We start from the raw sequence: 69,520 nt of genomic DNA on the forward strand, positions 1-69,520 counted from the left end.
AAGATCTGATTTTTATTGCTTTTCTTTAAAAAAAAACAATTTAGGTAATTCCATAAAACAGTATGCTCTAAGGACATTCATCTTGCAAAATACAGCATTCACAAATCTAGACATGCCATACACAAGACTATTGCAGAACCATATAGCTATCCCCTCATGCATGAGTATTTTGATGAAGGACCAAATTCTCTGCTGGCCTGAGTGAGTGAGATAAAGAGCAGCATCCATTTACTTCAGAAGAGAATTTGACCTGCCATCTTTATTCACATGATGTTGTTCCCCTGAAAACCAGTCTCATTCAATGTCCAGGCTATATTGTGCCATAAGGTAGGATCTCATAGAATGGGAGTCAGAAACCTGTTCAGAACAGCGCTCTTTGATTTGGTCAAATTTTGTTTACACTTTGTGTCATGTAAATGTGGAGTAAAACCTAATTGTAACGGGTATAACAGAGTATCCATTTCTCCCCTCAACACATAGAAGAGACCACATACAGTGAATGAGGCAGGAGTCCAGGGTTTGGATTACGGGGGAGCTTGGGAGGGCTGAGTCCTCCCATAAGAAACAAGAGCCTTCCGCCCCACCCCCAACCCCACACCATAAGGCTAAAGACAGACGTTACACATAAACCGATTTAAGTGATCAGAAACTGGTTTAAACCTATAACAGAACAGACATTTAGTGCATATAAACCAGTTTCAAAATGGCTGAAACTGGTATAAGATAAACCTCGTTGAATGTAGTATCAGACTTAACTGATTTTGCTCAAACCGATTTATGTAATGTCTGTCCCAAACCCCTTCCTCGTTTAACTTAAACCAGAGTCCTCCAGCATCCTGGCATGGTCTCTGGGCTGGACTCTCTGCTTCAGCCCAGCAGGGCTGGCCCCACCCCTCTGCTCCCCAGCCAGAGCAGGGACAGGAAGGGGAGGCGGTCTAGCCTGAGGGCTAGACGCTGGCCCCAGAAGGGAGCAGGGAAGAAATGTATTCCCCACCACCCAGCCCTGTTCCACCAACATGGACCTGCACTTCTCCATGCTGGCTGCTCCAGTGTCAGGGACATGGCCAGCCCCAGCAGTAGTCTTGAGTGAACTGGCCAGAGAGGGGTTTACTTTCCCCCTTCCTGTCCCACCGGCAAGGACCTGAGCCAGGTCTGCCAGGCACTCCCCTCTCACTGCTGCAGCAGCAGGGCTGCACGCAACCAGAGTTAGGTCAGCTTGGTCCCTGAGACAGAGGGGCCAGGGGGAGGGAGTTATTCTCCCCTCTATGCCCACTACCCACAGGGGAACACAGCCAGGTCTGCCCACCCTGAACCGCCACCACCACTGCTCACTTCCTGCTTGGGGCAAGTGGAGGAATAAGCCCCCCTCCTCCCCTTCTGCTGGACACTGGAGGAAGAGGGGAATAATCCAACTCCTGCACCCTGACTAAGGCGCCCTGCCGACTGGCATCTGTCCATGCCCCCACCCCACTGCTGCAGTGGTGAGGGGGCAGGGCTTTTGATGGGGGCAGCAGCCCCTGTCATGGAGAGAGGGAAGGGACTCCAAAGAGATGGGGGCAGGAGGGGGCTTATCCTGCAACTTGTCCTGGGCACAGAGCAAGTGGTGGCAGTCGGGGAGGGTAAACCCCAATGCAGACCCTGGGGGCAGAAGAAGGAATAACCCCACTCCCTGCTCCCCGCCTTAGAGGCCCTGCCAGCCAGCTTCTGGCCCTGCTCCTGCCCCCAGCCAGCCACTGGAGCAGCAAGCGGGGAGTGGTCGTGATGGGGGCAGCAGCCCCGTCACAGTTTCCCAGAGCGCAAGCTCCTTCCCATTGGGGGTAGAGGGGGTGGGCTGTGCTGCAGGGAAGGGAAAGCTGCTGAAGATCCTCCAAGCCCTAGTGCACAGTCCACCGCAACTCTGCCTGACACCGTGACGGGCTGCTGAGCCATCAAGGGCCCTGCCACCTTGCCACTACAGTGGCGGGGTGGGGGCACCGCCAGAGGCTGGCTGGCAGGGCCCCTTAGGCAGGGGGCAGAGACAGGGGTTATTCCCCCTGTGGCAGGACAGAAGGGGGTGCTCCTGCGCTGAGCCACCCACCTCACTACACGCGACCAAAAACCAAGCTTCCCCTGGGGTGCATACGTCCAGCCAACCCCCTTCTGGGAACACACCCACAAGCCTGGGGTAACTGCTGCCAGCCCCTGGGGTCTGGTCATGGCTCTGTGCCCCCCATCAATTGCTATGATATCACTCAGCAAGATTAAAATCAGGTCCAGCCTTTCCTGTTAGGGCTCTCAAACGATTAAAAAAAGTGATCATGATTAGTTGCATGATTAAAAAAAATATTCGCAATTAATTGCAATTTTAATCGCACAGCTAGAAGCTCAAAATTATGTGCAGAAAAACTCAAAATTATGCAGGTACTTTGTATAGATGGGGGTGGGGGTACCGGTGTATTTTTATGAAGGTGTTGGGGGCTGTGGGTGTGTATGGGGGGTTCAGCAGCTCACTAAGGTGTGCCCCCCGGGGTACACAGACCTTGTAGATCTTGCGGGTGCTTAACCCACCGGGGGATTCTAGGATGCTTCTTATAGCCATAAGCATCCAAAGATAGCCTCAGATACCAGAGTAAAATAAAAAGCCTAGCCCAACTTCACTAGCCAAGCAAAAGGAGCAAAAGGCCTGCTTCTCCCCTCTCCCAGTACCACAGCCAGGCACGTTGTAACTTGATACCTCTATTGATCAGAAGGGAGGGGGTAGTATAAGGAAGTTAGAAATTCACTTTGAGCAAACAAAAGTAATTTGAGCCTTTGCCAATATTGGATTCAATGATCCTATTAAACTCAACTGCCTATACGTATTTCTAGACTTCTGGCTAGCTTCCAGGTCATTACTTACAGAGAATCATCCAAGCCGGAGCCTGGAGGTATATTGCTTGTGGCTTTTCAAAATGGCCGCCAGAGGAAGAGAGCCCACTCCCCTCCCCCTAGGAATTTTACCTGCCTTGGTCACCTGACTGACCAGCCATTGCCACGAAGAGACCCAGGAAATACAGGGGCACCTGGTTTGTCCCAAGCGACTGGCAGAGAGAGGGGGATTTCTCCATACCCCCTTCCTCTGACGTCTGGCAGAGGGGGCTTATTCTTCTGTTTGTCCGAAGCAGGGAGTGGGTGGTGGCAGTGGCAGTCGGGGTGGGCAGACCTGGCTGCGGTCCCCTGGGGGCAATGAAGGTAGAGGGGGGAATAACTCCCTACCTGCCCCCTTTGCTTCAGGGGCCATGCTGGCCTGACTCTGGCCGCACCAGGCCCACCCCCCACTGCAGCAGCAAGGAGAGAGCACCCAACAGGCCCGGCTCAGGTCCCTGCCAGTGGGACAGGGAGTGGGGAATTAAACCCATCTCTGGCCAAGGCTACTGCCCAGGCTGCCCATGCCCCTCCAGCACAGCTTCCCTGAAGGCAAGCTTGTATTCTAGTGCCATGCCCCTCCCCCCTCCCACCCCCAGCTCCTGGCCTGAGCAACTGCAGGCATGTGCCTGCATTTCCTCAGTCCAGAGGGAATGCCTGTACAGTTGCAAATCAATTCAACCTAGGCAGGTTAGACTAAACTGCAAAGATTGAATCAATTCTAGCTCTGGCTTTTTGAATGTCTGTCCCTAGCCTAAGAAATGAGAACCACCCCCAGGGGCTGATCAGCAGCTCTTCCCCCCCAAGCCCCAGCAACAGCCCGGAGCCTATGCACCACCATGCACAGCCCCTGGCCCTCCCTGTGCCTTTCTAAGCAGCCCAGGCAGCGGCAGCTCCTTCTGGCTGCCACTGCCACTGGCCCGAGCCCCATGGTACTGCAGACCCCCCACCCAAGAGTCGAAGTATAATTTGAACCCTACAGGGGCCCACATGTTGTACAGTGAGGGTGATATATAAATATACAAAAATCTATCAGCCTCATTCAGGAGGCAGCAAGCAGCTTACACACTGGATGTAGGACTGTCCTGTAACACACCATGATGCCTGCACCCAAGAGGAAAGAGTGAAGGTTGTATTTTGACATCTTCCAAGTCTGGGGTGTTTGTTTCATTTTGTTAGTGAAATGTGCTTTCATTTTTACCTTTCTATGGAATGCCCTATTCATGCCACTTGCATGATAAAATGCAGACATCCAACTCGCTCTGCAACGCTGTTTGTTCATACATTTGCAGTAGTTAAAAACACTGGAAGGCTTTTAATGGGAAAAAAACCATCACAAACATTTTCAAAGAGGCAAGTTTTTTTGGGAGGGTGATGTCTTTTATCAGACCAACTGAGTGATTAGGATAGTTAGACAAGCTTTCAAAAGCAACTGTTCTTTTGAACAGTTCTTCTATTGGCTTTAATATACCACATATGGACTATGAAATCCAGTCAGCTCTGTAGTATGGTGCAGGCAGCACAAAAAATTCAGAGATGACCATGAAGAGGGACAGTTTTGGTGCAGGACTGTGGAACTGGCCCCTGCACTTAGAAAAGGTCCCATGCGGTAATTACAGCATTTTGGGTTGTAGGATCTTTTTCAAAAGCCACACAGAGACAATAAAGTACAATGGTACTTAGTTTATCTGCCTTGGAATGATGAAAGGCTCAGACAACCCTGAGGGATATGAATCGTGGTTCCATGGAGTCTGCTGCTTATCTTCCAGATAACTAATTAGCAAACTAAGAAGCATTGGAAAGAGTCTGTCTGCAGCTAGAGAATGGGACCATATATTAAAGATTTTCAAAAAGGTCACACAAATCATGGTGGAAAGCAGTGCCTCCTAGTTAGAGAAGGCAGATGGTCTCCTTAGTTCTGCTCTGCTTACTAGCGTGGGCAGGAGCAGCTCACTAAGGTCACTTTATTTTAAAGTCTCCAACTGGAATCGCTGGAGGCTCCTGGAAGTGCCTGAGCAAGGCCAGGACTGAAGCACCCAAAATCACTGACATTTTTTAAATTCTTTTCCCTACAAGTGTTTCCAATGCCCTTATGCACATCACGTTGGTGGGTAGAAGAGGAGGAGAAGGACAGATAGGGAGGGGCTCAGAGCTTAAATATTAATGTTTCTAGAGGGATTTAAGGCCTTAGATGAAAGGCCTCGAAGAAATGCAAAAAAAAAAAACCCTGTCAACAATGCAAACTGTTTGGATTCCTCACCCAGAGGAGCACACAGGCAAATGAAGGAAAATAGCCTGCTTCTTTCTTTGGTTTCCCTGAGTTACATATTGTTTGCTTAAATGGTTTTAATGGAATCTCATGACCTTATCATTTAAGGTGATCTCATTAAAGGCACAAGGACAAGCCAGTAGGGGGTGTGAGAGCTGTAATTACGACTAGGAGGTCGATGAAAATACAGTTACACGCAATCCCTTGTTTTTTCTGTATCCTACATAAGTGAATTACCCTTTAAAAAACACAAATCCATTTTGAGTACCACCTTAGCATTATTTATAGAGACCCCCTGGCTGAATGCATCCTATTTTATCTCCACCACTCTACCATGGAGATACTGTTTTTGTTCCCTGTATGTGTTTCTGTTCTTTGGAAGATAAGGGTGCAGAAGAGACTGGCGGTAGGTGGGGAGAAGCAAGAGCTGGATTAGCTTCTTTTGCTGTGTACATAGAAGCTGCAGGTGTTTTAGTCCAAAAGCACACGGCCGCCATTTTCTTTGCGCTGATGCACATTTCACTGCTTATACAGCTGCAAGCGTTGCAGCACTGGGTGCTTTTCAAAGCGCCTGGCACTACGGCACTTACACATGTAAAAATGCCTGGAGAAGCTGTAAAAGGGCTAGAACTTTAACACCAATAAATCTGTGATACATTTAATCCATAGATCCAGAGGTGAAAGTCCCTGCAGGTTATTATTACTGATCTTTTCAACCACCCAGCCTCACCATTAAACATAGCCTGTAAACTTCTTGCAGGTAGAAAATGAAACTACCATCTTTCTATGGTCTTTCCTATGCTAATCGCTAGGGCTGTGTAAAATTTTGCCAGCCGTTTCATTCCGACACTGTTTCGACCAATTTCGAGGTCAAAACAGCAGAATCGGAACAAAACAAAGGCCCTTGAAATAACCTCAAAACAAAACGAGGCTAGTTGAAACATTTCAAAAGTCAAAAGGTTTCAATAATAGGCTGAGCATGGGAAGTCAGTCCAGTTGGGCTGACTTCCCATCCCCAGCACAAGATCTGGCAGGGGGTAGCAAGGCAGCTCGGCTGGGCTGCTTTCCCGTCCCCTCTGCTACATCGCATCGGGGCGGGAGGCACCCCATCCCCTGTGCTACAGCCTTTCTGTTTCGATGGAACAGAACAGCTGTTTCGACTTGAAATGAAATATGATATGAAACACTGTTCCGTCGAACCGTCGAAACTCAAGGCAAAACGGAACAGTGCTGTTTCGCACAACCCTACTAATCGCCCCACAAAGAATAGGTGTACTGTACATTTGCTTTTTTTTTATAAGCAACTAAACTTCCTTGTGTATTTTACAGAGAAGTAATTCCATCAATTGCTATGATATCACTCAGCAAGATTAAAATCAGGTCCAGCCTTTCCTGTTAGGGCTGTCAAACAATTAAAAAAAGTGATCGTGATTAGTTGCATGATTAAAAAAATTATTCGCAATTAATTGCAATTTTAATCGCACAGATAGAAACTCAAAATTATGTGCAGAAAAACTCAAAATTATGCAGGTACTTTGTACAGATGGGGGTGGGGGTAGTAGGGTATTTTTATGAAGGTGGTGGGGGCTGTGGGTGTGTATGGGGGGTTCAGAGCCAGGGGAAGATGGATGACAGGAGGCTGGTGCTGCCACATGGGACTGGCGCTGGGTGCAGCCTGCACCCAGCGCCAGGAAGATCAGTGCTGTTGCTGGCCCTAGCTGGCAGACAGACCAGGGGCCTGCACCCCCAGGAGGAGTCAAGCACAGCTCCACAGCCCTCCCGGGGGTGCAGGTGGGCTCCCAATCTGCCTGCTGGATGACAGGAGTCTGCTGCTACTGTCTGGGACGAGCACTGAAGCCAAGTAAGCCTGGCTTCCAAACGCTTCAGAACTTTCAAAACAAAACACCAGGAGAAATTTTGCTCACCCTAATGCAGGGTACTGTGGTTCAGGAGTGAGGGACAGCAGCAGGTTTGGGGGGCGGTGGTTTGGGAGTGAGGGACACACACACACACACACACACACACACACACACAGATATACCCACAGACACACACACACACACACACACACACATAGACATGCAGATGCCCTGCCTGCCTGGTGGCAGGAGGCACAGCATGGTGTTGCATGGCTCCTAGGGCAAAGGCAGCAGGGCGTAGAGCCCCAGTCCACAGCAGCCAGCCCAACTCTGCCCTGTGCACAAATTGGGGGGCACCTGCCCCTCATGCCTCCCCTGGGGGTGTGTGCAGTAGAGGAGAGCCACCCCCCACCATACCCCTGGACAAGCCACCCGCAGCTCTATCCCACGACCCTCCCTGGCCCTGGGACCCCATTCACCCCAGTGTCTGCCTCTGCCCCACTCCCTCACAATGGAGGCATGGATTTCCCCCCCTGCCTCCCCCTTCCCCCCCATTTCCCGCTACAGACTTACCAGTGTGGCGCTGCTTTACATGAAGCATGCAGGCTGTGGCTGCTTGTTTGTGTTTGTGTCTGTGTGCCCACCCCCTGCCCCCTCCTGCTGCAGCTGCCTGGACCCCACATCCAGGCTGCCCTGTGGTCTTCTGTGCTGCCACTGCTGCCCCACTGGGCAGCCTGGAGGCAGCAGAGGGAAGCCCAGGCGTGGGCTCCAAAACCACGTGCATAATTAACATGTTAAACAAATTAACGCAAGAACCAATTAATGCATTAATCATGCGTGTTAACTGCAATTAATTGACAACCCAATTTCTTGTACTGCTGAATTTATTGTGTTGTACATTACAGTTCCTCAGCGATCATTGGTTGTGGAGTATGAGCCTTGGCAAAAGGTGGGTAAAGTTTAAAAAGTGTACCCAAATGAATATCATTGCGTATGGATTAGGACATCTACAGTGTCAGGGCCGAATGTCTCAGGGGTTTGGAAATGGGATATAGCATCTTTCACCTTTCAGTCACAATGGAAAGGACCTGAAAGTTAGTATCTTTCAGGTCCTTTCCATTGTGACTGGAAGGTGAAAGATGCCATATCCCATTTCCATGAAGGGAACAGATGCCCTTGTGGTAAGAGTTCTGCACTGTGTAGACAGCTGTCTCCCAGGAACTGGGCTGACACTACCCATGCATTATACTTACAGTGCTAAACAGCTGTCCTGCCTAGGACAACAGGGGATGCTGTTGGCAGGTTTTGGGTCAGGGCTTCAGGCGGGAGCTTCCACTGCACTGGGAGGGCAGCAGCGTAGACTGTAGATGCCGCCAGCAGGTTCTGCATCAGGGCTCCTGAACCTGTCAGTGGTGTCCGCAGCTGACATTGCTGCCCACCCACTGAGGCAGAAGCCCCACCTCAGTCCACAGCTAATGCCACCATGTCAAGGGCTAATGCTGCTGGGCAGACACAGTCCTGCCTGCCCACCCACCTGGCACTATATGGTGCCGCCAGGATCCCACAGGCCATATCCAATGAGTTGGTGGCTGTCCACCTGTGGACCTGATCAAATCTGTCAGCGGGCCAGATCCAGCCTGCGGGCCATATTTTGCCCACCCCTAACCTAGATCAAGGATTGAGATGGAGCCATATTTTGCTCACGCCTAACCTAGATCAAGGATTAAGATGGAGGAACTAAGTGTTGTGCTTCCTTTTGTGGAGTTCCCTGGATGTTTTCAAGCTCATACTGCCAGGGCTAGATGAGTTTCATTAGCCAGCAGGGACAAGAAGCAGTAAATCAGTTATTCTTTTTTGCTGAAGTATGATATCTGAATTCAAAAGCAAAGGGAGTATGCCCACTGAATAAGGGGGGAAAAACCCCACTGATGCTTTTTTAATAGACTCCCAGATTTTTTCAGCCAAGAAAGGCCTATTAAGAGCTGGTCCCAGGCCACACAGGCCAGAGAAATCCATGTAGTAATTTGTACATCAAGCCTGGGTCATAATGTAGTTGTGGATATTCCCCTTTAGAGTAATTCTGAGTTTTAAAACCTAATGCAATTTCTCGGTGGACTGTAACTCAAGCTATTTTTGCTCAGTAAGTATATGCATATATAAAAATATATTTACCAGCCACAAGAGCCAGCTGTCTTGCGACTTTATCCCTGGGGTAAAGGGCCTCTAGCATTTCATGCATGGTGTCATCCAATCCAACTCAGACCTGCTCTGACCACATGGTGCCTAAAATGCCTCCAGCTAGGGGCCCAGCCCAGCCTTGCTAACTCCCCTGAAACTGAAATAATGTAAGTGTTAATAAGGTTTGGATGCCAAATGACACGAGGCTACAATCTCATTTAAAATCTGTCCCTGGTTAACACAGCAGGGGACTTTTTTTGAGAGCAACTGTGGGTATATCATTTCCAGTGGTGGGTTTCCCAGGAAGCTCTCTGGTCTATGCTTACTCAAGGACTTCAAACAAGAGTGTAAGAGAGCAGACAGCGGAAACAGGTCTGACTCCTTACTACCTATGTCTCTGAAGGTTTAGTTTGATTCAATATTTACTCATGTAATGTAGCTGATATGGAACATTTGGTTCCCGCTGTGTGTGACCTTGGAGACTTGGGCCACAAAGCAATTTCAATGAATAAATTATGCCTATAAAAATTACTAAATGCACACAGCCTATGCAAATGAGCAGTACAAATTTGAATAGTGTACATGTGATTGCCACATGCTTGCGTTCATTATGCAAAAGCCCAATGTGAACCTGATCAATTATGCTGATCTGGCACTGCTTCATAACCTGAAGACTTCAGAAAGTCATCTGTACTGGGAAGCCGGGCAAAGCACATATTCAATTAAGAAATAGCTCCAGTAACTGGAAACATATTTAATTGTGGACCATATATCATTCCTATGGTTCAAAACAGACTCATTCTTTTAAAACATACTAGAGAACCTGTGGTCTGCTTGGAGGTTTAAAGATGGTTTGGTAGGTCAAACATAAAAAAATCTGTAAAATGCAGAGGGACAGAAACAATTGTGAGAAGAGATTTTGTTCATACCTGTCAGTCAGATGGTGGGGAAAGTTGTGTATTTAATCTGTAGCAAGGATGCTTACTTGACCTATACTACATGCAAGTACCCTGCCTGTGTAGACTTACAAGTCCCTGTATAGCCTAATTTCCCCACCATGGTGCATCTAGTGTTTTCTGCAAGAAAAAGGTATAAAATAGATATAAAACAGGTGCAAACTAGGTGTAAAACTATGGTATTGGAAGACTTAAGCTCATACCTTGAGGAGTGCTTCCATTACCCTGACACATGCATACCCTGACACATACAGTACTTGGAGAGACTGGAAAATATAGCCCTCACATACACAGAAAGCATCCTCTTTCTTCCTAGCATTAGGACAAAGTATTCCCCAAAGGTACATAATTGGCCTAATTCCAGGGATCTTGGTTTTCTCTATTTAAAAATCTAAAGTTCTCTGATTTAAAAACAAATCCAAAATTCTCTGATTAAAAACCCCCAAATCCACATTTTTCCACAATTAAGATGAAAGCCACTAGATATATTAAGTATCAGTTGACTACAATGTTTTATAGCCAATAAATAATGTTACCGATAAATGCCACATGCATGTGCGCAGCTGCTTGCATGTATGTGGCCAGGAATGCAGCCTGGCTGCTTGGAGAGCAGCATCCTACTGGTAAATCTGTGGCGAGGAAGGGGCATGGGGGAGGGAAGGTCATGGCGGGAGCAGATCGAGGTCCCTGTGGTGAGGGAGGGAGTGGGGCCGGGGCAGGGGCAGGGACTGGAGTAGGGGCTGCTCAGCCAGAGCAGTGAATGGGACTCTGGGGCCAGGAGCAGGATGGGGCCTCAAGTGGCTCATCCAAGGGGCATAGGTGGGCGGGAAGGCTAGGAGTGGGGAGGCTCCCTGCCACTGCGAGCACCCCTGGGGGAGGCATAGGGGGTAGTTTTGTGTGCGGTGTGAAGGAAGGCTCCCAGCTGAAGGCTCAGGTTCAGGGGTTGTGCCAGCATCTCTCCAGTGACAGGACTAGGCCGGGGCTGGGTCAGAGCAGGCAGCAGCAGGGTGGGCTCAGCTGCATGGGGTGGGAAGGTTGCAGCGGTGCTGGGAGGGGTGGCTATATCCCCCCCCCCAACCCCTCCTGGTGCCACACCTGCTTGAGGGACTCTGCTCTTCTGCCTTTCCCTTGGGAGCCCTATGCTGGCTGCACATCCCCTGCCCACCCCACAGCATGGGCACCTGAGGGAAAAGCAGCAGCTGGGGGGCGGGGGATGCTTGGGGAGCTATAGCCGCACCAAAATTCTCCATAGCCACCCCTCCTAGCCGTTCGCCCCCCGTCCCACTCTGTCCAGCTGCTTGCCACCCCCCAGGGGTACACTTACTAAAAAGGGGGCTGCCAGGGGTACACTTGTTAAAAAAGGTTGAAACCCCTGCCATAGGCAAGTTGTCAAGGAGGCATGGGGGGGCACATGCCTCCCCCCCCCCCCCACAGTGGGCATGGGGCTGCAAACTGGCTGGACTGGCATAGGCAGGAGCTGCCTCCATGGCCCAGCAGGGGGGATCCAGCGCGGGAGAGCTGAACGTCATAGTGAGACTCATTGCTGCCACCATCAGGATCCCTATGCTGGCTGCTCCACCAGCAGTGTAAGAAGTAATGGATGTGGGGGCCTGTTCTGCCCTCACCCTATCACCATGGCCCAGCCACCGCCAACACTCCTCTAAGGCCAGGGCTCCACCCCGGAGAGAAGGTGGGGTGGCGGGTGGTGCAGGCAGCCTGAGGGAAGTGGTGGTGGTGGTAGAGGCTGGCCATGGGGGAGGGGAGGAGGAGTAGAGCCACAGCCCAACGCACAAGCAGGTGGCAGCGGGAGGAGGTAAGGGCAGTGACCCCCCCATCTGTTACTCCTCACACTGGGAGCAGTGTGGCTGGCATGGTGGTCCCAGTGGTGGCAATGAGTCTCACCACCCCACTCTGCCTTCCCGCACCGTATCCTACTTGCTGGGTCGCGAAGGCAGCTCCTGCCTGTGCCGGTGCAGCCAGACTGCAGCCTCACACCCACTATGGGCGCAGAAATCTGGGGTGGGGGGGGTACAAGCCCTGCTATGCTCCCCTGACATGTCGCCTATGCCCCACCCCACTCCCCCAGACTTATCTGCGAGCTGCTCCCCATGCTGCCTGGCTGCCACGTGAATGTGTGTGCATGCACATGCACGTGGCACCCTCTGCCTGTGATTGCCCTCCCTTGCTCCACCCCAGGTTGATCAGCCCCTTGTAGGCTGGAACTCTGCCAGCTGCAAGGGGAAATCCACTGTTTCCCACATTTTTCTCCTTTAAAGGAGAAAATCCATTATTTTCTCCTTTAAAAGAAAAAATCTGCTGTTTTCCCCAGTGGACAGAAAACCCGGATCCCTGCAGTAAGTACTCGCAGTGGACTTTTCTGCACTTTCCTCTAGCAATAGGGACCAACCTTTTTGGTAGATGTGCCACAAATTAGCCCTCCACCTTTCCCGAGTGCCACTCGTATCCCTTTCCTTTACCTGATCTGCCGCCCAGCATTATGCTCCCAGCCCTCTGCTTTCTGACCAAGCTGTTCCTCTGCTTTGTGCTTCCTGCCCTCTTGTGGCACCTGTGCCGCAGGTTGGCCACTCCTGCTCTACATGGCATGGCAACCACTGGAGACAAGATTCTGGACTAGAGGAACCATCTGACTGGACTGGCCTGGTCTGAGGGAAGCAAGTGAACTATTCATTGCAACTCTTGTGCAACCTCTCGGAGGTCTGAACTCTGCTGCTCCTGTGTGTAGACTGTGTGGGCAGGCTTGTTCACACTCATGGGATGTATAGTCATATGTACAGGAGGTGAATTCACGGGCATATTCACAGGAAAAGGAGACATGCTCACAGGCATGTTCACACACACAGGAGGCATGTTCTCAGGCACAGGATGTGTGTTCACAAGCGTATTTACAGACACTGAAGGCATGTTTGCACACATGTTGAGGCACACAGGAAGCATGTTCACATGCACAGGTGTGTTCAGAGGCACAAGAAGCATGGTCACAAGCATGCTCACAGGAACAGGAGGTGTGTTCACAGGCCCAGCACACAGGCAGAGCTGCAGGTGGTTGCCTCAGCCTCTCCAGGTTTTAAATGACATTATCATATTGGAAGTTCAAAATGATAGTATTTGCTGGAACACTATTGGACACTGAAAAGTATGCAAGACGAGTACGCAAATAAGTCTTCTTATTGACATTAATGTTCACAGTAAGTCATCCGGAGTGTGTGAGAACGGGGCCATCAAAGTTGAAGCCTCGCTTTATTTCGAGGCCAGCAGCCAGCACTGACAGCAAACCCCAAAGTGGGTAGGGCAAGCAAAATTCAGTGGCAACCAAACCCCAAGCTTCTGGGTTTGGGCCTGCACATAGGATGCCTGCCAAACAGTGCTGTAGCAAGAGGGGGGCGAGCGGGGTGACCGCCACAGGCGCTGAAGCGAAGGGGTGCCAACAGGCACTGCCCAGCTGGGGTGGGCTGCAGGACAGAGCTGCAAGCGACTCATTTGGAGGGACGCAGGGACAAGGGAAGGGTGGCTCCTGCCACTGTGCATGCCCCCTGGATCTGTGCATGGGGTGAGGGTGGGTGCCAAACTTCCTTGCTTACAGTACTGCTGCCAAAGGACTAGAAGTATCTGAAGCCCCAGGCTGGGGTGGAGGATACTTGTGGGTAGCAGGGGGCCACATATGGTTCCTGAATACTTCAAACAGGTTTGGACCTGATTTAGCTCATCTGGCCTGGGGTCCGGCTCCCTGAGAGTGGCTGGGGTTTCGCAGCACCCAAGAGCAACCTCAAAAACGCCCCCGTGCTTTCGGGCACGCGGAGCAGGGTCGATCCGGGCCCGCACACGAGTCTGAAGGCTCCTGGCTCCCACCGCCTTGACTACGGAAGGGGAGAGCCTGCCCCGCCCCGCCCCTCGCCCGGGCGCCGGGGGCGGGCTCTCGCAGCCTAGTTTTATGCTGCTGAAAAGCCAGCCCCGTTTCATCTCTCGGCGGCGGCGGCGGGAGCAACAACACCAGCAGGCGGCAGCGGGGGGGCAGACGCGCAGCAACAGCAGCCGCCGGGCAGGACGCGTGGCAGCCCCGCACCGAAACAGCGCAGGCCGCCCGACCCGCCGCCATGGGCAAGGGGGTGAGCGCCGCGCTTTGTGCGCCGCCACGGCGGGACCCGCGCGCGCTTTGTCCGCACGTGGCGCCGCCCCGGCCCTCGGCTTTTCCGGCGCCGCCGAGCCGTCCCCGGCGGGCTGCGGGCAGGGCCCGGGCTGCAGAGCCGGAAGGGGAGGGCGGGGAAGGTGGAGCCTCGCGGGCGCGGGAAACGGCTTGAAAGGGAAGGGAGGCTGAGGAGGTGGCGTGCAGCGGGCTTCTGGCAAGGGCCGTGAAGGGCACGATGTGCCCAGTGGGCAGAGCTGGCTTCAGGAGTGGGCTGCTGCAAGGGAAACTGAGGCGGGGACAGTGCCCAGCGGGCAAGGCTGGCGCTGTGCAGGGCTTCTGGCAGGGACACGGAGAGCTGGGCCCAGCTGGCAAGGCCCTGGGTCACTGGTTTCGCACAGGGAGGAGGAATGGAGACGTGCCCTGTGGTTTCCACAGCGCGCTTCAGGAAGGGGAACGGGGGAGTTGCACCCAGCGGTCACTGGTTTCACACAGGGCTTCTGGAAAGGAAAGGGAGGAGAGACGTGCCGGTTTCAATAGCGCGCTTCTGGAAGGGGCGTGGGGGAGAGATGCCCACTGGGCAAGGTCCCAGGTCACCGGTTTCATATAGGGGTTTCTAGAAAAGAAACTGAGCAACAGTCTCAAGTTACAGCCAGGGCAGTTTAGGTTCGATCGGTGCTCACCAACCAGTGGATCTCGACTAGGGTGGCCATCATAGAGGACAACCGGACTGTCCTCTATTGATACGAAACCGGACACCTTTATGTCATATGGCATAAAGGTGTCCGGTTCCGTTTCAATGGAGGACAGAGTAGCAGAAAGCCAGGCTGTCCTTTATGATGGCCACCCTAGTCGAGATCTACCAGTAGGTCTCCGAACCTCTTGTGGTAGATCTTGGGAGTCGATGCGAGGCTGGGGTGGAGAGGCTGAGTGCCCACATGCATGCACACATGCGCCCCAGCCCAGCAGGTCAGTCCATGGGGGAGGGAAGGGGCGAGGGCTAGATCAAGCCCCCTACAGTGAGGGACAGTGCCGCAGAGGCAGGAGCAGGTGTAAGTTGAGCGGGTCCCCAGCTGGGTAAGTCTTAACTGCTGGGGAGGTGCACCCCCAAATAATTTTTTCTCCCTCTGCCTTGATCTGCCCCCCTTGCGCCCAGACTTACTTGCTCAGGGGGGTGGCAGCAGCACACACTAGATCTTGAATTGCTTTTAAATGCCAAAGGTGATCTACTTAAAAAGGTTAGAGACCACTGGGTTGGATGTTAAAAAGAACTTTCTCACTAAGAGGGTGGTGAAGCACTGAAACAGGTTACCTAGAGAGGTGGTGGAGTCTCCATCCCTGGAATTTTCTAAGACTCGAATAGACAAAGCCTTCGGTGGGATGATCTTGTTGGGGCTGGTCCTGCTTTGAGCGGGGGGCTGGACAAGATGCCCTCCTGAGGTCCCTTCCAACCCTCATTTTCTGTGAGATGTGCTTAGTGGGCAAAGCTAGTTTCAATAGTGGGCTTCTGAAAGGGAAATTGAGGCAAGCTGTATCCAGCAGGCAAGGCTGGTTTCGTATATGTAGGGACTTACCAAGTTCACGGCAGAAGTGGGGTGCATGGCAGCTTCTTTAATCTTTCATGTTCCCCACATGCCCTCCCCCATTGATTGGCAGAGGGCCCCACCACTCCCTCCTGATTGGCAGGGAAGCAAAAACCAGTGTCTTAAACATGGTGTGGTTTTTGCCTCCAGACCAGTCAGCAACAAGCATTGGGGTCCCTCAGCCAGTCAGCAGCAGGAGGCAAAAATGGCGCCATATTTAAAACAGCAGTTTTTGCCTCCACGCAGATCAGGAGCAAGCTGCAAGCACAGCCCCTTCACCAGTCAGTGGCGGAAGGGCACATGGGGGAACCTGCAGGATTAAAGGAGCCACAGCACACCCACTTCTGCTGTGAATCCTGCAAGTCCGTAAATATAGAGCTTCTGAAAGGGAATCTGAAGAGAGATGTATCCCAGGGGCAAGGCTGTTCTGCCAAGGGCTCAGGACAGGAAGGGGAGATGTACCCAGCAGGCAAAGCACCGCATCACTAGAGGAAATGTTCTTCACGGGGAATAAATGGCTTCTGTGTATAATATTAAAAAAAAAAAAAAAAAAAAGCAGCCTCTTCAAACACCCCCCCCCCCCCGGGTCTTTTTCTTTTTTTTTTTTTTTTTTTTCCTTTTTTGGCCTAAATGGATCTCTTGTTCTTACAAGTAGCAATGCTTGGAAAACATAAGTTTCCTTCCCACTGGAGTATAGGCTGCATGGAGGAAGTGGGTATGTATAGGGGGCAGCTGTAGGAGGCATGGTAGTAGAAGAGAAGAAGCCTGTTGAGCCATTCAGTCTCTGCTTGGTGTTAGAAATTGTGTCCCACTCTTGGACAAGTTCAGTGTAACACGTCATGTATTATGTTTATGCAATACTTAGTTGTTGGGACACTTCAATAGAAGGCAGGAACTGGCTGCCCCCAGCTAATTATTTAAAGGTGAGAAATTAAAGGTGAGAATTTCAGTCCCAGTGTACCACCTGCTTTGGTTCTGTGGCTTGCAACTTTGGGTAGCCTCAGGTTATGTTATAAAGCAGTGGTTCTCAGCCTTTTGATTCAAGGCCTCTGTCTCTCTCGACCTGCAACCGCCGCCCCCCCCCTGCGCCCTGCCAGTTCCCATTACTCTAGAGCTGCAGCCCCCCTGGTGGCAGAAGCAGTGACCTCCCCTCCCTCCCCCAGGCTGTTACTCCTGCTGCTGGTGGCACAGCTGGTGTGGGGATCCTGATGGCAGCACGAATGAGTCTCGCTGCCCCACTCTGCCTTCCTGTGCCAGATCTTGCTGGCTGGTCTGGCCAGGCTGCAGCCTCATGCCTGCTGTGGGAAGGGGAAACATGCCTCTCCTGCCTCCCTGATGCATTGTCGTCCATCGTGTCGTCGTTTCCCCCCCCGCCCTCCCCCCCGTTTTCCTGAGGGGAGCTGCTCTCCACCACTGCCTGGCTGCCACGTGCATGCGTACTCAGGCACATGCCCTGTGCCCCCTTCCGTATTGGCCTCCTCCCACCAGCCCCAAGCTGCCCCTTGCAGGCTGGAACTCTGCCAGCCTACATGGGAAGACTAGTTGTTTCCCACGTTTTTTTCCTTTAAAGGAGAAAATCCACATTTTTCCATGAACATAGCAATGGGTTTAGCCTAGGCATGGGCTTCCTCAGCTGACCTTGGAGATCAGAGTCACACCAGCTCTACAGCCCCCATGGACTCCCTGCTTGCAGCTGCCTATGGGGCACATACCCCCAGTTGAGAACTGCTGTTATAAAGGACTGTCTAGAGAAAGCATGTTCCAGGTTGAAGGTTATACTAACAGTCATCTCAGGCATGGAAACAGGAATTCTAGTTGCATGGCAATACTATCAGATGCCCTTTTGGAGCTAAGCTTGAAAGTCTGGCCATTTAAATGTCATTTGGCCATTTAAAAAAGTACTTTAGACTTCTTAAGGCACAAGGCCCTGGGGGGAAAGTTTATGGAGGTACTGTTACTGGCAGGCTGATTGCTCAGCAGTCATGGGTATGACAAGTGATAAAATGTGGAGGGGGAAGAGTGGCAGGTATCCAGACTGTATCACCCAACCTGTTAGCTACTGGTGTAGTCCAGTAGTGCAGAGGACTTAGTATGAAATCTCTGGCCCTTCAGTAAGGGTCAGTGTCAGCATTTTACTTCCTGGTACCTTGCCCAAAGTATAAGCAAAAAAAAAAGCTCCTCGATGGTGATGATGAATGCTGTCTTAAAAAAAAAAAAAGACCCTTAGATTTAAAGACATGAGGTTGAGTGAAGCCAAGAAAGCAAGAAAAGCTAACATCTAAAAGTTACGCAAGGAAAACCTATTTCTTGCTCACTGATCACTTGGGCTGTACTTACGAGTAAAAAGCTGTATCTGTGTTTCATACTGGATTCTTCTGGTTCCTTTCAGTTGCTTCACAGGTAACTATAAATTATGAGGTAGAAGTTCTTTTGCTTTTTTTTTCTTTTCTTTTAATTCCTAGAAGATTCCAAAATGTCACTGCTTATTTAGTTATACCTACCTTGCAGTATTTTATGTTTCCCTGAGTGCTGTGTAAACATTGGCTGGTACAATGCACAGTTAGTCAATGCCATGTAGCAGTCACAATGTTGACACAAATATGTGAATGGTGAGGGAGCCAGAGGAACATATGACTGTACAAACTCCAAATTGGAAAAAAAAAATCCCCCAATGAAGTCTCCTCGTGTAATGGCTCAGCAAAATGTGTTTTTTTTGCAGTGGCCCAATAAGTTGATTGTTACCATGAAGAACTAAGGTGGTCACTCTCGGTCTCCCATGTAAATTGGGATTTGTTTGGTGAGTTTTTGCAAGTCTCCCAGATGTTAATCTCTGGGCACTTGTACACATGCTTGCACCACAGCAGAAGTCGCTTTTAAAAGTGCCCGGCACTGCAGTGCATACATTAGTATAATCAGCAAAATGCGCATCAGTGCTGAGAAAATGGTGGTGGTACACTTTTAAACTAAAACACATGGAAGGTGTTTTAGTTCAAAAGCGCACCACCACCATTTTCTGCACACCGATGCGCATTTCACCACTTATACAACTGCACACTATGCAACGCAGTGCGCTTCAGCCTGCATGCAGAGCAGACTTGATTAATTAAGTCTGCTCCAATGCGCCGGATCTCCAGCATGAAAATGTATGTGTATAAAGGTCCTCTGTGATTCTGTAGAAATTTTACAGTAGTGATTGTTCAACAGATTTAATGGGAGGGTTTTAAGTTTCCTTGTTGTCTGATGGCATGGAGACTCTTCATCCTACTTGTTGTTGAAATTTAAATAAGTTACTACACATCCGATTTCCTTAATGTAAGTAACTTGGCCTGTTTCTGACCCTTGGACTGAAGGGGGGTGGCGCTGCCAGTGAAAAACCTGAGACTGGTTGCAACACTGTTCTAAGTCACAAGATAGTGCGCATGTTGTCTGACTATCAAATGAGTCTGATCCTGACCTGGGTCCTTCTAAAGAAAGGGATGTGTAATGGAAAAGGTGGGGGTGTAAAGACCGTATGATTCAAGAGTCTGGACATGGTGCCTCCCATCTTTATCCAGTTTGTTTTATAGGTGGTGCATCTACAAGTGTGCTTTAATGCGCATTAGCTTATTTTAATGCACATTAAAGTGTCACAGAAACCATGTTCTTTCACTAATGCGCATGAAAATAGGCTAATGTGTACTTCTAGTACCTCTAGTACTTCACAATGGAGGGCACTTTGACACATGCTTGGAGAGAGGGTGGGATTTTAATTAGAGCAACTCCAACAGATGCTACAATTAAAGCAATGCTGTCTCATAGATCAGTGTCCCTGAGCTTAATAATGTTGGCAGGGGTGCTTCAGCTAAAGCTTGTTCATAAACACCCCCTGCTGCCAGTTTTAAGCATTGGGCCACAGATATATGAGATGCGAGAGGCTGCTGGAGCACGGTAATTACCATGCTCCAGCAGACTCGATTTAATCAAGTCTGCTCCAACACACTGTAATTGCAGTGTGTCGGAGCAGCCTCCGTGCTTGTGTATAGGCACCCAGAGGTACTACATTAATGTGCTTTTGGTAATGCGCATTAAGTGAGTGTGTAGATATGCCCAGGAGCAGCTTTCCTTTTAACCAAACACCCATCTATGGGGAAGAAAAAGTATGTGCATCTTGGTAATTACTGCATGTGGGAAAGAAAAGCAGGTGCATAAAGAAGGGGCTGTATTGGGGTGGGCTGGGTGACCCGAGTGTTACCTGAGTAGGTGGGGTTCAGCCCAGGCAGAATAGCTGTGCAGAGCTCAGTTGCACCTACATGTGTGTGTGTCCTGGAGCGGATGGCAGGTAGGCAGAATAATACCAAGGGAAAGACCTTCCCTATAGCTACTCTAGGAGCAAGCCAGTGTTCTGGCAGAAGCAGGTGTTTGTGAAACTTCTCAGCCAAAAGCTTAAAAGATAACTCCGCAACTTAGCTAATTCTTCTTTTTCTGAAAGGACAGAGGGCACAAGTTTGTCTGGCCCAGGCCTGCTAAACCCAGCCTAGGCTAGGAGCACTTTCTTATTGGAAGCTGGTAAGGATTACGGCTGACAGAAGTGATTGAAGCCAAATGTCCAGTATCCAGGCATTTATATATTCCTAGTGCGGTAATAACTTATTTCCCCCTCCGCGGTTCCCCCTTGCTTACATAGTTGGATGGGGGAGGGAGAGTATGCCCTTGGCCTCCCCAGAAAAATTAGGGGGACAGCTGTTCTAGAGCAGCACAAAATGGGGTAGGGAAGGCTTTGGAAGGCAACCCATTGAATGTGGACATGTTGTTCCACACCTCAGAGTCCCGTGGATGTTCCTGGAATGGGAGTGACCTGTCTGAGCTGTTGCATAGCTGCAAGAGACCTTGCTTCTCATGGAGAATTTTCCCCTGAATAATAAAGGGACAGTGGTTTAAGGCCCCTGGATCTGAAAGCAGTTCTATCCCTGGAGCAGAACAATGTAACCCAGGGATCAGCAACCCCTGGCACACGTGCCAGTGGCATGCAGAGACATTTTCCCTGGCCCACCAGGAGGCGTGTGAGGAAATTTGTTTAAAAAAAAAAAAATTGTTAAGTTGTTGCTCTGGGCTCTCCAGAGCAGCCACAGGTGCCAGCACTGCAGCTGGCACTGGGGGCGGAGGCAGGAGAGCACAGGCAGGGCTGCTGACTCTGCTTCCTGTCCCCAGGCTCTGCCTTCTGGCCTGGCCCCTGGAGGGAGCTTGCGTGGGGGGGAGGAGCTGGGGCTGGGGCAGGCACTGCTCAGGGCCACTGTGCTAGAGGCTCCCAGCAGGTGGGCGAGCCCTGCGTGTGGGCAAACAGACACCTTATCCCACCCAGGCAGGGGCAGCACCAGGGTGCCAAGCACAAGTCAGGAGCTCGGGGCCAGGGCTGGACGGCAGCACAGGAGGTGTCGCAGGCAGGCCAGCTCAGCCAGGCCTTTGGGAAGACAGGGGCTGGGTGAGAAGAGGGAGCTATTCCGGGGCGCTATGGGCTTGGGCCATGGCAGACGGGGGTGCCCAGCAGCACCCAAAAGGGGGCCTGGCCCAGCCCACCTCTACAGGGATGGGACGCAGCCTCCCTGCCCGCGAGGGGATGCCACCTGGCTAGGGCAGGACACCATGCTGGGGGGTGGGGGGGTTTCCGACTCTGAGCTTGGCCTCCCTGCGCACTCAGCACAGTGCGAGTGAGGCAGAGCTACCGCTAGTGTGAGGGCATGGCTGCAGGAACAGCCGCCTTAGCTGCCCCAGCTTGCTCAGGCCCTGGTCTTGCCCACCCACAGCTCCCTTCAAGGGCCAGGGCCAGGGCCAGGGCCAGGGCAAGCACTGCATTGGGCTGCTGCACTGCAAGCTCCTGGATGGTTTGCCCCTGAGTGCTGCCTGAGGTGGCTGTTCCCAGAGTCTGGGGGTCTGTCGCCACAGCCCGGGGGGGCTCCAGCCCACTTGCGCTGTGCCCGGCACGCAGGCTGAGCCTAGTGTCCTGCCCTGGCCAACCAGCATCCTCTTGTGGGCAGGGTGGCAGTTCCCCATCCCCACAGAGCTGCGCAGGCCAGGCTGCACCCTGAGTTTACAAGCCTCGAGGCAGCCCCCACTTTCCTTCAGCTGCTGCTTTCCCGAGGACTCAGCTGGGCCAGCCTCCATAGTGCCTCCCCCGTACCTACTTCTCCCTGTTCCCAAGCATTCTGCCCCTCTCTCTCTCTCTCTCTCTCTCTCTGCTCCTTCATCACAACATAGTTAACAAAAAAGAATACACAAGAACAAAGGTAGTATATGAACTTTTATTTACTTTTAGGAAACCTGGTATTTACCGTAAAAAAACAAAAAACCCAACATTTATGATTATGAATTATATTAATATGCAGAGCATCCTGTCATGTGCCCCGTGCCCCATTTTTGTTTTCCTGGCGTGCTGGCACTCCACCACCTTACAAGGTAGACGTTGCGGGTTTTTCAACACTCCAGCCAAAAATGTTTCCTACCCCTGATGTAACCTATTGTCCATGGGCTATCTCTGTAAAGAACCTGAAGAGTTATCATAGGGACCCTGGTTTTCCCTATTTTAAAAAGCCAAAAGTTCTCTGATTTAAAAAAAAAATAAAAAATCCCAAATCTGCATTTTTCCACGACTAAAATGAAATGCCACGAGAGAGAGAGAGACATTAGTTGAACAGTGTTTTATTGATATTTAGAATTTTAAAGCAGTATGGAAGCCTCCCAGTGCCTCAGTCATTATAATAAATTCTAAGTACCTACGTATTTTGGCATTTGATTTTGGTTTTTTTGTCATGGAAAATCAGAGCTCTCCCTGGCCCCTTTGCTCACCAGGATGTGGGTCCCATTGTGGCTGTCCCCCTTCTGCTTTGTGGCACTCCCAGCCCACAGCACCCCACCCCCTCCTGCCAGTGCTCCTCGCTCCCAACCCACCATCCCTCACCCCCAGGCCTCATCGTCCTAGTGTGCGAGGGTGGGTGTGTGGGGAATAGGGGGTGTGGGCACAGGCGATGTGTCTGGGGTTTAGGGGGTATGTGTCCCCCCTGCCCCCCCGCTATTTCTGAACCCACAGCGGGGCACGGCTGTGTGGGAGGTAGTGTTGCAACACCATGGCTGTGTGGTGCAGTGGCTGTGCAGAACTGTGCCTCCCACTGCAGCTGGTGGGTAGGAGGTGCCTCACCTTGGCAGCCATGGCAGTGCAGTGCTCCCTCCTGTGCCAGGTCCTGCCCACTGGGCTGTGGAGACAGCTCCTGCTTGGAGCCAGTCCGGCCAGGCTGCAGCCCTCTGCCCCACTGTGGGTGCAGGAATTTGGGGGGTTACGTGCCCCTGGCACATCACCTGTGCTTCTCTCCTCCCCCCCCCCCCCCCCCCCCCCCCCCCCCGCATCACTTGTGCTCCACCCTCACCCCCTGCCATGCATGGGCTACAACCACTCCTTTCATAAGTGGGAGTGAAGGACATCAGCAGGGCTAGGGAATGGGGGACTGTGGATTGGGAGTGAGGGGCACTGGCAGAGCCACGGGGCTTATTTTTCTCCCCCACCCCATAGACTTACCTGGAGGGAGCTGCAGAAGCTGCTTCCCACCAAACTGCCTGGCTACCATGTGCATATGCACATACATGTGGCTTCCCCTGCATCTTGCTCCATCCAGCCTTAAGCAGACCCTTGCAGGCAGGATCTCTGCCAGCCTTCAAAGGGAAAATGTGCCGTTTTCCTCCTTTAAAGGAGAAAATTTGCTGTTTGCCATTTTCTTCTGCAGCAACTGGAAAACCTGGATCCCTGGTTATAAGTGGTTTACCAATTCCATGGTCATTAAGAGGGTAGACAAAAGTTAAGAACGTTTAGGAGACAAGACTAAAAATAGCTTGCTTGTTACATTCCCTGTTTGGATGCCAGGTGGTAGAAGACTGCAATTCTCAAAACTTTTTTTTACCAACAGGCCACTGTCAGACCTCAGAATTTTTCAGCTTTCTCACTTTTTCATTTTTACTGATGCACTCAGGGGACCAGTTGTAGTCTTGAGTCATAAATTGTGAATCACTGGTATAAGGTATTGGTAGTCACACAGTCAAACTTCTGTGGTGGTGTTTTGGTGACTAAGGGTATCGCTACATGTCACTATATGGCAGCATTGCTACAGTGCCATGCTTTAGTACTTACTTTTGGAAGTACTAAAGCACAGCGCAGTACCGGCGATTTACTGTGCCATGTGGGCGGCGCATGCTTAGGTTTCCCAGATATGTCACCGTAACAGTGCACTGTATCGGGGGAGCGTGTCACTACAGCAACGTAGCTGGTGATCTCGTGTAGACCAACGTGATCAATATATGGACATAGCACAACATGTAGACATGACATGCCCTAAGGGAAGCTATTGTAGTATATGAATAAACTACCAGAAATGGGAAGCTAATCACATGTTTTTGGGGTGACTTTTGTGATGGCAGGAGGGATTTACACCATCTGCCAACCCCGCTTCCTAAATTGGTAAGGGGGTAGAGTTGCCATGTTTCCAGTCATGGGGAAAGCGGTCATTCTCCATGACTTGTTTGGAAACTTTAATTGCTGGAATCTGTTTTTGAAATAGTGAGGCCGCAGCTCTTTCTGTTTTCTGTGCCTCATTGATTATAATGATGTGAATGTGTGATCGCACCACATAACTTATGAGTCACTGGTAATCACTACTTTATTTTGTTTGGTTCTTCTGTGCTGCTTTTGAGTTTAGATGTAGAATAGCAGTTTTGAACTTCTCTTAATCTGATCTTCCTTACCACTTTCCTACATTGCTATCAATTGCCCTTGCTTTTTAATGTGTCTACACAGCCTGCCTTATTCTTCCTTATCTTGTGTTTCTTTGGGGTGCAGCATAGGCACAGTTCTCTGTAAGTCCTTAACACTGGCTTGTAAGCTGAGACTGAGCCAGTCATAAACATCATTTAAAAAAAACCCGAACATATCCAGGCAAGCTTCTCAACCTTTTTCAGGGGTAGGTTCCCCTAATAGTTCATGCACATAGTTATGCGGCTGAATGAAGCACCAGAGATGGTGAAGTATCTGAAACCTTTGTTGTGTTTGTGCATGTGTGTAGCACTTCCAGGGGTAGGTTTCCGAGCTTCCTTCCTATCACCAGCATAACTGGTAGGTCAGTGGTTGGAAAGAAAGAGTGAACAAAAAGCCATATGCCTTACTTTCATTTTATGACTGCAGCTAAGGAGGAGACATTGGGGAATCAAAATAGTAAATCCCAAGGATGTTGGCAGCAGAGTGAACCCCTGCAACTTCAAGCACTGTGACAGGCTGCACTCTGAAGAACAAACATGCCTCCCATCTTGCTAGAACAAAGAGGCAATGACTATAGAGGTAGAGACTAAAAGTGTAGTGGTTTCTCTGCTTCTTGTATTAGACTGATGTTTAAAGTAATCTGGCTTGGCTAGCTGCCCCCAAATGACATATTGTAGTGCTGTGTAAAACTTCAGGTGGTGATTCGATTAGGAGGAGATTCGGCCCGATTCAGTGGCCTAATCTCCGAATTGAATCAGGGGACCAATTTAAAGGTTGGAGCTCTCCGAATCTTTGGAAAAGATTCGGAGAACTTTGATGATTAGGACATCCCCAGTGGCTGTAGCAGAGAGCTTCAGCTGACTCAGAGATGATAAGTACTAGGGGCAGAGGGAGGGGGGAGGGGACCATAGGAGGACCCCTGCCAGCCCCTCCCACCCACTCCCCCAGCACCCCCTCATGGCTGCCCAGCCCACCCCAGCTCCCAGTGCTCTAAAGAAAAGCCCTGGTGCTCACTGGGTGCTGCTGGGCAGGGGGGACAATCCCTGCTGGCCCACACTGTGGGGGGGGGCTCTGCACAAGCCCCCTGATCCCCCCCTCGCTCCCCCAGCCCCCCATGCAGAGCTCCCCATGCAGCATGGGGCAGTGGGGGTCAGCAGGGATCAGCCCCTGCCCGGCAGCACTCACTAAGCCTGGGCCTTTTTTTATAACAAGTGTCGGGAGCTGGGGCAGCCATTGCCGGGCTGGGAGTGGGGCGGGGGATGAGCCTGGCCTGGCTGATTCGGAGATTTGGCAGCAGCTGAATCTCCGAATCAGATTCAGCTGAATCGAATCGGGACAGTGATTCGAGTTGCAAAATCAAATCACTGTCCTTCGAATCGGCTGAATCTGAATCCAAAGCGAATATTACAATATATTAGGCCTGTGTGAAGTGGTTAAAGTGAAGGCAGATTTTTGTTGCTTATAAGTCATGGTGTTGTCTTGGAACACTTCTAACCCTTTTGCCAGCGGTAAGTTGAATTTTTCAGGACATAGCAACTTGTTAGTGACAATTTGTTATTTTTTCTGTATCCTAGTTGTAGCTTTCAGATATATGTATTTATTATAAATAATGCTTGAGAAAAATGTTGCACCGTATCACAGCAGTTTTCAATCATACCAGGTAGAAATCTAGCACCTTTGAGAAACCCAAACCTGAGTGCCTGCAACTCTCAAGGAAGTTAGTAGGCACCGTGGGTGTTCGCCACATCCGAAAACTGCACCTTTTTTAATATCTGTAAAAAAATAAACCTTAACTTTTTTTGGTGGAAGTGTTGAATAAGCCATCCCCTGCCCCTACCCCCATTCTGGCCAGGAAAAGTTATACTCACCAGGGGAAATGCAGGGGTGGTTTGGGTTTTTTTCTGCTATTTTTAGCTTTAACTTGGCTATCATGCCCAAAATAATAACCTAATATAATACCACGTGCAGTTGCTGTTCTGCTGCTGTCGGTTTAGAAGGAGGAGGAGGTGTTGGGAGTTGCAGAATGGTGTCCAAGGCCTTACTAAAAAACACACCAAAACAGAAATTAACAGGAATGAGTCACAGAGGAGCCTGAAACGAGTGGGTTCAAATTAATCCTGCATGTTTTCAGCTGAGCACTGCTCAGTGAGGGCCTTGAGACAGCTTGGATACTCAGGACGTGACTTGGACAGTGGGGCTGAATGGGTAAATTAATCCAACTTCTTTCTGAACATACATAGCACTTCATGTAAAGGCAGTAGAAAGAGTGACATGAGCAGATTCCACACGTAGCGCTATGCACTCTACCCTGTGTGTATTTTTTCTTCCTCAAAATCTCATTTCCTTTTTAAGCTTGAAGCAAGAGACTAGGAACTAACTGTATATACTGTATGTATGTTGTGTGCTCCAGCCTGCACGTTGATTTGCTGTTTAGTTAGGACACTTTTAATTTAAGAACGGTTTAACTAGCACTCGTGATGGGAAAGAGCCTTGGTCAAGCCTTGGGAAAATGCTATAGCAGTGTTGGGTTTTTGGGTTGTATTTTTTTAAAACCGGTTTCAAATTACCCTGTAGCAGATTTTTCTGTCTTGGAATGTCAGGGCTGTCGTACGCAATGCTGCTTTCACCTTAGAAAAAATCAAGTGCAGTTTGAGCACAGGAAAGAGAATGTCAAGAATGCTGTTCTTTAACTCTCCTTCATTCTTTACAGATAAAGAGGAGGCAGAGGACAAGTTCCATACCATTCATTAAAAATAGCCTGCAGTACTGTTCTGACAGAACAGCTCTTTCTTACATGTACATGTTGCAGGCAGAAGCACATAAATGCTCACCTCTAGTGGAAAAGGCAACCCAGTGCTGCTCCATATAAAATCATATGCAAGCCATAGATACTACACATGGTTGGGGGAGTATATAAAATTTGACTAGTGCATCCTGACCCTTGTCTGGATGCATCTCACCTCACAGATACCAGGGGTTGGGGTGGCATGGGTGCTAAGGCACACAGTTGTCAGCCCAGAGGTCGCAAGTTTGTCACAGCACAAGTGCCCATGGCATGGCCCTTTCATATTCCAATGAATCTGCAAATTTCACGTCCTTGTCACAAGGACATGAAAAAGGAAGAACCTCACGAATATACGGGGGGGGAAGGAGGGGGGCGGATACAATTATTATTTTCTGTCAGTTTGGACAAGAATGTTTGGTTTTGCTCTTGATTTTTTTTTTTTTTTTTTTTTTTTTTTTTTTCAGTTTCTGGTCAGTTTTCCTGGCACACTGTAACTTTAAAAAAAATCCCTCATTGCCATGTTTTATAAAAGCTTGTGTCTAATAAGACATAGATAAGATAATAGGTTCTCAGTCTCCTTTGGTCTGTTTTAGCAGGGATTGTAATTCCTAGTTCAGAGTATCTGCACATAATAGGAACATACCCTACGTAGCAGTTTTATTCATTTCCTTATCTATCAGTTTTATAAGATGTGTATTGCAGGTGATGGTCATTATATCACATGTATCTATTGGAGCATATAGTTCTAATTAGAATGGAAAATGTCATGGGGAAAATTTTACAGTAGCTTCTATTAGATGTTGAGCAAAAGGGAGAAAGGAAATAGCTGTGTCACGTGAGACTTAGGCAAGTATGGAAATCTACAGAGAAAGCTTGTGTTAACATTGAGGCAGATTTTTTTTTTTTTGTCTGTAGAAATATGTGCAAATAGTTTTGGTGACAGGCTACTAGTTTTATTTCTATTCAGAGGTGCTTTTGCTTTCTATATGGCTCATCTTCTCTGTTTTATAATTGCTAGGGACATTTATAAGAAAGTAGACTCTATTACTTATATATCTGTTGCCTGCTGGTTATTATTCCTGAACTAAGCCTTAGAGCATGATTTCATGCAGAATTTATTGTAATTTGAGGGATTCGGAAACTGCTGAAAAACCAAGGTCTATAAGTAGAATTTGTTCCATGAGGTGTAAGAGTGGGTGGATTCCTATGGCTTGCCATAACAAACACTTTTTCGTAGAAACATAGGGCTGGAAGGGACCCCGAAGGATCATCGGGTCCAGCCCCAGGGTTACATCCTGCTTACAATGTCAAAATATTTACAGGGGGGGATCTGTTTTTTAGTTTGTGTTTGTTTTGTAAGGCTGAATTTATTTTAACCTGCAGTATTTATCTGGTAGACTTTCAGAGCAAGAAGGAGTGTTTTAATGTTAACTTTCACAAGTTCTAAGGCTATGTGAACAAGAAAATATTAGTTGTACTGCAAAATTTCTCCTTGCACTTTAAGAAAGACCAAGGGAAGAGGAGGGGTTAATATCTTTAATGTCTTGGAAAGAGTCTCCTTATGCACTTGGGAATGGATTATGTGCAGTCTGTCACTTCAGCTGGACCAAGGCTCAGACTTCTAAACCAAGCCACAGCATGTAGCCCCTCTGTACTAGTTAAACCAGCACTTGCACAATCCCTGGCAATAATCAGCATAGCATATGGATGTTGTTGGGCGGACAAGCCTGTTTGCTTACTTGTTTATAGGAAAGCGGCATAATTTAAATGTAAGCAGTTTATCTGACAATGAAATTCCACGTACGAGAAGAATGCAGACCCCTTATGTATTCCGACAGTTAATAAACACAAGGCTTCTCTGACTGCTTAACTTTTTTTTCTTAGAGTGGACGTGACAAGTATGAGCCCACCGCCACATCAGAACATGGCGCCAAGAAGAAAAAGGGGAAGAAGGAGAGGGATATGGACGAACTGAAAAAGGAAGTTTCAATGGTAAGAGCATGAAGAAAGGGCAGGGCTGGCTCTTTAGCAACATGTACTGGCTTGAAAACACTTCTGTGGAAGCAGAGTGGTAGGAAGCTGCTGAGTTGTCAAGTGTAGTGACGGAAGTTTCTGACCCTCCCTCTCCTGGTCTCTTCAGTAATCTCTTCAGACTTTTAGCTTCTCAGGCCAATTTTCCAAGTTGTTCAAGCACCTAGAGAAAATTTGACTCTATATTGGGGTGTCCAAAAAATACCTGGCCTGGTTCAGGTCCTGCCCTAATGTATTTCTAGAGCAAGTGCTACCTCATTTGTGTCAGTGCAATCACTCTACTGTTTAGAAGCCATCACTCACTAAAAAATGTAGTTTGCCTGATTTCACTCAGAGTCGTGGCCTACTCTGGTAGTGGCATGCGTTAAGCTATAGTTTTTAGCTCTGTAGTTACCATCTTGTTTTGTGCATTTAGACCAGTGGTTTTCAACCTTCATAGGCTTGAGGCACCTCTCCATAACTTCTGTCAACTGAACAGCATATTGATATCTATATGAGAGTGCTTACCTCCTCACACAGGTGGACAGTGGGGATGTGGGAAACAGCCAGACAGGGAAAACCTGAGCCTGGCCTTATCTGCTTATCTCCTCACTTTTCCTGTGGCACTCTTCAAAGGATCTCATGACACCCCAGGGTGCCCTGGCACCCTGTCAGAGAATCGGTGATCTAGACTTTATCTGGTACATCTCGCATCACAAATCATTTTGAGGAGGAATCAGTTCAACTAGTGAATGATGCATAAGTTTTTTTTCTGCATGTTCTGATTTAGTTCTCATTTGCCTTGGCATTTAGAACAGTTACAAGATTCCTTTTTATGTTAGCAAGGGAAGATTGGAGTGCTTAACAAGTCGTCTTTACACCTCTTCCTTTCACCCACCCAAAGAAACTTCTCTGGGATTCAGACCAGAATTCTAGGCAACACTGAAGAGCAGCTTACGTTCGTTAGTTGTCATGTTCCTCCCAGCATATAGTATTGAAGCCTAACATTAAGCTGGTGTGGAGCTAAAAGGGAAGAGCTACATGGTCAGGTCACCACTTGGATAGCTCCTCAATCCTAACTTACCTTCCTTGCAATGAGATTCTCTGTCCTTGGAAGTGATTGCCAAGGGACTGGAGAGTAGAAAGTTCTTACCCTCTGCTCCCCACTTATACAGGTACTGTTTTTCCCTCTAATCACTCTTTTCTCTGCCCTCCAGGATGATCACAAACTCAGCCTTGATGAAGTTCACCGCAAATATGGAACAGACTTAAGTCGGGTAGGTAGATTTTGATGTTACCTCCCTTCTGGGTATAGAAGGAACAGCTTCAGCCTCACCAGCCTGTCTGCTATGAAGATAGGCCAGGGGGTGTGGAGGGTTAGCCTCAGATTCTTAATCTTCACTGTTTCAGTTAAATTTTGCAGCCATTGGAAGAGTTGTTGGACTAGCAGTAGATTTTAGTGGTACCTCTCTCTTCTCCCACTGTTTCCTGGCTTAAATACTCTAATGACTTTGCTTAAAAAAAAAAAAAAAGTTGGTATTTACTCATCTGAGTCTCAGGTATTCCAAACTCAGATTGATTCTTAATTTTTGCATTAGGAACTCCTACAATAAGACTATTTGCTTGTGTTCTATAGCAGATGTTCTTGTGTAGGAGTCCTCTGCCATAAGCAAATTTATGGCCCGAGATTAAGTGACAACCAATGGCAATTTAAAAAAAGAGAAGATGTTACATTTTTAAATAAGAGATGCTTAAAAACCATAAATAATTTGATCAGCTTTTAGAATACAGAAGTACCAGAAGTAAGAACAGAAGTAATGGCTGTTTCTCACCTAGTTGGCATAATTAGTTGTTGACAACTGTTTGGGTTTTTTTGGTGGGAGGGCAGTGGGTGTATCATAGTTGTACATAGCACCAAGTTCTCTCTTTTCTGGGGTTTAGAAGCAACTTAAATTGAGCAGCTTAATTCTCTTGTCAAATCTTGACTACTTGGAACTCGGAACTTTTCAGGAGACTAAAATCAGACTATTATCTCTTCTTGTTATCTTCATCTTTTTGCTTCTGCTATATGTTGAGGGAGGCACTTTACCGTGGACCACTTGTATCATGCCTTTGGTGCTGAAGGCCTGTCTTTTTTAATTCCTGGCCCCTTTTTATCTCCTCACCAACTGTTACTTTCACATGTGAAGTAGAAATGGAAGTCATGTATATCATGCAAAACTTAGAGCTATGGACCTACCAAATTCATGATTTTGCAATTTTTATGGAAACTGGGAATTTGGTAGGTTGCCTGTGGGGGGAAAAAGCCCATTCCTGCAAAAAAGCAGGAAAATGGCCAGCAAGCTGGGGGAAAGGGAGTGGGGATCTGCAAACAGAGGGAAGAAGGCCTGGCATCCTGAAGCATGTGGGAGAGAAAGAAGGGGAAGTTTTTCACAGCAAAGCATGGCAGGGCCCCCGCCATGTCTCTGGCTGAGGGGTCCCAGAAGTCCCATCTGCCCCAGAGATTGGCAGGTGTGGGGGGCCCTGCTGTGCTCTGCCGTGAAAATGGAGCCTGTTGCTTTGCTGGAACTACAGAAATATGGAGGCAGCCACCACAAATTAGGTAGGTCCCTACTTACAGTATCTTGGTAACGGCTGAACAAATGCCCACTAGCTTCCCATTGACACTTACTCAGTCCCCTTGAGATCAGCGAAGCTGGGAAGCAAAGTAGATGAAACCCTTTTTCAAGTAGGACAGGAAAGAACTGCAAATGGTTTCCCAGTCCCTTCCTTTTTCCTGTAAACCTGTAAGCTGTGCCTATGAGGAAGCTTTATGGTTTAATATGATTGTTACAGCTGTTCGGTATCTGACCTACCTGTTCCCCCTGTATTTTAGGGTCTGACACCCGCTCGTGCTGCTGAGATTTTGGCTCGAGATGGCCCAAACAGCCTCACACCTCCACCTACCACTCCTGAATGGGTAAAGTTCTGCCGGCAGCTCTTTGGAGGATTCTCCCTCTTACTCTGGATTGGAGCTGTTCTTTGTTTCTTGGCTTATGGTATCAAAGCTGCCTTGGAGGAGGAGGTGGATAATGACAACGTGAGTAGCCAGTGTACATATACTACTGTGGAAGGCTCATCTGAATTGTACTAGACATGCTGTTTTGTCTTGAGTTTAAACTTTCAGTCCAGGAACTCTTCCTGCAAACATAGGTTTTGCTCAAACTGATCCGTTTTCTTCTATTATTGTACGCCTTGAAAAGCTCAGTTCAGCCCACCAAAGATCCTTCCCATTAATGGAAGTAACTGTTGTTTCCTTGAATGTTAATTAAATCTTGGCTGATTTATGCCTGTTGATTTGTGCAAAAACTGCAAGCAGCTGTGCTCTAATGGTGGTATTACATATAATGCATGTAGTTGAAACAGACCCCTCAGCCATGACACATTTTCATTCCATTTTGCTTCTTGCAGTTGTACTTGGGTATCGTGTTGGCTGCTGTTGTCATCATAACTGGCTGCTTCTCCTACTACCAAGAAGCAAAGAGTTCTAAGATCATGGAGTCTTTCAAGAACATGGTACCTCAGGTATGAAATGTTTTATTTCCCTGCATTGTGGCCAGTTTAAATTTTGGTGTTTGGCTGTATACATGACTGGATTTCCATATGTTAAAAACAAAAGCTTCCTTGTTCCTCTGACCTTATGATAGCCTTGCTAATATACACTGGTTATGCTCTTTACTGAGCACCTCTACCATCCAGCAGAACACTTCTGCAGCTGGTTCTCTATTTGGCTTGGTTAGAAAGCACTTTTTAAACTTAGCTGCTGTAGAGAATAAAAATCCCATATCACATCTGACAATGGTGGAGTCATCATGACAACAGGAGCTATAATTTCAGGAAGAACAAGCCAGTGGGTTTTTTTCAATCCGATGCCCATCTAAGTGCATACCTTTTGACTGCTTGCACAACTATTTAAAAATATTCCCTGCCTTCTCTTTCTTATTATTAGGCATGTTGTTATTATTATCATTATTATAAAAATCTATTTTAAAGCAGTGTACCTCTTGACTACTTTGCAGCAAGCCCTTGTGATCAGAAGTGGTGAGAAGCTGAGCATAAATGCTGAAGGCGTTGTAGTCGGAGATCTAGTGGAAGTGAAAGGGGGAGACCGAATTCCAGCTGACCTTCGCATCGTATCCGCTCATGGCTGTAAGGTGGGTGCATCAAAGTGTCTGGGATCTTATGTTCTACTTATGGAAATCATGTTTCTAATTGACTGCATAGGATATCCTTTCATTATTTTTTAAGTAGTGGTATAGAAGTGCCTAGAATTCTAGTGTTTTTCACTCTTAATTTCTGCTTATAAGCGTAACTCTGATCTCCCCTGTGCAGGTAGACAACTCTTCACTCACTGGTGAATCAGAACCACAGACCAGGTCTCCAGACTTCACCAATGAGAACCCACTGGAGACCCGGAACATTGCTTTCTTCTCCACTAACTGTGTGGAAGGTATGTCATGTTCACAGTTTCTCAAATGTAACACTGGGGATTAGAACACTTAATCAGGAAACTTGAATAGCAACAGTAAACATGTAGGTGGTTCTCTGCTCCACACCCAAACAAGAATAGGATATTAGCTCCTAGAAAGGCTGTATCTAGTAAAAAGTCATACTACGTAGTAATTTAGTAGGGAAAGTTTAAAGCTGCTTCGGTATCTTTCTTGTTTCTCCTAAATGCTGTACTTCTGTTCCCTTAATTTGAATGAAAGAAAGCATCCTATCTGCTCATGGCTGTCAGAAAGTGTCTGGGATCTGGAGTCCTACTTATGGAAGTCATTTTTCTTTTTAAACAGGAAAAATAGGATCCCTGGCGATAGGCAACCCTATCCCTTCACTGGGGCTGGGTTAGCAATCCATAGGCAGAGCCCTTGATGTGGACAGGGACAAAAAAGGGAATTGTGGTCTGATAGCCTCACACTTCTCACTCCACAGTCAAACACACATACAGAGGCTTGGAACGGCTCCTTCCAGCCTGCTGGAGCTGAAAGTTCTGAGTCTGGCCTCAGCAAGTACTTTATTGCAGCTTGTCTCTCTCCTCCAGGCACTGCCCGTGGTGTTGTCATTAACACTGGAGATCGCACTGTGATGGGCCGCATCGCCAGTCTGGCCTCTGGACTGGAAGGGGGGAAAACCCCCATTGCAACTGAGATTGAGCACTTTATTCACATCATCACCGGAGTGGCTGTGTTCCTGGGCATCTCCTTCTCCATCCTATCGCTGATTCTTGAGTACACATGGCTGGAAGCTGTCATTTTCCTCATTGGCATCATTGTAGCCAATGTCCCCGAAGGTCTGCTTGCTACTGTCACGGTAAGTTCTTGGGGAAAGGCAGAGCTAACATCACTTAAAGCAGCTACATTTAACACTTCTCTAAGAAACCACACTACTGGATGTTCGAAGACACCGCCCTCCCCAGTTCAGTACAGGGTATCCTAATTGTAGAGTAGTATCCTAGGTCAAAGTGGCTCTGGCCAGAAAGCCGATGTTCATCCAAGAGACAGACATCATGCTTCTGTCTAGCATCCACTTATCTAGATAGTGGGTAACCCAGGTGCTGAGCTTAGCACAACTTTCAGGCTGTTTGGCAAGTACAAGTCAGTCCTAATTTGCCAAATAATGTTTAAAAATTGGCATAAGTATATTTACCAACAGGAACCTGCCATCTTTAGCTGAAAGGAACAAAAAGAAGTCCATCAGTTTACTCCCTAACATGCTGGAAAGCAGGAGACATTTGGTATATGGCTAGTAATCTTACTACCTCCAGCAGTTTTTTAGAATGAAAGGCACATTCTACCAACTTTTTTTTTTTGGCCTTTTGGCTGTGTTTGAATTGCTGGGAGGGAAGCATTAGGCCTTACATTCCTGGGTCTTTTCTTTCTTCTGTTTTGTTTTTAAACCATCTGAAATGTTACCCAGTTCTTCAAAAATCTCTTGCACTTGAGTCATGCTTTTACTCTATGGAGTGTCACTCTTTCTGGGCCCAGTGATATTTTGAGAATAATTTATGAAAGAGGAAATACGTACCATCTCCATTTAATACGGCTATAAATCAATGAGTCTCCCAACTGCCTAGTTAATGGAAGGGGTGAATGCTGTTTCTGGGGAAAAAAATGACAAGAATCTTCTGATACTTGGGCACTGTAGAACCCACTTGGTACACAAGCATTTATCTCATCCCATCTCTCCTCCTCCCCCAGGTGTGCTTGACACTAACAGCCAAGCGAATGGCTCGTAAGAATTGTTTGGTAAAGAACTTGGAAGCTGTGGAAACCCTGGGCTCTACATCCACCATCTGCTCGGACAAGACTGGTACCCTGACTCAGAACCGCATGACAGTTGCCCACATGTGGTTTGACAATCAGATCCATGAGGCTGACACTACAGAGAACCAGAGTGGTAAGAAATTTCACTTGGTACTTAGTCTCTGACTGAAAATGTATGACTTCTTGGAAAGCCGCCTCCTCTTGTTAACTCCCAAATTTTGTTACCTCTAACTAGCCAGGAGGACTCTTTGCATCCCAGTTTGCAGACTGTTAAAAGTTTTGGGGGGGTTTGTAGACTTCTTAGTAGATAAGAGTTCCAGGCTAATTTGTATGGACCTTCTACGTGCCCCCTGCTTCAAGCTATGCTTCTAATAAAATGTATACCTCTTGTTAGGCCAGTGAACATTGGAAAGATTACTCGCTATACTTGTACTGAGTTTTAGATTGATCCATGACCTTGATAAGATGTGGGTATTTTGCCAGGACCTATCAGCCTTGCAAGTAAGATCTTAGGGCACCTTTACACGTGCCCCAGGGTTGGGGGGAGGGGGCGCGCTCTAATTGAAGCAGCTCTCGGGAGCCACTTTAATTAAAGCACCCACAGCGTCTCATGCTTCAGCATCTTGTGCTTCAAAATGGCAGCAGGGGTGCTTTAACTAAAGCTCATTTGACACATTAAAGTGTCCCTGCTGCCAATATGAAGCAAGGGGACGCTGAATACACACGACACCTAGGCCGATTAGCACACTCCAGCAGACTTGATTAATTGAGTCTGCTCCAATGCGTGCTAATTAGCATGTGTCGGAGCAGGTGCCTGTCATGTGTAGGTGCTCTTAGTGTTTTACAGATACATTACACAATAGCTTTAAAATCCACTTTCTGAAGGCACCACTTTCCAGAGTTGTGAAATATATCCACTTAGCACTCGATTTCCACATGGGCTGTGAGTAGGGCTATGGCTTTGTCATATAAATTGACTTTGAAGAAACCTTTGTGATGCCTCCTGTCACTCGGAGTACATTTGGTCATGGGAGATGCAGTTCCACCAGGGGTGTTGGGCTGTAGAAAAGAATGGGGACATCCACCCTCCAGACTACAACTCCTGGGGACAGTGCAGTCCAATAGGGAAGCATGCAGCCCAGCAGGGAAAGGTTACTGCTTAGCTGTTGCAAGCCTGCTTTAACTTACGAATATGGTGCTTTTATTTTTGTTGTTGTTGTTTTTCTGCCATGAAATCTTAACTACCAGGCCAAAATTGTAGACTTCACTGAGAGAGCCAGAGCGTATGTAGCTAGTAATTTGTTTGGTTGAGACAGCAGAACTTAGCAGACTAAGCAGAAAGTCTCCTTCAGCTCACCGGTATCAGTCCTGATTCTGCCCCTGCTGGATATTCAGAGACCATTGCACAAAGAGTGATGTGGAAGACTGCCTTTCCCCAGGCCTGAATCTCACTTGTCCAAACCAGTTTGGAGAGCAGCTTGGTCTGGCCCACGCTAGTACTTCAGCTACTTAATACCAGTGCAAAGCTATAAATGCAAGGCATTATTTGGAAGCACTTGAGTTCCAACGATCAGCCTGATTATAGTAGATATAAACCAGCATTTGTTCCTGAAAGAAATCTTCCCAGCTTATCAGTCAAATGTTTCCTTCTCAACTAGCAGTTGGCTTCTTAACAGCCTTTTGCATAGTCCTTGCCTCTCAGGGAAAGCATGTTAGATTTGTATCTTTTGAAGCTGTTCCACAGTCTGTATGGGGTAGATGCCTTAAGCATCATTCTTCAGAAATAACTATTAGATCTATTTTCCATGTAACTGGGTAAAAGGAGAGCAGTGGTAAATCCAGGAAGGGAACCTATAGAGAGGATTCCTGTATCTGATCTGTGGAAGGAGGAGTTGTATGTCTTACTAAATTGCTTACCTTGGCCAGTCTGACCTACCAAAAACAACTAGCTTTGAGTAGAATCTAGATGATCCTGGCCTGTTTTTGCACTTGGTTACACTTTCTCAGGCATTTCAGTGCTTATGCTTTGCTCCCTGGATTCGTCAACTCATGCCTAGTTTCAACCTAGAAGCAGTGGAGTCAGCCCAGAACTCCAGGAGGACCAAAGTGAGCTTTCCCACATTGAGGTCAAAAAGGTTCAAGACTTTGCATCTGAGTTTAACAAAGCCTTTTAATGGACTAATTTGGCAATTTCTTTCCCCTCCCCCTGTTTGCAGGTGCCTCCTTTGACAAGAGTTCTCCCACCTGGAGTGCATTGTCCAGAATTGCAGGTCTTTGTAACCGTGCTGTGTTCCAAGCAAACCAAGAAAATGTACCTATTCTCAAGGTGAGTCTGGCAAAAGCATCAGTCTGCTGATTAGCCATTTCTTTTAGGACTTGTTGGATACAATTCTAGTGTCCCTGGTTTCTTTGGAGGAGAGGGCCAACCTCATCCGCACCCACAAAGGAAACCTTGGGGAGACCTGTGTTCCAGGCAGAGAGGTAGTTCTGGAAGGGGGTTGATGCATAGCTGTAGCATCAACTTTTATGCCTTCAACCAGTTAGAACACAGGTGGACCATGTCAGGGGTTTGAAATATGCTAGAGGAAGGTCTTTGTGGGCATCTTGGTGGATTCTGGAATAATGAGGAAATCCCAAACAAGCTCAGGGACACCATGATTATGACAGTCTGACTGTAGAAACTACAGCGATATCGCTTTGCTCTCCACCACAGGCAACATCATTGCAAGAACCCTTACAGTGTGAGTTTAGAGCATCAGTTTAGGGCACTGACATGATCTTCATAGCTCGCCAGCTGCAGGAGAAATGCCAGGAATAACATAAGTCTCTCTATATATGGCCTTCTTTGACCTCACAAAAGCTTTGGACTCTGTCAGCTGAAAAGTGTTGTGCAGGATCCTTCTGATGTATGGATGCCCATTGAAATTTGTCACCATTCTCTGCCTGCTCCTGACTGTATGCAGGCTCTCAGTAATGGATCCATCACAGATCCCTTTGATGTTAAAAGCAGGAGTTAAGCAAGGGTGTGTCTCATCGCTCCAACTCTCTTCTCAATATTCCTTGCTGCGATGCTGTATCTGACTACCAACAAGCTTCCAGCCAGAGTGGAGCTAAACTACCAAACGGATGGTAAGCTGTTTAATGTAAGCTGACTTTGAGCCAAAAGCAAGATCACTCCAACTTCAATCAATGAGCTCCAGTACACTGATGATACCATAGCGTGTGCTCACTCAGAAGCAGATCTTCAGGCGATCATCGACATTTTTACCAAGGCATACAAGAAAATGGGACTGGCGTTTAACATGCAGAAGACTAGGGTCCCCCATCAACAAGCTCTTAATGAGCAGTCCCCAGCTCTGATAAATCAGATCTATGGTGAGACTCTGGAAAACGTTGAGTATTTCCTGTACCTCAGAAGCCATCTCTTGCAGAGAGAACTACCATCAACACTGCCTGCGGAAAATCCTTTGAATCCAGTGGGAAGACAGACACACCAACTTTGGTGTCCTCCTGCAAGCAAACGCCAGGAGTATTGAGGTGACGATCATCTGATATCAACTTTGTTGGCCTGGCCATGTCATCCAATTGTCCTACTGCCGATTCTCAAAAGAAGCTTTATTCTCCGAACTCGGCCAAGGCATATGCTCAAGAGGAGGGTGGAGACAGTGCTTCAGGGACATCCTCAAGGCCAACTTAAAAAAAATATAGCATCATTGTCAGCTCATGAGAGACTATCGCCCAGGACTGCCCCAAATGGAGGGAGAGTCTGCAGCAGGGATCCTCCATACTTTGAAACCTCACAACAACAATAACAGGAGATGGAATAGTGGGAGGAGCTTAAACCATGTATAGTAGACCAAATCAAGAATCCAGTGCTGCCCACCCCACATGGAAACACATGTCCAAGCTGCAGTAGAGCCTGTCAATAGGCCTCGGTCATCTTCATACATACATTCATCTTTGACTGTGAGGGATTGCTGGAAAGAAGAGCGTGCCTAATCCTCCATCGAACCATTAATTCCACATGGAGAAGAATGTAGTGGGTGTTGCATGCTAAGTTGCAAGCAAGCCTTGGGCTGAAATAGCTGTAAACAACTAAATAGCTGCATAGTAGATCAGTAGTTCTTCTTGTATCCAGGTTCTTTATGTAACAGGTGTTAGTCTTGTTGCTTGGTGAGATCTACTCTGACTATGTAGTGATGAGGGTGGCAGAAGAATTGTGCTTGACTATTTTCCCATTGCAGCCTTGTGATGAATCTATGTCCTCATTGTAAGGCCAGTCATTTACCATCAAAACTTGGGAGCTAACAAGTATTTTTTCTTCCTGCTTCTTGCAGCTTTAGAAGCTGTCAGATTTCTCTGATGTATTACCTGCATGCCACAGAACCTTGTTAGGTTGTAACAGTCCCTGCATTGTAGGAGAGAGATTTCTATTTCTGATTTTGCTTAGAAAACCAGTGTTCTCTCAATTTGTAAGGCCTGTCTCTCTTTCTCCTCAAACGCAGTATTTGTGGCCAGTGCTGGATAATGAATTAGTTATCCATCATTTCTCTGCTGTCCAGAGCAGTTTCGTGTTGAAACTGGGCTGTGTCCAAGATGAATAGGCCTTGTTTTATATAAGCTCTTATGGGCTTAATCTGTGAAATTTTGCTCTTTTTTTTTTTTTTTTTAACAGAGAGCAGTTGCAGGTGATGCCTCTGAATCTGCACTTTTAAAATGTATTGAATTGTGCTGTGGTTCAGTCAAGGAAATGAGGGGAAGGAACCCCAAGGTAGCTGAAATCCCATTCAACTCCACCAACAAATACCAGGTAAGAGCATGGCCTCTTTTGGGAAGAGGAGCATTTCCTTGCCTGACTTTACTGATTAAAGAAGCACAGAGAAAATGTCTTGGTTTGTTTCTCACTGCACTACAGTAGGGTTGCATAAGACTTTATTATGATTTGAGGTGTTTCTGATACAATCTTGGCTTATGTAGGCTGTGTGAAGGGAGTCTCAGTGAGGCTGAGCCCAGGGACTGGATGAATTGGAAATATGACCTTAAAGAGAAAATACATTCAGTTCTTCATGTCCCACTCAGCTGAGCAGAAGGCGGTTTAGATCCCATGTATCATGTGCAAGGCTGAGTGGGCATTAGGCAGTTAGTGTGGCTAAGTGGGAAAATGTTCCAGGTTTGGTGCTTTTAGACACAAGGGCTGAGGCTTCCTTGTTTTCAAAGCATCTAAGACTGTAATCTGTCCTTCTTCCCCCACCCAGCTCTCTATTCACAAGAATGCTAACGCCTCTGAGTCCTGCCACCTCCTGGTGATGAAGGGTGCACCCGAACGGATTCTGGACCGCTGCAGCTCCATTTTGATCCATGGGAAGGAGCAGCCCCTGGATGAAGAGATCAAAGACTCTTTTCAAAATGCCTACCTCGAATTGGGAGGCCTCGGGGAGAGGGTACTGGGTAAGGAAGAGCAGCATGCCACCAGTGATTGTGCCTTCAGATATGGTGCTGTGGAAGCAGTGTAGGGGTCATGGGCATTTCTGGCAATGCAAGTCTGCACACAACTCGTAAGGACAGTTCAGCATTGGCTAGGGGGAGCTACCACCTTTTGGCATGAAAGCGCAACCCATATGGATGCTGGCTGGCTTCATTCTTCCCCAGCAGCCCAGTCACTTGAACCAAAATGAAACCATGTGTTGTAGATCATGTGCTTTTCATGAGCTGCTTTATATGAGACCTGTTCCATTTCCTGATGCTGTGGAGCACTCAAGCACCTGATACTGACACCTAGATAGCGGTTTCAAAAAATTAGAGCATGGCTGCTGCTGAGTATCTCTGAATAACATTGACAGAACTCAGCCTTACAAAGACCTGCCATCATTAACCCATTGTGAGAGCACTACCGGCACTCGGCCCTAGTGATACCAGCTTCATGTCATGCAAGAATGAAACGAGCATTGGTTTTGCTCTGTTGCAGGTTTTTGTCAATTAGCTCTGCCAGACGACCAGTTCCCTGAAGGCTTCCAGTTTGACACCGATGATATGAATTTTCCTGTCGAAAAGCTCTGCTTTGTTGGGTTAATGTCCATGATTGACCCACCCCGTGCTGCTGTGCCAGATGCTGTTGGCAAATGCAGAAGTGCTGGAATCAAGGTAGCTTTTCTTGTGCTTCAGGGAAGCCTACACACACAGGTTGCAGAAGTCCAATTAAAGAGGCGTAGAGGGTGCTCTTGTGTTGCTGTTACACCTAGGGTGACTCCAGGATCTTTTATCTGGAAAAGTGTAAGAGAAGCCAAAGCAAGTTCCTCTCGACAGTACACCGGTTTATGGGGATATTATCAATTGGGCAACATTACCAAGAGCAGCTACATATAGCAGCAAATACACAGACATACTCACTACCAAGTAGTGAAGACACAGGCCCCTCAGATGGTTTGAGGCAAGCTCCAGACTCCCACCCCTGTGTCTGTGGGATGAAGTTTTATACAGCTCAAGTTCAAATTTCTGTATTCAGACCCATTTGTCTGAGAGAACGATCTCTTGGCCAATTGATTATGAAGCAAGGAAACTTGAGCCATGACCTGTGACCATTGTTCTTTCCTGGGGTTTTCTTATCATTGGGTTTGATCACTGGCCTATGCATTTCAGCTTCCTTGATACTGTCCATCACCATCCACATTTTCTCACATGCCAATCATTGAGATTCAGACTGACCTGCTTTTGGGATCAGAGTATCTATGAGTAGGAATGTAATGGCAGACCCAGCACAGCAGAAAGGGGTGATGGGTTATACAGGGCTCCCCAGCATTGCTGAGAATACTGAAGCCTAGGAGAGGGGATCAAACCAAAAAGACTTCTAAACTTGAAAGCCCTTGGAGGTGGCTGTGCAGCTTTTCCAATCCTGTTTCACTCTGGGCTGCGATTGAGGCTGGAAGATGCAGATTCAGTGACGAGCTTAGAGCAATATGAGAACAGACTGAAAAAAAACTTAAGTTAGCCCAGGCATTCCACTAGTATTATACCTCCCATTGCACTTCAGGCTTACCTCCCAGATACACCTCAAAATTGCTACTTTGCTTTTTTAAGTGCATGCTCACAGCAAAACTCATTTAGATTCAAATCTCAGGAAAAGTTTCCTGTCAGAATGGTGGGAGGCTGGGACATGCTGCCCCGTGGAGCTGTTGAATCTCCATTGGTGCAGGTTTTTTCATTTGATGGGATGGGAGTTAGGAATAACCCATCCTGCATCTATGTAGGGGGTTGGGCTTGCTTGCCTTTGAGGTGCTTTCCCATCCTGTGAGTCTGTGGTAAGAGTATAGGTCAAAGAGGCAGTCTTTTGAGGCCAAAGGGTCCTGGTCAGTTTTCTGCATTCCCTAGTCTGTCTGCCCACAGTTCCCCTTCAAAGTGAGAACCAAGCATCCCCAGCACCTTGAGCACTGGACCCAAGGAATCTATGACCACAGAAGCAAACTTTGCCATCTTCCTGCATGTGTCATGTCGCAAAGGGCTCCAGTCCTTGCCCTGCCTGGTACTGCTCTGCAGCATAGGTTCAGGCCTCATGGCAGTCTACTGTTTGCATTCTAGGTTATTATGGTTACCGGAGACCATCCAATCACAGCCAAAGCTATTGCCAAGGGTGTCGGCATCATCTCTGAGGGCAATGAAACGGTAGAAGATATCGCTGCTCGCCTGAACATCCCTGTGAGCCAGGTCAACCCCAGGTATTGTGGAAAGCCTTCTTTGAGAGAGGGCAAGAAATGGCAAAGAACAGTCTGAGAGGAATATGCACTGCTTTTCCTCCCCCTCCCAGATAGCGCACAGCTAACAAGTCCATCTCATAGAATCATAGAAGTAGGGTCGGAAGGGACCTTGTAGATCTTCAGGTCTGACCCCCTGCCTGGGCAGGAAGAAAACTGGGCTCAAATGACCCCAGCCAGGTAGGCATCAAGCTGCTTCTTAAAGACCCCCAGGGTAGGAGCCAGCACCACTTCCCTTGGAAGTCAGTTCCAGATCCTAGCCGCCCTAACTGTGAAGTAGTTCCTGCGGATGTCTAATCTAAACCTACTCTCCAACAACTTGTGGCTGTTATTCCTTGAGTATAATCTCTGCACATTGTGTTTCTTTGATATTTGTCACATGCCTTGAGAAATGTTCACAGGACTTGCTTTGAAACTAAACCCTGCGCATGCACTTTGAGCATAAATTGAAAGGGTGCTGACTCCTCCCCACTAGTGCTGTTAACTGTAGCTTGAACGGTAGATCAAAGCAATCTTGAAAGAAATTTACCAGATGAATAGCTGGCATAATGACCACTGAAGATACATTTAACATTAAAGTTAATTGGGGCTTCAGTGGTTTGAGTTCTTAAATGGGGACTTGGTTCAGTTTTGACCCAGGAGTTGTGTATAGCTAAGCTTGTTTTATAATGTTAAAACAACTCATTAAAGAGGTCATGGAAAAACTTCTTGGAGAAAATGACAAGTCTGGTTTTCGTTATCCAAGCTGAGTAGACTAAAAATGCAAACAGCATGAATAATCAAATGGAGAGGGAAAGGTTTCTCATTCTGGAACATTGGGAATCCAAGCTGAAATGGTCTCTAGATTTTTATTTTTTTTTTCACGTCCCAAGATGAACATGCTTAAAATATTAAAGCCTGAGACTGCCCTTTCTGCTTCCCTCCCCTCATCTCTGTCCCGTACCTCTGGAGTACCAGGCTAGTTTGTAGTAGACAGAGGAGATGGGAAGGGGTGTGGGTAGAGGAACTGACCCGGAGAGTGACTTCAAGCAAAGATAAAGGCATCCGATTCTCATTGCAGAAGTCCCTTGCCCCTCATTGGTTAACACCTGCATTCACCCTCCCATGCCGAATTCAAATGTCTTCAGAGAATTTGCTCTTGGCATGAGCTGGTGGGTTGTAGGGGCAGCCCAGCAGCCTTGTCATTTGGCCTGGCCCAGACTGTTTGGATTGGAAGGGTGCCACAGAGCTTGTGAACTGTGAATAGACAGTCTAGAGTGAACTGGGAATGGCAGAAACTCTGCTAGATTTTTTAGGGCAATTTCATGACTCTCCATTACATAGTAATGAATGGTTGTCAGACCACATGACTGACATATTGGCAGCTGGCTGTGAGGCTGGGCAGGAGGGGTTTTTCCTCTCGGGTTTTTTTCCCCTCTGCTGCCTCTGTGTTGCTAGCTACACACATCATCCATTTGATCCCAAGAATGCCAGAATGAATGGGAGCTGGGATTCTGATGTAGTAAGGCAAAGGGACCAATCTAGCCATACCAGACACATGGGCGAGTGCAGTATGTATGCACCATGTACTAACAAGTAGAAGGGACAAGGAGGAATGGTCATGTGTGATCTTCACGCCCCTGAAACCTGAAGCTCTTTTCCACTGTTACCCAGGCTCAGCTGTTCAACATGGGTACTGACAGATGGGGGGGGGGGGGGGGGGGGGGGTGAATGGCGCTTTATTTTCAGCTCAGCGCACCCCCTCACTGAACGCAGTGCATGCCCAGAAGAGTCATTGTGTCAGTTTGACCCAGCATCTATATAGATCATGCACTTCAGCGGGGCTTTTTGATGCTTTTATCCGATAGCCGATTGAATCAGTTATCTAATAAATGCCAAAAAGCCCTGAGGAAGCACCCGATCTATACAGAGTCTGGGGAGCCAGGTCAAACTAATGTGGTTCCTCTTCAGGTAAAACATTGTGTGTTGTTTGAGTTTTTTCCATGTCTGTCAGAGGTGCTAAAGTTTACCTTCTTTGAGCCTGGTCTGGGGTTCCTATTCCTTGGGGAACAACAGAGTTTGGAATTAAAACCCTTCTTTGCTGTGGTGTCTCCAGAAACCTGGGCAGAGGCAAGATTGCTCCTGTCCCTCACAGTGCGGTTCCCCATTATCCCATTGTTTCTTTGTGCTCCCTGGATTATCTATCTGTTGTTTCTTTTGCATTTTGAATATAAATACTTTAAGGGGAAGTACCACTTGTTTCTGCTAGGTACTGCATTGATCCTGTTTTGCGATTGGGACTTCAGCATTAAAAAAAAAAAGTCATAAAAGGCAAAGCTCACTGATACCTTTTTTTCCTTCTTCCTGGATTCCAGGGATGCCAAGGCCTGTGTTGTTCATGGTTCAGATCTGAAGGACATGACCTCTGAACAGCTTGATGATATTCTGACTCATCACACAGAAATCGTCTTTGCTAGGACATCACCTCAGCAAAAGCTGATCATTGTAGAAGGCTGCCAGCGACAGGTAAGAGGGGCAGGAGACCTGCAGTTTACACCTCTTAAAGCCACTGGCTTAGACTGCCAAAACAAGCTCCATCACAGCACATTCTGAATCATTGAGGTCTGAGCATCCCTCCCTGCTCTGGGTAGTGTGCCATCTGCCTGACTATGTTGTGTTCCCTTCCTCCACCACAGTATAGCCATGACTGCAGAAGTGTCTTGTGATGCTGGTCTGAGCCATAAGTAGGTACCCATGGCATATACCCTGTATGAGCATGGGCACTACAGGCAGACCACAAAGTGTGTTCACCTTGAGATGAGTGCCGTACATTCTTTCAGGCCTCTCCTACACAGGATAACGGAGCTTGTTCAAGTTTTAATGTCTAGACACTCTGGGGGGAGGGTGGAATATTTAACATTCCTACCACCTCCACCCAGCATGAGAAGCATCCAGCCTGCTTTTCCAGAGAAAGCAGTGAGGCCTGAGCATTTGTTGGCTTTAGGGACATCCAGGCCTCTTCCTTAATGCAGAAAGGCAACAGGGATCCCAGATAATAGAAACCCTTTCTTTTGCACTAAAGGTGCTGTCTGGAAAACAAATCATGGGCAGGACAAGTCTATCCTGGAGGGTGGAGGGGAACCACCTCCATTTCCTTTGGGAAACGGGGACCCTAAAAAGAACACTATTTGCATGTGTTAAGAACAGGAGCTTGTTAAAAGAACTGAGATGTTTTCCACCTCTTCTGATCTGTATGTAGGGTGCGATTGTAGCTGTCACTGGTGATGGTGTGAACGACTCCCCCGCTCTGAAGAAAGCTGACATTGGTGTTGCCATGGGTATTGCTGGCTCTGATGTCTCTAAACAAGCAGCTGATATGATTCTGCTGGACGATAACTTTGCCTCCATTGTGACTGGTGTAGAGGAAGGTGAGCTGCTGACTGCAATAGCAGAATGGACATCCAGATGCTCATTGAACTTAGCGCTGAGTGGCACATTGGCTTATCATTCACTTCTACAGTATAACTTACAAGGTGTATGCTAGAAAGGGGTTCTTCCCAGACTCATTGGGATCACCTATTCTTCCTGTGTATCCTGGATAGTTAGGGTGGCCAGCCTGTGGCACCTGTTTATGTGTGGCATGCACACTGCAGATTCACGAGAGGTGTTGCTTGTCTTGGCCACTTTCGAGGGGTCCAGGCCAATGTGCAGAAGTGTAGCTAAGAAGGCAGCCCCACAGCCTGTTTGAGTGACCATTTCCTGACCAAGCTAGCTGTCACATCTGCAAAGAAAGCCATCAACATGTCTAATCAAACTAGGAATAAGATTCAATTAAACAGAGCACAAAGCCTAAAAATAGACATTATAAGGGAAAACTATATAAAATAATCCAAATATACTAGAGCTTATAGTAAGTAATGTAACTAGATGTATTAGATGCTGCTGTTCTATAATATATCTATTTTTAAGTTTCTAGAAAAGTTGCTAAAAAAGACTTGTTATGGAAGACCATACATTTGGGAAAGAAAAAACAGAATGCAGGCAAACAGTATTCTGTAATGATGAAGGAAGGAGATAAGAATCCCTCCCTCAAAGTATAATTTTCACAGAAACATAAATCCCAACTAAGTGACAATCTTTCATATCCACAGGAAAACTGATTCAGTCCAGTTCCAAAGGTTTGGGGCAGGCAGCTCATCAGCAAAAAGGACAGGAAGCAGAATGCAGTGCAAGGAGATCCCACAGGGAGCCCAGGATAGGAAGGAGAGGATCAGAGTGGCACTTGGAGAGGGTGTGGGACTAATTTGTTGCAGGCCTGCCAAAAAGGTTGGCCCTCTGGGGCTATATAGAATTTCCCCATCTGTACTCCCAAACTGGGGTCTGTAGCTGTGGGAACAAGGCCTCTGAATGTAACCTGGATATTCATCTCTCCAAACAGAAGTGAAATAGCAGACAGTGCAGCAGAAGGCCTGTCACTGCGGCCCAAGCCACCTCTGAAGGGTGTTAGGTTTGATAGGGCATTGGCAGCTGGAAGTATATTGGGGATGGGACTTGCCCACAGAACCTGTTCTCTGAGCTCCCCATTATGATGAGGAATTGTCCCATCGACTATGCCACAGAATACCCACCTTTTCATTGTGCTGCATTTCTGCTTGGAAGGGTGCATGGGGCTAGTCGGTCTGCATTCAGTGCAGTAGCAGCCATGTACACGCTTGGAAAAGAAAGGCTTCTTTGAGAAGCCTGTCTGTCACAAGGTGGTAAAGAGCCTGTGCTTGCTTCTTCCTAGGTCGTCTGATCTTTGATAACCTGAAGAAGTCTATTGCTTACACCTTAACCAGTAACATCCCCGAGATTACTCCTTTCCTGATCTTCATCATTGCTAACATCCCTCTTCCCCTGGGAACAGTTACCATTCTCTGCATTGACTTGGGCACTGACATGGTAAGTACTTCTCAGGACCTTGGAGAGTCCAGCTGTGGGACTCTGAGAGGGACGTGGGGTCCTAAGTATCTCTGGAGAACTTGATGGACTCATCCCATACTCCCTGTGATCAGAATGGATCACTCAATATTTTTTTTCCTTCCACAGTCCACTTACCTAACACCTGGGTGTTTAAAGCTGGGTGGTTTGCAAGGTGCTTCAGTCTCCTGCCCTGACAGGAAGCTATATGCAGACATAGCAGTGTTCCATCACTGTTATTTGGCACAGGCCTACTAAGCCTCTTTATCATAGAACGGAGATAGCAGGGATGTTCTCTTCCCCTCTAGAAGAGTTTCACTGTTCCCCCTTCTTTAAAACTCCTTTCACCTCACCCCAAAGGTCCCTGCCATCTCCCTGGCATACGAGCAAGCAGAGAGTGACATCATGAAGAGGCAGCCCAGGAACCCCAAGACGGACAAACTGGTGAATGAAAGGCTGATCAGCATGGCCTATGGCCAGATCGGTAAGCTACTGCTTCACGCTCTCCCTCCTCAGGGCTGAGCCCACCTCTGTTGGGTCAGGGTTGTGCTGGAGGGGGGTTCGCTGGTCTCCCCCTACTCCTGGAGGGTGCAGTGTTTGGGACCCATAAACCAGGCTCTCAGGCTTTTGAAAAACCCATGAATTTAGGCAGTAGCGCATGGGGTGGCTCATGCAGTTTCATCCACTGACTTGCTTGTGCAGTAATTTTGTCTAATTGCATAGCATGGCAAATTAGCTGGCTGTCAACCAGCTCTCCTCTGGCTCGGGCTTGTTCGGCAGGAACATAGATCCCATTGTTAGCTTAATTAGGAGTAAAGGATTCTCTCCAGAATACTCTGAAAAGCACCACAGCATTAGAGTTGATTAAAGGAAAGTACAAAGACCTGCCATAGTGCACATGCATAATTACAGCAGGTTTCAGAGCTTCAAAAATGCAGCTTCCAGGCAACAGGAGGTGAGGCTTGAAGAGAGCACAGTGGGAGTTTTATCTCATGTCCTTGAGGCAGGCTATCAGGCCTGCACAGCCAGGTGTAGAATACAAGTAATTCTGTAAGGTTGGATACAGCTCTTGGCCTGTGGAGGGAAATGTATGTCCAGCCACTGTCCAAAGAAGCTCGAGTTAATTGTAGAAAGTAATTTGCCTAGTGTGTGTGTGTGTAAAGGGGAGGGTGTTGCCTAGATTTTGCCTATAAAGGAGATGCAGATCCCTGGAAAATATTTGCCTGCCATCACCATGCTGCACGGCTTCACCTGGGGCTCTCCTTTTGATTTCTTCAGGCATGATCCAGGCCCTTGGTGGCTTCTTCACCTATTTTGTGATCATGGCTGAGAACGGGTTCTGGCCATCTTCCTTGCTTGGGATCCGGGTCCAGTGGGACGACCGGTGGGTGAACGACGTGGAGGACACCTACGGGCAGCAGTGGGTGAGTTTAAGCCCAAGTGCATCGGGGAGGGGGGAGCAAAGGCAAAAGACTAGTCCTTCCTCCTTTTTCTTGTGGCGATGCATAGATTTGGGCAGGGAAGCAGACATGGCAGCACACTGGTACTAACGTCTCTCTCCTCCCCCATGCCAGACCTATGAGCAGAGGAAAATCGTGGAGTTCACATGCCACACAGCCTTCTTTGTCAGTATTGTGGTGGTGCAGTGGGCAGACTTGATCATCTGTAAGACCAGGAGGAACTCTGTCTTTCAGCAGGGCATGAAGTAAGGAGTGGGGATTGGAGGTGGAATCCACATTGTCCCATAGCTGATGGTCACTGCTTCTGCTTACTGTTACTTTGTCGCCCCCCACCCCGCTTTGCCTAGTGCAGTGAAGTTAGGTGCATCAATAGACCCTGGATCCTTTTCTGCAACCAGAGGGAAGGCAAATCCTCTTCTCCAGTAGTAGCTATGACACTTTGGGAAGACCAGCATCCAAAAAGAATCAGTCCCAACTCCTGTTGTGAAGGGTGCCTTGAATGCAAGGGTGGGATAATGAAAAATAGCTTGGTACAAAGGGAGGGTGAAGCAACAGAGCTGTAGTTGCTGCCCAGAGGTCATTCAGGCTGAGAAGTCAGAGGTGACTGGCTCTGATACCAGCCAGTCACACTCTTCTGCGTCCTTGGCTGCTGGATCCAGAGACCTTTTGTGTCATTGACTGCCGAATCCATGTGCCTTGGTTTTGCCAGCCCCCATGAACATCTAGAGTTTTAACCTTTTTGTTGGCCTTTCCACTATGCATGTCCTCATGGAAGCCTACCCCCTTCATGTGGAAATTGGCATGTTTACAGAGGGCAGATGAGGAAAGTGACTTTTTTACCTTCCTCTGTAGTGGGGGTGCCTGGCCCTCTTTCTGGGTTCTCTTGAACATATACTCAACCTTTTGCAGAAGTAAGATGTTGGCTGCTTGCTTTTACCTGTGGGAGAATGGGTGTTATGTTTTGTGTCCAGGTTAATGGTAGTTCTAGTAAGAGGTTAGATTCTGGATTTGTATGGACTGGTTTATATTGGGGATGATCCTGTCTCAAGCGGGGGTTGGACTAGAGCAGAGATTCCCAAATTTGTTTCTTATTGTGTGCCCTCTTCTAGATTTGCCAGCTGCCCGCATACTCTTACCAGCATACATTTTATATTTTAACTCCTTCAATGCCCATTATTAACGGAAAATTAAATCCGCCCTTACACAATTTCTCCCACGTACCCCCAAAGATGTCTTTTGTAGCCCCAGGATACACACATCATGGTTTGGGGCCCCATGGACTAGATGACCTGTGGAGCCCTAGTTTTCTCTGATTCTGTGACTTGGTTCTAACTCCCCTCTCTATCCTAGGAACAAGATCTTAATATTTGGTCTCTTTGAGGAGACTGCCCTGGCTGCTTTCCTCTCATACTGTCCTGGAATGGATGTTGCTCTGAGGATGTACCCCCTGAAGTAAGTCCTGTAGCTTGATGTTTCGAATTCTGCTTCTCCCAATAATGGCTGTAGAGAATTGTGTGTTAAAAGGGGTATATACAGAGTAGATAAGATCTCTCCAGGAATTGGCATGAGCTTGTCTAGCTTAATCCACATCTGGAACTCCTTTCCTGGGCTAGAGAGATGTAGAAAAATCTCAGTGGACCACAGAGTCTACTTTCTCTGGTAGTTTATTTCTGCTAACCAGGAATCTACTTCCTCTATTCCTAAGTGTGTGACAGATTATGGGGAGCTGTTCAAGGCTGAGGGTTTTGCTAAATACAAAGTTAGACTGACATATCTGAACAGGGCAGTTCTTTGGTGCAGCTGCCAGGGTACTAGTATATTGTTTATTTACATTTTGGAAAGCAAATAACACCTTTGATGAAAAGCTAGCATTGTTCAACTTTCAGACACAGATCAGGCCTCCTTTGTTCTTAAGACAGCAAAGAACTGGGTGGCTGCTGCTAAAAATGAAATGCCTATTTACGCTTCTCTTGGCAACTGCATAGATAAAGGGATTCTCAGAGGAAAGGGTCTCCTGGTTCAAAGTGACTTGTGATTTGCGTAGAATTTGGGGTGGACTGTGGTTGTGTTTTTCTCCTTAAACCACTGCCCAGTAATGGCCCCCCGCAGTGGTGCCAACTTTGCAGGGCTTACTTTGTGGCATACCTGTCCCGTCCCTGTGTGCCATTTGGCCCCCTTCTACTCAATCTGTTGCTCGCCTTATTGGCCTCCTGTGTTCCCTGCTGCCTCCCTGATTTGCCATGTACCACATACAGAGGCTGCCTGTGCCACTTGTGGCATGTGCAGCATGGGTTGGCCACCCCAGTTTTGACTGAAGGTGGCAGGAAGTGAAGAGAGATGCCATATCTGAAATGGCATGGTAGATGGAAAAGCTGGCAAGATTCAAACTTGTTCAAAATAAACAGCCCCTTCTGCTCACAGATGGCATGTGGTCTCTGTGGGGTAAAAATTAGGACATTCATTTTTCATCCACAGAAGGTGGCATCCCCAGCCTGATGTGGAGGTGTTGCAAAGTCAGTTCTAGTTTAGCAAGGAGACTGGTACCAATAATATTCCGTGCAATTCTTGCATGCTAATCTCCCCTGTGACTTGCATGTGCTATGATCCTGTTCAGTGCAGCAAATCTTATCCAGGTACAAAGGTTGCCTTGGAAGTAAGTGCTCTTAGATTAATTTAGTAGGAGGAGCTGGCATTGAGGAGAACAAAGGTGTAGTGACACACCTTTCCCTGGAAACTTCATCTGAAATTGGATTCATCTTTCAGTAGGAAAATTCCATGATAATTCCTGGTACTGCCACTTCTCAGTTCAGCAGAAGCCCTTGTGGGAGGCCTGGCAGGCTTGGACTTGGCCCTCTTTTCATGATCTGTTCTAATTTATACCCTAACCATGACACTCTGAACACGCTGCAGAAAGATTGCATGCTGTCTGCATTCTCACATGGTGTTCCTCTTCCTCTGAACAGGCCAACCTGGTGGTTCTGCGCCTTCCCATACTCCCTCCTTATCTTTGTGTATGATGAAGTCAGAAAGTTCATCATCAGACGCAACCCTGGTGGTAAGAACATGCTGTTGACCTGTGTGACATGGTGCTAGTCTGGTGCTACGGGCCCCAAGCAGAAGTCTAATCCCCTTGTGCCAAGTGCCTTGTATGATGTTCTAGTCTCTTGGGGTGCCAGCACTGGAGGGAGTGGAGGGGAAATCTCACCCCGCTCCCTACTGCTGCCATTTCAGTTCAACTACCCTGTAGCTTGGAGGGGCTGGCATATGGCAGAGGCTGATGCCTTGGAGTTTAAGCTGTTGCCCTCTCTGTCTTTAAAGTGAGATTTGTAGCAAAAACCTTCTGCATTCAAGTAGCTGTATCCTATCCATTCCTACCTCACAAATTCAAAACAGGAACAATTCCAATTGAATTAATGGTGTTTAGGAATATCCCTGGAGCCCAGCTTTTCTAATAACATACAGGTTTCATGGCATTTGATGGGCTCATCTGAACTTGTCCTTTATTGCAGTTCAGGTCCCTGGAGTCCCCTGTTTTTGCTGCACCTTCCTGTTGCTGCCTCCTTCCCCATGAAGGGGCCATTATAGCTGAGCATATTGGCATACTGATATGCCCTGGGGCTGGCTGCTTCAGTCTAACCCTCTAAGCCCTGAAATCATAATCTGAAGAGATTATGAAATACTCTGTATGCAAAAGATGGAGATGGGGAAGGGTGGGACAGAAGTGTTTGTTTCCCATGCTAGAAAAGAATGGCTCGTGTTTGTTGAGTTCAAGGAAGTTAGTGGTGTTTGAAAGTTGCAAGTCATCAAGTGTGTTGAAAGACGTACATTACAGCAGGGTCACTTAATCTTTCCTTGACATCTGCGTGTGCTGCTGTATCTGAAGGGTGCAAGGGGCCACCTGCCACCAGAGACTGATGGCAACTCTTTCTTCCTCCTTTTGTAGGTTGGGTGGAAAAGGAGACCTACTACTAAAATGCTACAGTCAAAACATTCCAAGCACCACGTCGCCCACCACCGCCCCCACCCCCTGCCCTGTGTGTGTACTTCGTCTTTCGAATGCAGCATTGTGCCCTGGTAGGAAGGAGCAGAAGGACAAGGGAGAGCATGAAGAAACATGGACTGGAGGGGGAACGGGGGAGGGAGTGTCTGACACATCAGTCCATGGGGATGAAAGAGCAATTAGTTTTTATGTGCCTTTGTTTTTGTAAAAGGAAAGAAACTAAAGATTTTATATTGGGATTTTTACAAATAAAGATGGATTGTACAGGATGACTCTCATGCATGGTGCCGGTGTGGTCTAGAAATAGAGCTGTTGGCAACTACAGGGGAGCAGACGGGGGTATTGTGTAGTGCTAATGCTTGACCCCAGGAGCCCAGCCTGTCAGTGTATGCTAGGACCTCATCAGAAGAGCAGTGCTCTGCTCCATCACTGCCAGCTCTTATGTCAATCAGGCAAGAAGCCATATAGCTACTGGGTGCCACTAGCTTCCCCTAGCTCCCAAAGCCTCCTTCTCTGTCCCATACAGCCCAAGTTGCTTTGGCTGGGTTTTTTCATTCAGAATATGAATGAAGCCTTTGTCAGGCAACACAGTTTAGTGACAGCAGGGACATCTAGCTCCCTGCCATGCTATGGCACCTCCCTGCTATGGAAGGGTCTGAAGGAGGGGGTTCGGCAGGGGATAAGCAGACTTTCTGCCTCCTGATGAAACTTCTTAATCCCTCTGCAAAAGTGGGAGCCTTTTGGCTATTGCTATCAGAGGAGTGGCTACAGTGCTTTCAGCAACTGACCTGGGTGGGGGACGTCACCCCTCTGAATCTGCCTGCAGTGATCAGCTAATGCACTGGCCTTGGCCCTTGCAGCAAAATCTGCACAGAGCATGGGCATGTACAGGAGGGAAACCTCCATTTCAAACAAACCATACTTTGCCACCCTATCCAGTTCCTGTTGTGGCCTTATAGTGGAAAATGCAGGGCCGGAGGAGGGGGGAGGCCTGTTCCATGTCTGTACTAGCAGTTCCACAATGGGCCCGAACTTGTCCAGTGGGTTGCACAATTCTTCAGGCTTTCAAAAGCAATTAAGTGCAGATTCCTGCCATGGATTAACCCTTCCAATGGATCAACCCTTCCAATGGATTAACCGTTCCAGACTAACACCTCCACCCAAATGTCAGCTCCTTCCTTCTCTCCTCCCACCCCAAAAATCCCTCATAGGCAAAATCTCCAAGGTGCTACCCCCACCCTCTTCCCCTTGCTAGAATGCAGACTAGGGGCTAGGGGAATCCAAACTGCAACACCTAGAAGCTATATGACTTCTTGTTATGAGCCTGAATGACACCAGAATGCCGCCTTTATTGCAGGGCACTGTGTCCAGATGTGTTGTCAACCCTGCTTGTGCTTCAGTGGGTCTTGACCTCCCCCTTGCCCCATGGCTACCTGTGGAAAGATCATGCTAATTTAACCTGTATTTCTAGGCAATGAGCTCAAAGGCAAAGGAAGCCAGCTAAGGCTGGAGAAGTGGTGCATGCCTGGGAGGTTGAAGAACTCTTGAAGACCCTGGGAGGTTTAGTCAGGAGTTGCCATGTAATTGGATCACTTAATATCACCATTTGCTTCCCCTTTTCCCGGTGATGCTTGTCCCATTCCTGGTGTGCAATTTCTTCAAAAAGAACCAATACTGCAGCCAGTAAATCTGTGCTGTTGTGATAATGTACCTTGCATGAAGTCACCTTCAAAGGGCCTCGACAATAGACCTTTCGTTCTTGGTAAGGGTCACTCTAAAATCTTAGATCTCTGGATGCTTCTGGACCAGCTTTTGGTTTCCCTATGCTGTATTTTTAGCCGGGTATTTGTTAACATAGTTATGAGCTGCTGGAGACTTAAAACATTCTGACACTGAGCTGAAAAAGTAGAAACATCTGAATTTTCATGGAATCGCAGGGTTGGAACGAGACGTCAAGGGTCATCTAGTTAGTTCAACCCCCTGCACAGATAGATGCAAGATGCACTGTTCCTAAAACAGCCGAGACACGTGCCTCTTTTTCACTGAAAATCTATTGTTCTCAAGTGTATTTCTAAACCTGAGTGGTTACAGGAGCCAAGCAAACCTAAGCCCAAAATGTTATACTTCAGAGTTCAAAATGAGAGCAGCAGTGGTTACAGTAGTGGTAGGAATTTGGGACTATTTTAGGATAGCACGTCCGTGCATCCCTCAACAGGCAATCTTTTGTAAGCAGATTGGGCTTTGTGCATTCAGTATATCCAGCAACTGACTGTATTTATTCTTAAAGTCCCTATAAAAAAAATCCCAGGAAAACTTGATAAGGCAAATTCTATTAATAAACACCCTTTCTTGCAAAGGGCCTGGGCAGAGGAAGGCTTTGGGTTATTTTTCGTACTTTCCAAAATGCTCTTAATTTAAAATCCAAACTTGGCCTGCTTGCCTTTTTGTGGTGCAAAGTTCCCTAATGCCTTGTTGTCCACGGTGTTTCTGTGCCCCTTCCACCTTTGCTCCAGCTAAAGGCTCTCTGGCTTCACATTCTAAACATGGCCTGACCATGAATTAATTGTACAAGGGGTATGGCCCAGTTGACCCAGCCCACACAAGGCACCTTTCTAGGACAGAGCCTGTCTGTCTTCTCCATCACCGCAGGGGTTATTATGAGGCAGAGTTTTATTGGGACCTAGACCATTTCTGGTTTTGCATGTCAAATTTATTCTGGCAATGAATTGGCAGCTGTGGAGTTTGTACCACTTTCTCCCAGTTATGGTTTACACTAGCAACATAATGTGTAGAGGTCTCCCACTGTACAGCACATTGCAGTGGGGTCAGCTTAAGGTTGCAAAAGCAGTGTGATTAGTGAGGCTTGCATATAGGGGAAAAGATGCAATCTCTGGACCACTATAACATTAAAGGAATTTCTGATCACTGCCCTCTGGGTCCGCAGACAGCGAAGAGGATGGTAAAGGCACCGCATTAACAACACCCTGTTCGTCAAGAAGCTTCAAATGTCCTGAACTGAGGGACAGTTTTTTTAGGCTTTGACAGCTTATCCTAGTGCTAGCCAGCATCTCTTCAAGTCCTGACTGACCCCAGCCAGTTTCCAGTTCCCTATTTCCCCTCAACACTGGTTGCTGGAGACCCCTTGGTCCACTGAGAATATAATGTCAAGTTTATTACTATGTGCATTTTGAGACCATGGAATCCAGGAGGTGCCTCAGTCTCCTGTGGCAGCTTTGCCAAAATATTGACCAGGACAAGAGAGTCTTGTAGTGGTCTACAGTGCTAAGAAGGCACAGTGGGCAACTCAATGCCATCTTGATCTCTCATCAAACAAATAAGGGAAACCAGGCATGGTGTTCATGTCAATAGCATCTTGCCATCAGCAGTGTGGAAGGTAAGCTCTGTTTTAACCAGATTTTGGCTTATGACCAAGTCATAGCCTGGAACCAGCAGCTGCCCATGCCCACCTAACACCACACAGTCATCTGTTTAGGAACTGGAGCTCTGCTCATCCCCTAGTGTGCAGCCACCTCTGTTCTCCCCTTGCTTTTGTTTCAAACCAACTTTCTAATAATTCCCTTGTTCCCTAGTTCTAGGATTTTGAGATGTTAAATAGTAAATCTCTGTTTACTTTCACTTAGTTATTTTTATAGGCTCCTATCATATCTTCCCTTAGTCATCTTTTTTCTAAGATGGAAAGGCCCAGTTTATTTAATCTTGCCTTGTACAGAAGCCTCTCCATGGCTGTGATCATCCTTATTGCCATGTTCTCGACCTGTTCTACATTTTCTTTCACTATCTTCTGGTGTTGCCTTGGAGAGAGAAGAACAAACCAAACTTAGCATGCTGCATCTACATGACACACTTGTGTTCTGTGAGTGGCACACAAAAAAAAAAAAAAACCCTCTAAAAACTCATGAACCTCTGGAGGATGGAGAGCTAAGGAATTGTCTGAGTGCATGGGCCTGATAACTTGGCTTGTGAACTCTGCATCCTGGCCATATTGCAGCTTACAGAGTAGATGGACTGAAGAGAGAGATTCACTCACACAAGCTTATGTTACAACAGGCAGCTCTTTCCATGGGTTTCATGCTGAGCAGGGTTTCTTGGACACAATTTTGCAAGAGAATTAGTGAATGGTGCCCAAGCAGTAGCTGTATAAGTATATGAGAGGGAATGAACACACACCTCTTAGCTACCTTTATCAGTTATTCCTTCCAGTTGTCTAATAGGGTAACTGTAAACTTGCTCCCCTCCCTCTCCAAGGCTCTGAGGTCTCTGGCTCAATGAGACTATAGGATTCATCAATGTCTAGCAAGAAAAGTGGACATAAGGCCAGGCTTATCTGGCACAACGTGAGGTTAGGTGGAACTAGCAGGAAGGTTGTGTCTGCCCAGATTCAACAGGTGCAAGACCTTGAGCGTCGTCTGTCTGTGGAGCAGGCCAGAGAAGCAAAGCCAACTGCAAAGCTGGTTCCCCAGTGCTGCCTGATGAATGTGAGAGCCTGCATGTGCGTGACATCCCCTTTTATACAATTTATCCTCTTTGAATAAGGTTTTATTTGTTTCCAGCTCAAGGATTGGGAACATTCCAGGACATGCCAAGAATTCTCTGTTCTCAAGAGGTCACTCTGATGTGGGCATCGTTTTGTTGTTGTTCTAAAGAAACAAATCCTTTCTTTGCAAAATATGTTGCTGTGCTTTATCATCCAGCTGCCTGTGCAAGTACTTTGTGGTTACAGCCATGTTCAGCCCACTCAGGGCAAGGGCTAGTTCTGGCTTTGATTTGGTGAAAAGGTGATGTGCTGAATCTCTGCTTGGAAGGTCATGTGTATAGTATGTCACACAACTGTCTTGTGCCCACACAAGCATTTCTTAAACCCTACTTTGCCCTCTTGGTTGCAACCCTTCAGGCAGTCTTCAGTTCAAGTCCAGCTAGAACCACCCAGTTTCTTATAGTTTCTCCTCAACAAGGAGCTACAGGCATTGGCATTGCATTGGTTCTGGGAGCCTTCTAGCACCCTCCTGCTAGGGTGTTCATATACAGAAGAGACCAAGTGCTTCTAGTGTGAACAGCTTTTATTTTGCTGCAGCAAAACAAATAGGGACCCCCCCCCCACCCCGAGGTCTCCATGAGCAAGAGGTCTCCAGCAGGCTGCGAACAAAAGAGAAATGGCTCTCTGATGGGGAAACTTGCATTACAAATGGGCAGAACATTATTTACGAATGGAAAGGAACAGTTGCAGAGTGACCTCTGCTCATTGTTCTTCCCTGCCATGTGATAGGCTCAGAGTTGAACAGCAGGTTGGTTGGGGCTGGGGCTCCTGGGCAAAGCTAGGAAAGGAGTGGAGGGGTAGGGATGTTGCAAGTCGGGATTGGAGAGACTCATTGGAACTGAACAGAGGCAGCCGAGCTAGTGCCTGCTTGCCCTGTGCCTGGCTCTAGCCAGTATTTTTAATGAATCCTTCACTTTCATGAGACTCATGTTCACACCCGTTAGAGAAGACAGAAACAAATCTGGTCCTGGGATGTGCTCTGATGCGTCATTTCTTAAGGTATGAAATATTTCCCTTTGGCAAGATGACACTAGGTACAATGGCTTCTATTTAGCACCATGTTATTTCCTCCACTGAATCTGTTCTCTCATAAAAAGAAAAGGCCCCTCCTCTTCCAGTCTGTTAGGCTTCTAATATAGCTGCTTAACTACACTAGGGTGGTGATTAACACCAGCTGGGTGGCAAGGTGTACAGAAATGCAGCAAAAGGAGGGGATAAGCTGAGTGAATGAGGTGATGGGACTGCTTGATGAAAGACATCCATGCTGGACAGGGAACTGGCAGAGCAATCTGGCTCAGCATGCACAAAGTATGATAGCACATCATAACCAGGTCATGACATGTGCACCACCCAACCTGATTGTGTTGTGTCCTCCTTCCCAGCCAGGTGTTGATGAGTCTGAGCCTCTCTCACCTGTCTCACTACCTTCTGGTAGGGAACTTCCCAGGCAGGGAAGAAAGAAAGAACAGCAGAATAAAGATGCTTGACTTCAGAAAAGCAGACTTTTCTGCAGACAAACTCTGGATTTTGGTGGGCAGAACCCCCTGGGAGGCAAGTCAGACGGGAAAAGGAGTCCAGGAGAGTGGCTGTACTTTAAGGAGGTCCTTTTAATGGTACAAGAGCATGTTATCCCTATGTGACAGAAAAACAAAGTGCAAAAGGAGACCAGTCTGGCTAGACAGCAATCTCTTCCAGGAGTTGAAACTCAAAAAGGAGAAACTTGGTCATAATACTACAGAAGAGGATCACAGAGGCATGCAGAGAGAAAAATTCAGAAAGGCCATCAGCAATGTCAGTAGGCTTGCAACAGGCCATACATGGGTTACTTTTCTGCCCCTTATGCCAAATTTGTTTTCTGTTTAGGGTTAGTTGTCTTAGCCTTCATACCATCCAGGTGTGTGATAGTTTAATTACAAAATCAGAGAAGACTAAGCTGGACTGGGTCCACATTTAGATTGAAGGGCAGCCACATAACAAGCTGCAAGGAATCATAGAGAAGTACAGCTGGAAAGGATCTTCAGAGGTCATTTGGTCCAGATGTTACTGATTTGATAAGGAACACTTTTTCTTTTAAAACAGACCTGAAAAAGTACCAAACCTGGTTTGGGTGGGGAGGGGTATACAGGCATCTCAGAATTTATTTTTATTTTCCACATAGTCCTTTTTTCCTATCTATCTTTTAAGTCCTATTTATTTCCAAATTGCCTTTTTTTTTTCCCCTCTCCCTTTCTTTAAATAGAGGGTTTTAAGACTAGAAATAAGTATTTCCAGTAGATTTGAGTCATGATGAATGTAAGCCTGTGGTGGGTTCAGGGTTAATACTTATGTCAACCAGTCCATAAACACAGTTCATAAAGGGGTGGCTTACAGTCCTGGGGTCTCTTCACAGAACCTGAGAAGGTGTGTTGCTGGCTTTGTGCTGCTCCCTCAGTGCAGTCTTCCTCTCTGTCATGTGAGTTCCCTTTCCTGGGCTCAGGTCTGCTGCCTCCAGCCTTGCAGTCCTGGGTTTTCCGTGGCCCAGTGTTCCAGTTGCTAGCCAAGCACCCCCCCACCAAACAGAAGCCTTTTAACTTCCTGTGGCCGCTAATCATCTCTCTCTGCTGTTCCAGTCCTCCTGAACAGCCTGTATTTAGCATTACTGCCCATAGCTGGGCTGTAGCCTCTGCTTCAAGCGGCCTTCTACAGCCTGCTACACAGCTCATTGTTGCCCCCTGATGAATCTATCTATCTATACCTCCCCATACAAATCCAGCTAGCTGTCCCAGCAGCCATATCCTTTATGTGGGACACAAGATGTTTCCTGCCTCAGTCAGGAGGTTGGAATAGATGACCTCCTGAGGTCCCTTCCAGCCTTACTTCTCTATGATCTGTCTCACCAGGCTTCCCAATAAATAGCCTCCTATCTAGCCATCCAGACCCATCTGTCTACCCTGTTTTATCTCCTGTCTTTTTCAGCAGTTTCATCCTTAAAGATATTACCAAAAATTCTTTTGTTGGTTAAGAAAGCTCAAAGTGAGTATTGGGCCTTGTACCCCTGTGACAAAACATCCCATCTCCTGGAGGAAGTATTTTTAGAATGAGGGGATAATATTTGCCAAGCTAAGCAACCTTAGAAGATGGGGGACTAAGTAGCCAGTCCTGGGTAACCATAAGTAAGCTCAGGTGCTCTTCTGCAAACATGGAGGGAAGGTGTGAAAGAAACTTCTTGCTTGTCTGTGACTACTTGTCCATATTGGTCTGAGTATTCCTGGATGCTGAGATTTAAGATGCATTTATTTAGCATCCAGGGAGCTAAGGGCCTTGTGCAGGAACAGTGGGGTACACAGCCTTCTCCAGCCACCACTGGAGTAAAACTGCAGGGAAAATTAAGGGTATGAGCACAACACAGTACAGATCTGGACCTGCTCTATGTTGGCACAGGATTTATGACCCACTCCTTATACTTTGTTCCAGGGAGACCCAAATCCTCAGACCAACCATGACTGCCTACATGTGATAATAGGCAAATATTATTGATACACAATGATAGCAGACAAGAGTAATGCAGGCAAGCAAGCAAGCAAAATAACCCCCCAATCCTACTTATTTACCAGTTCCAGGATTTCACAGAGGGCTGGTATGCCTGGCCAGTACACTAGCGCCACCCTGTGGTTCTTGCTTGAATGTCAGCAGCCTTGGAGGTTGAGGGCCAAAGCCCACTTGCCCCAATGGGTGGTGTGCCTTTTACTATAGTAGCCTCGGGATTTTCCCCACCGCTTGGAAAATCCCTCCTTTTGTATATTTATTCCCCTGATGACTCTTCATTTCTGGGTCCCATTGATTGGTTTCTCCATGGTTGTCATATTGTCCACTTTCTGTTCTGTCAGTATAATTCTTTGTTTTCACAAACCCATCAAGTGTTATGGGTGTTCACAGCACGTTCTCAACTTCCCCGCCTGTTTGTGTGCTAGCTTCAGACACAGTTTCTGTCTTGAAGGCTGAGAAAGTGAAACTGGCACAAATAGACTTTAAGAAACCAATTAACCCTTGCCATTCCCTGGGCCATTGTTCTAATGCAATATCTACTCTACCTACAAGGCAATTTTAAAAAGAAAATCTCTAAATATCATTTTCTAGCTATCAATCCCCTCCTTGAAGGTCTTGCACCTTCACATCATAAATAGAGCACAATTAAGGGAATTATCTGCAATGTCACAGAAACAGAGGCTGGAAGGGACCTCAGGTGCCATCTAGTCCAATCCCTTACATGGAAATGGACTGTTCCTGACCTATCCCAGACAAGATGCCTGTCCAGCCTCTTCTTCAAACCTGCCAATGTAGGAGCTTCCATCACTTCCCTAATCAGCTTCTGTCATTGTCCTGCTGTTCTCACCACTGAGGAAATTTTTTTCTATTAACCATGCTCATTCACCGTATGGAAGCCATACCATGGTCTTTTTGTATGGGGAACCAAGGAACAACTACATGTACAGTGCTTCCCTGGTACCACTTTTGCATAGGCCTCCCAGATTTCTGCTGTGAGTCAGTCCCATAAAACACCTCTGAGAAGACAATGGCTTAGTCCTGATCCTAACTGGCTTGACCTGCCCCTGCTTAGGGAAATACAATCATCTTAGTTCTACCAGTTCTGTCTGAGCCAAATTGTCTGTAGTATCATAGCATCCGGTCTCCTAAAAGTCCATTCATCACCCAAGGCAGCACACAGGTGCTCAAGTGATGAGCTGAGATCTCGAAGTGTAGAATTTTCAGTCATAACAGGGCCATAAAGACCCTAGTAATGGGAGGAGGTTAGAGATAAGGGCGAGCGGTCTTCTGTTCTGCACCTGGCTGATGTCCTGCTGACTGTTGGAAGTGATGAATGGTCCAGCAAATTCTTGGTATCCTGTTCTCCCAGCTTGTGCCAGTTCAACCCTTATCAGATCTCTCCATGGTGAATGATTTCTGTGCTGCATAATGCTGCCAAGATAGACTCATCTACAGAATAGACTCATAAACTTAAGCAGACTCCATGGGCAGTGGAGCAGAATGTTCCCAGCCTGGGACAGAGAGCAGGGTTTGGCTTTTTTCTTTGAACAATTTTCTTTTAACAAGCTTGTAGCCCTACGAGGTTCAACAAACATTTGAAGAGGAGGAAGCTCTGTGCAGGTCCCTCCAGTGCTCCACTCTATGCCCCATGTCTTGCTCTCTCTGAACCCCCACAAATTTCCCTTTTATACTCTTGTCCCTTTGTTTTCTATTGTAGTGTTAAACTGTAGGGGGTTTTGCCTTCTAGCTCTCTTCCTCTGTTGCATAGCCCTTTTCCTTGGATCTCTATTGCAGTAGCAGAACACCAGCCTCCATTGTCCCACTGCTTTACCTGGGAGAGGCTAGGGTGCTACACCTTGTAGTTGTGTGACAGAGTTGATCGTGTAGTTTCAGTAATAAGTTAGACAAGGATTTATATGGGATGGCTTAGTCAGGGATGGTCCTGCCTCAGGCAGGGGGTTGGACTAGATGACCTTCTGAAGTCCCTTCCAGCCCTACTTTTTTATGATTCTATGATTCCAGCTCCAGTCTGAACCCTTGTTTCATAGTTTCTAGGGTCAGAAGGGACCTGAACAGATTATCATGTCCGACCCCCTGCCCTGTCCCCAGCAATGAATCTTTCCTCATCCTCATCCACCTTCCATCTGCTTCAGTCAAACACAAAATGTTGGCCTCCACATGGAGGTAAATGGGTGACATTTTATGTTTGTGTTATATAGGAAGTTAGAGTTGAGGACCTGTAGGTCCCTTGTGCCCTGTCTATCTAGAAATGTGCCAGCTGCCTCCCTTAGTTTGTCTTTTTCCTCAGCCCCAGATGCTCCTGGATTTCCTGTCTAACATTCAGACTAGGTGCCAGTAGTGTAGAGCACCTTGCATGGATGGAGAGTCTTGGCCACAGGAAATTGAGCAGAGATGGCACCAACCCTAACTGCGCCAGGATCCACCAGACCTTCCCTTCTAGCCTTTGGAAACAGCCAGCTCCCAAGAGTTTATGACCAGCCTGCACTGTGGCAGGCAGGGTTCAGTCATCTTGACTGAGAGAAGACCGAGACACCCTTGCTATCATCTTGGACTCTACCTGTGGGTCACCTTGCAGTAAACAGAGCCATGCCCACTGCTAGAATATGAGTTCCCAGCAGCAGTGGCACCAAAGATCCTTTTGGATTACATAGTGGAACTTGGCCGAACCCCAAGGCCATTTTGCTGTTCCTCTTCCTTCACGCCTGACAAGCACATGAACCAGTGGCAAAGGGACCCTACTCTATTAAGTGCAAAACACCTCTGTTAAAGCAGTGTTAAGGCAGCATCGTGTTTGTACTCCAGAGCCAGGAGATGCAAAAGTTTGAAGACACAACAGTATTGCTTCCCTTTGGGGCACCTATCTTGGAGTAAGAGAAGCTTTCGCTGTAGCAACCCACACTAGGCTGCCCAATCCTTTCAAGAAACAAGGCTTTCTTGGTATGTCTTTTACTGGCCAAACTCTATAGCTGGAAGAGCTATTAGACAAGCTATCAGGCAGAAGTGCCCTTTTTCAGGTTTGGGTCTTTAGGTCTTTGCTCCACTTAAAGATATCACCAAAACCCCTTGTTTCTCACATGTTTCCTGGGCCTTCCAGCTAAACACTACTCCAACTCTACCACACCTTTCAGTGCACACCTGTATCTACAGATAAACCCTGAGCCTTTAGTTAAAGTCAGTGGGATGCTACTTGGTCACCCAGCAACAGACACAGCAAATAGCCTAGGGAGATTTTGTCTGAGTTCCCCAAGATCAGCTCTCTCAGCTGGCAGCTGTGGCAGCTCTGCAATGAAAATCTTATTAAGGCACCACCAGCCACATCCTGCTCTAACTTTAGTCATGGGAGACAGGAGTCTGGTGGCTGGGAGGGAAATGGGAGTCCAGTTTCATTCTCCTGCCAAAATGTCCCATCCAGCACAAGATCCTCCATGACAGTGTCTCCTGCCAATGTGCTGAGTACTGGAGACTGCAAATTGCAGCGGCTGCCTTTGTGGTGCCCAGCAGCCACTCAGGGCTTATAAATCCTTGCAGAAGAGCATTTATTTTTGTTCTTGGTCTGGGTCTTGATGGCTTTGTCTAAGATTGACACCTTGTCTGGCCTCTCTGTCTGGGAAACTCAGGTCTTAAATTGCAACCCTCAATAGCACATCCCTCCTTCTAAACCAGAGCCTAGGAAGAAAAAAACTGAATGAACTATACAATTACAAACAATTGCAGCTACTTTAAATGTAAGAATGATGTCTCTGAAGTGCCCTGCCTGGGCACTTAGATTTAAAAGTCTCCCCTGGACCATTAGTTCTGCTGCTGTCTGGAGGGAGCATGTCATGCTGCTCCAGTTGCTTTCTTTCTGCGTCCCTCCTGGGCACAATGACAAGCACAGTGTCTCTCTCCCCTCCCTCCTGGGACTTGGAGTACTTACAATCTATCAGCATGTCATGGTGAATGTCCATCCAGAGGGACATGATCTCATGAACATAGGGCTGCCTCTTGCAACATACCCTGCTGTTTTTCACCTATGTTTCTCATCATAGAGATGAAGACAATCATTTCCAAGAGGCTTTAACTAGTCCCAGAACTGCAGACCAGATTGGTTTTCTTAGTTCGCCTCATCTACTGCAAATGTACTGTACTATCTACTGTACTATCTGCAAATCTCCAGTGACTGTAACAGCCGGTTCCAAGTGCAAACATTTTCTGCTTCCAAGTTTCCATTGAACACAATGCCAGCAGGTGACCACCCATGCTTCATTAGTACCGTACATTAACGGGTACTGTTAAACATGTACCACAGTTGGAGCCTGCAAACTTTGTAGGTAGGTGTTTTATTGTTTTGTCATCATTTTCCATCACCTATTTGAATTAGTAATAATAGGGACTACCCAGGAATGGATGTAGGATTCTGAAAAGCAAGGGATACAAATGGTGTGGTGCATCATCAAGTATAATGCAATGCATATTTTTCTCCAGTTAAAAAGTTGGCTATATTATACATTAACTATATTAACTATTAATTATATTTATATTAATGTAATTATTATATCAATGGTATAATTGCTATATTAATTCTTACTTATAAAAGTGCCCAAGGTATTTTCTATTTCATGTACTGTACAAGATTTTGATATGGCAAAATTCAGAGCATGAGACACACAGGGAGCATCTACACGAGATGCTGACTGCATAGTAACTGAAAAATACTGCACAGTAGCACATCACAGCACTGACAGTGCTAATACACTACTGCACAGTATTATTAGGCTACCACGCAGCAGCATCACCTAAAAGAGGTTTGCCGGTGCTACTGTGCAGTTGGTTACTGCACATTTATTTTGTACTTGCTAATACAAAATAAATGTGCAGTAGTGTCTTGTGTAGAGAAGCCCACTATGACTATACACAGCTTTTGGAAAAGCAGATTTTACACGAGTCTGTACACTGTTTGTGTGGTTAGACATGTTGGTGGCTCCAGCATAATCTTGTCCTGTCAATTTTGTCAAATCTAGACCATTTTTTCTTACATCCAAAATAGTTTTTGCCAAACAGGCACCAGTCAACTTGTAAATGGTAAAAAACCCAAGAAAACTTCACAAGCTATAACTGGATCTGCTTTGACATGCCATGTGCCAACAAACATTTGTTCTGTATTTGAAATGTCTGTAAATAAAACTGGCTGGTTTATTTAATTTACTAGTTTGCTTCTGATGATGTCACGTGCTTCTATCATTTCCTTCTGAAAGCTTTTGTTACTGTGCTTTGTATTTTGGGGCACATTTAGTAAGCGTTCGTGCAAGGTCACATCACTAGCTTGGCAACAGAAGTGAAAAAGTGATTAGAAAGCAGCTTCAGATTTAGTCTCATTATTCAAATCTAGTTTACTATCATCATTCTGCCCTCAAAGTGGCAGACCATTTTTTCTTACCTACAAACAATGCAGACTCAATGATAAGTGCATGTTCCTTTCAGTTTTCTTCTACTTGTACACACCTTCCTTTGTTCATTGTATATGTGAGTTTTTTTATCTTTATTTTCATAACATTTGCAAAATGTTTGTGCTTTCAAATAGGCAGTTACGTGAAACTTTTTTGGTAATATGATTTTTCAATCCTGTCTTAGTCTTTTGCCAATTTAAGTATAGCTTTGAGTATGACACAGCTAGAGCAAAAAAAACAGTCAACAGCAGTATGAAATTGGAGAAGATTTACCAGAAGTAGCTACCAGACAGGAAAATTGAAGAAGGAAGTTTATTAGTAGAAAATCAAGACCATTAAAACAGGGAGAAGGTTGTTAATACCTTTGGAGTAAAGAGAGATGATCAGCAATCAGGTAGATTACAATAAACTATGAAGTCAGTTGATTCCCTCACAACTGCCTGAATAGAAATGCCACTTCTGCTGCCAGGCACTTAGGGTGCCTATACACAAGCATGGAGGCTGCTCCAACACAGTATACTTCCAGTGTGTCAGAGCAGACTCAATTACCTGAGGAAATGATCCTTCGGGCACAGCGGGAGACAATCCCGATGCGAGGGAAAAGAGGGAAAGGGGCCAGGAGGCTTCCTTAGCTGACCAGAGAAATCCAGGGCAGCCTGCGGACTAAAAGGGGAACATATAAAAAGTGGAAACGGGGAGAGATCACCAAAGAGGAGGATACCTCCTCTGCTCGCACTTGTAGGGAGGCAGTTAGATGGGCCAAAGCTACCATGGAGCTGAGGATGGCATCCCAAGTAAAGGATAACAAAAAATTGTTTTTTAGATACATAGGGAGTAAAAGGAAGGCCCAGGGAGGAACAGGACCCCTACTAAATGGGCAGAAACAATTGGTGACGGACAGGGGGGACAAGGCTGAACTCAACGAGTTCTTTGCCTCAGTGTTCCTAAGTGAGGGGCACGACAAGGCTCTCACTGGGATTGTAGAGAGGCAGCAGCAAGGCACCAGACTACCATGTGTAGACCCTGAGATGGTGCAGAGTCACTTGGAAGAACTGGATGCCTTTAAGTCAGCAGGCCCGGATGAGCTCCATCCAAGCGTACTGAAGGCACTGGCTGACGTCATTGCACAGCCACTGGCGGTAATATTTGAACACTCGTGGTGCACGGGCCAGGTCCCGGAGGACTGGAAAAGGGCCAATGTGGTCCCCATTTTCAAGAAGGGGAGAAAGGAGGACCCGGGCAACTATAGGCCAGTCAGTCTCACCTCCATCCTAGGCAAAGTCTTTGAAAAAAATTATCAAGGCTCACATTTGCGAGAGCCCGGCAGGACAAATTATGCTGAGGGGAAACCAGCACGGGTTCGTGGCAGGCAGATCATGCCTGACTAATCTAGTCTCTTTTTATGACCAGGTTACAAAACGCCTGGACACAGGAGTAGGGGTTGATGTCGTATACTTAGACTTCAGGAAGGCGTTCGATACGGTATCCCACCCCATACTGGTGCGCAAGTTAAGAGGCTGTGACTTGGATGACTGCACAGTCCGGTGGGTGGCGAATTGGCTAGAGGGTCGCACCCAGACAGTCGTAGTGGATGGGTCGGTATCGACCTGGAAGGGTGTGGGCAGTGGGGTCCCGCAGGGCTCGGTCCTTGGACCGATACTCTTCAATATCTTCATCAGCGACTCGGACGAGGGATTGAAGTGTACTCTGTTCAAGTTTGCAGATGACACAAAGCTGTGGGGAGAAGTGGACACACTGGAGGGCAGGGAACAACTGGAAGCAGACCTGGACCGGTTGGACAAGTGGGCAGAAAACAACGGAATGCAGTTCAACAAGGAGAAATGCAAAGTGCTGCACCTAGGGAGGAAAAATGTCCAGCATACCTACTGCCTAGGAAATGACCTGCTTGGTGGAACAGAAGCGGAAAGGGATCTTGGAGTCCTAGTGGACTCCAAGATGAACATGAGTCGGCAGTGTGATGAAGCCATCAGAAAAGCTAATGGCATTTATCGTGCATCAGCAGATGCATGACGAACAGATCCAAGGAGGTGATACTTCCCCTCTATCGGGCGCTGGTCAGACAGCAGTTGGAATACTGCGTGCAGTTTTGGGCA

General features: G+C 47.3%; 1 protein-coding gene across 1 annotated transcript; it reads left to right on the forward strand.

Moving 5' to 3' along the window:
• The first annotated feature begins 14,126 nt into the window (after positions 1–14,126).
• On the forward strand, positions 14,127–54,148 carry ATP1A1 (ATPase Na+/K+ transporting subunit alpha 1). Its single transcript, XM_006261470.4, has 23 exons — positions 14,127–14,269; positions 29,309–29,416; positions 30,652–30,711; positions 32,310–32,513; positions 32,885–32,998; positions 33,493–33,627; positions 33,806–33,923; positions 34,515–34,783; positions 35,671–35,869; positions 37,953–38,062; positions 40,412–40,546; positions 40,992–41,184; positions 41,702–41,877; positions 43,309–43,445; positions 45,836–45,986; positions 46,720–46,888; positions 48,247–48,401; positions 48,780–48,903; positions 49,698–49,843; positions 49,994–50,124; positions 51,230–51,331; positions 52,843–52,934; positions 53,823–54,148. The coding sequence occupies exons 1-23, from the start codon at positions 14,258–14,260 to the stop codon at positions 53,849–53,851; spliced, it is 3,069 nt and encodes a 1,022-aa protein (XP_006261532.1). The 5' UTR covers positions 14,127–14,257; the 3' UTR covers positions 53,852–54,148.
• Positions 54,149–69,520: the final 15,372 nt, after the last annotated feature.

This window comes from Alligator mississippiensis, chromosome 1 (assembly GCF_030867095.1).
Source record: "Alligator mississippiensis isolate rAllMis1 chromosome 1, rAllMis1, whole genome shotgun sequence".
In the NCBI taxonomy this organism is placed as follows: Eukaryota; Metazoa; Chordata; order Crocodylia; family Alligatoridae; genus Alligator; species Alligator mississippiensis.

Excerpts from the sequence above, each read along its gene's own strand:
- ATP1A1 (XM_006261470.4), top strand. Across the intron at positions 38,063-40,411 it reads AAAATGTACCTATTCTCAAG|AGAGCAGTTGCAGGTGATGC; the intron begins GTGAGTCTGGCA and ends TTTTTTTAACAG. Across the intron at positions 49,844-49,993 it reads ACACCTACGGGCAGCAGTGG|ACCTATGAGCAGAGGAAAAT; the intron begins GTGAGTTTAAGC and ends CCCCCATGCCAG.